Genomic DNA, 72,089 nt, shown 5'->3' with positions numbered 1-72,089 from the left:
TAGAGGGTAGAGCCTCCGTTAGCCCAAAGATAACATCAGAAGGACACCGGCAGCTCCCTGAACAGCTGAGAATGGCGAGACCTTGAAGCAGCTGACAAGCCCAGCTGAGTGATTCCACCTGCTCTTGGTGTGAGCAAGAAGTGTCTTGGCTGCCCTCCATGTGAGAGATGGAGCTGCTTGTCAGCCTGTGTGGGAGCACTGGAGGCAAGAAGTGAGACCAAACCAGGAAGATCCATCTGAAATGTTGGTTCTTGAAAGAGAGAACCTCTATGTTTGTAAAAATCCCCTTGAGGGATTTAGAAATGCCTGCCTATGTAAACCCCCTTGAATAAAGTCAGAGGAGTAATCCAATGACCAGAAAGGCAGTATATAAATACCTAGTTATTATTATTATTATACTATGTATATTCTTTTAACAATGATAGTAAATGGGACTTACTCCTGAATAAATGTGGGTAGGATTGCAGCCTAGGATTTTTAAAAATTTTCCTGCTTGATTATGTCACTTCCAGTTATGACATCACTTCTGGTGGGTCCTGACAGATTCTCATTCTAAAAAGTGGGAGCCAGTGCTAAATGTGTGAGAACCACTGGACTAGTGGACTTCCAACAACATCAACACATTCAATCAATCTCCTGTTTTCCTTTTCTTACTAACCTGCTTCTAGGCTGGTAGATGAACTAATATATCCATGTGCAGTTCAGTGCTGGTCTACCAATGGCCTAACTTACTTTTCTATCTGGCTTGGTGATTTTTAACTTGTAGTTGTCCCCACACTGGCTGGTTTGACAATGGTTCAAGCACATTTGTTTACAATGCATTGCTGTTTAGTTATACATACTACAGTCACCATATTGAATAAGACTTATCGCTGCAAACCAAAGTGTATGTTAAAGATGCTGGTGCTTCTAGAAATGTCAGCTACATATTTAAGCTCCCCTCTCTCCCTCTACAATATGCAGTTGAACTTATCTGCTTCTTGAGGTCTAAGGTTCTATGTTTTCCCACCCTTGTTCCACATCATTGGGTTGCGGCTGCAATTGCCAAGAGGTAGGAGAAGGTGGAACGTTGTGATGACAAGAGAACAGTAAGGTCACCTAAACCTAAAGAAAGGGGCATAAATATGCAGTTACTATTCCTGGTGGCAGCCATACACTTAGCACAACATCTAGTTTCACCCTGGCATGAATGACTGTTTTGCATTGCTAAAGCAATGGACCTAAATATGATGGTCTTCTTGAGAAAAATGTAACATGGAAGCCTATCTCCTAGGCCCATTTTTCTATGTGCCTATGGAAGAAGATCCCATTATACTGGATCTTAAACCTACAGAAATCGGCAGAGGGAATGTGAACAGAACTTCTTTTAATATCACTACCCCTCTCCAAGCACGTTATCAGAGATCAAATTCATTCACTGCACAAATATGAACTAACAAGCTTTTATTAGCACAGATGGATCCTAAAGTCTTTTCAGTTGTTTTTTTTAAAATGTCTACAGTTCATGAGCATGGAGAGGACTGTTAACACAAAAGCCATTGCAGGCCGCAATGATTTTCAAATGGCCTGCATCAATGAAGAGTATATGGAATTCCTACCTTTTTGGTTCACAATGTTCACTACATTGTAATGCAAAGGATTCTCCTAGTGAACAATACTGAACAACTGAGAATGTTCATATCACTGGGGTCCTCGGAGCTCATTTTTAATTACACGAATGTTCTTGAACCTTGATGCTCTATTACAAAGGTCATTGGTGCTTCTGAAACTAATTTGTACATTCTTATTTGAACAAATATTTGTAGCTACCGCTTCAGAAATGTTAGTGCAGCAGTCCTACCCTTGTACAGGTCTCCCTTCTGCTGTCCTTTTAACTTTTTCAGCTGGCACCCTATCTTGTCTCTGGCACAAGCTATTGCTATGCAGTTGGAATGGTCTTAAAACCATGACTGACAGATCAAACCACAGTATAAATGTTTACAAATGAAGAAAAGGGAAGTGTGTGCAGTCATTTGATTAAGGTCTTCTGGGAAGTAATTGAAGTTACTTCCCTGCAAAAACTTTAAAAAGCTGGAAGCAAAGACATGCTGTGCAGAGAGAAATCAGGGTTAGGACAGTCAACAAATGGAAGATTTATTGTAGTTGATTAATCATCTGAGTCCTAAATGATAGTACCAAAACCTCAAGATTGGTGCCTTACAGGGGATAGTAAAAGGCCATCTTGTGTCTTAAGTGTGGTGTAAATTAAACCTATATTTTATTTTTTACACCCACCAATCAGAAGAAAAGCCAAGTCGGAAAGAAAGGTTACCTTTAATGTTTTTCATTAATATTGGAATGCTACATGCACAGCTCTCCCCCAAAGTGTGCAGATGATCATAAAATAAAATAGGCACTCTCCTTCCTTTTATTCAGTCATAGTTACTCAAAAGGTTGTCAGGTTGGATCTTCAAAACCCCAGAGATGTCTGAGGCCTGGTGATGTCAACTGGTGGGGCTTGGTGATGTCACAAGACTGGTAACCATTGAAAAATGGGAGGAAAAATCGGGCAATGAGGTTAGGCCTAGGGGCAAAAGAAGTGAAGTGATCTAAAATTTCTAAAATTGACCAGACGGCTTGAGCGGTAGTGTAGCTAATAATTGTGTAGGCAGGGGCCGAGCTGAAAAGGATGCCCCAGAAGTTATGTCACAACTGGAAGTCACGCCCAGGCTTTTAAAAAAGTGAAAATTGAGGGGAAAACCCACCTCTTCCCCCCAGCTGCTTGCCACCCACTTGCTCTGCCGCCTCCCCCCAGTCAGTGGCTAAAGCATCTATCTGCTACCTGGGGTCAAAGAAGATTTTGTAAACCGCCCCTCCCCTGCAACAACAAAATCAAATTTAATTAATTAAGTAAATAAATAAAAAGCACACCCCTTATTGGTTAGGGACACTGTGCTGGGATGAAGAGGGACGGTTATTCTCCCCCTGCTAAATATAAGAGGAGTATCACTTGAAAAAGTGCCTCTTTACCCTGTTAGCAGGGGTAACTGTATTATGATACATTTAAATGAGAGCTGACTCATATTAGCACATTAATGGTCCCATGCTGTATCATAGTAACATCTCATTGGCTCTCAGAACAATCAGTCTTATAGGTCAGTTTTGAGTTAAGAAAATTCACTTTTTGTTCCTTATGGCAGTTGTGTTTTCAATTTCAGGTTAATTGGCCATAATTTTTGATAGAATAGAGATAGTTTGATGTGGTTTGTTTCATTGCATTCTTCATTAAATTACCTTTCCAGTGATATATAACATGATGGTATTATCTGTTCATAACAAGGTTTTCACAATTTTGGCCACTTGTGTCAACCTCAGCTTGTTGCCCCCCCCCTAAAGTTTATTGCCCAGTGCAATTGCTACCCCCTGCACCTCCTTAGCTACACCACTGGGTTTGAGATTAACCTTTTCTTCTCATTGGCCTGAAAGCCAAGTTGGGCAAACATGGTCATTTGGAGAAAACTGGTGACCCAAGTTTTCCATAGGTCCCAAGACCTGGCTTGGAGGTACATAGTGCAAGAACTTACCAGGTCTGGTTATGGTAATTACTTGAATGGGGAACCACTTGGGAAACTGACAGACTGCACCTTGAGCTTAATGGAAGCAAAGAAGAATATACTGTAATGTCATAAAACAAACAGTAAAACAGCCATTTGGAACTCCCAGAAGGGTGAAGAGGCAGTGAATACATACTTTAAATAAATCCATAACATATAAGGGGAGGAACAAACACAGGATATAGTGCATGTCTTACTTATGCCAATCTGTTTCTCTAACTTCTTTATTTTTGATAAAATTAATATCTATAGGCCATTATTCCTCTCTACAGCCTTTCTGTGGAGCTGCAGCATCACCATGCAGCTGTAGCATCAACAATCTGTAAGGCCATTTGCTGTGCCTGTTTAAAATACCCTCAGTGTTTCCATGATGGTATTTTTACACAGTTTCCCTCTAGGAATTCTTCTTCTATGGTTCATTTTCCTGGCATTTTGCCTAGTGTACCATGGGGCACACTGGAGAATTCCAATCAGAGTTAAAATGCTGGCATGGTGACTACAATGTCTCAGATTAAAATGAAAGATGCAGTTAAACTGTTTATTTCTCTCTGGAAATGCTACCGAGAATAAACTGGCAATTCTCTTTTGCAAATCTAAGTTGATGGAGCTCCTGGATGTACCAATGCTAGCGGAGATGGGGGATTTCTCTCAGAAAAAAACTGATAATGGACACCGTGTGATTGAAAATTCTCCCCGGCAGGCCCATTTGAAATGACGTTTTCACCGCTATGTTCTTATGCTGATCCCATTTGTCTCAATTTCCGGTGGATTGTGGGCCCCCCCCCTCCACAACAGGCCAACACGAATGCCAGCAGTTGTGAATAACTACTGTTGACTTTGAACATCATTAATGAATTTGGTTTAAAATCCTTATCCTTGATTAGCAGCAACTAAAAAATAATAATTCAGTGTATTGAGCAAATACCCATGCCTTTCCTGCTTTCGGCAAACGGAAAAGCCATCAGGAGAATCACTGCTTTGCATTCATTCATTCACAATCCATTATCTCTGTTGCTGCAAATACCAATTATGTTGAATTTCAACGAAAGGCATTTTTTTGCATTTAGCATTAACCAAAACATTTTTTTTAAAATGCTAAGGGAGATACATTTCCAATTATTTATCTCTAAACACGCTCTTAGTAATTTTGTTGATGTACCAGTTTCCTGTTCCAATCAATGCCACATATATACCTCTCGATGTACCATATTTTGTTTGCTGATGTTTCAAAAACTTCTATTTTCATATTATCAGGGCTTACAGCTTGAGGGAAAACTACCAGAAAAACTGATATTGTTGATCAAAAGAAGATTAACATAAGAAAGCTTTGCTTGCTCCCGGACAATCTGAACGATCAGATAAACTTGTACAGAGTTTTCCAAACTATGGATTACAACCCACTGGTGAATCACAACCTGATGTGCGCTGAGTTGCGATGTGACACTCCCTGCCATGCCACAAAGTCTTACTGGGAGCCTCCAGAGGTCGCTTCTAGGCTGCACCAGACCCAAGACCCATTCCATTGGCCTCAGAAAGCCTTAAGGAAGCAACAGGAAGCTACTTCTGGATTACTTCCAGTTTACTTTAAAGGGCATTCAGGGGCACATGGAGGCCAATGGAGTGGGTTGTGGACCTGGCATGACCTGGAAGCATCCTCCAGATGCACCCATTAAGACTTTGTAGCATGGCAGAGACCATCTCTCTAATGTTAAATACATCGCATTGTAACCACCATGGAGGACGACATGTGTCATGGCACTAGAAACTGGGTACTGCTGAACTTGTCTCTTAGAGCCAATGCCACGATCACTGCTGACTAGAATCACAAATATTGTGTTGTGTGGTTCTACAAGGATCATTTTCCTTCACTTATATAGGACCTAAGGGTGGGAGAGAGTGGCAGCAGCAGCCATACCACTTGGGCATTTTGTGCATTTGACAAGCAATGACCAGCAGCACAATCCTAACTTGAGCTGGAACAGGCAGGCTGAACTATATTCAGCACAAGTTTGGGGCTGGCTGTGGTTCAGCCCAAGGCAAAGGGAAATAATTCCCCTTACCCCAGGTAGAGCCACCAGAGCCCCAATGGATCTACTTGGATCTATGCCACCGAAAGAGGTGGCGCAAATCCTTGCCCCGGGCTGCCTGGGAAAGGGGCTAGGATTTGGCATAAGTGCCAGATCCTGGCCCTGCCTCCCACTCAACAAGCCCGCCCACCCACAGGCCCACCATTCCCCACCCCACCCCTGAAACGCCTCCTCCCCATCTCCTCCCTGCCTTCCCCACAGTCTCCCAGGCCCACACAGCTTCTGTGGGCTTGCACACATACTTGTGCCTGTCCAGCTGACTCCGGAGTGGGCATAAATGTGCTTTAGAGCACATTTGCGACCCTCCCGGACCAGAGCAAGGAATGTGTGCTAGCCCAACGAGAGCTTAGGATGGCTGCAACATAACCATTTGCAGAGCCTCAAGGACTTGTGCATGATAGCCTGGAATGTGCACAAATCCCCCAAGCCCTTTTGGACTGAGCCTGAGAATGCTCATGCATATCAGAATTCTATGAATTTTACAGCAGTGTGGAGTTCAGAGATAACTAAGAAAGGGACGGGTGGGGGACGACAGCTGGAAAAAAAAATGCTTATCATTTGAACTCTATCTCTTGCATGTTCTGTAACAGTGCTAAATATTGACACAGCACTTAAGGAAGCTACAACAATAAAACTAAATATCCTTGCAATTCATTCATCAAAGTGCTTGCTGCTCCTACTTTTAAGGCAAGAGAAATGGTCATAAATAAGAAGCATAAATTGGTATGCAGAGTGTTCCATAAAATAAACTTTTTAAGAAGGTAATAACAGCAGAGGTTTATTGAATCATTTCTTTAACGGGAAACAAAATGCAGAATAACTGCATTTTTAATTATATTGGCCACCGAACCTGGATATTTGAAATGTACCTGGCTTTTCAGCTCAGGGACAAAATAGAAATAATGCTGCTGGGTCTGCCTCTCCTGCTCCTCCTTCTCTACCAAGCATGCTAAGAGTATTGAAAGCAAAAAGAAAATATTAAATTTATTCAATTTATGCTCTCTCCCTCTCTCTGTCACACTATGATTTTCCAGGACATTTCAACTAAGGTTAAACGTCAGGAGAAAGCAAAGGCTTCTGCTTAGGTAAATTATCAGTAGCAATTCCAAGGCCCCAATCATATTAGTGTTCTAATAGTGTAAGGTCCTTTACAGGAGCACAAAGGTGGCACCTTTATGGGGCATGCTAGCGAAGGACCTGGAGCATGCTGGGGGAAGGAGAGGGTGGATCTGTTGGCAGTGACTTTGACTGGATCCTGTCCCTCAAACCCCTCATCAGATCACACCTTGGCTCACCTCAGACTTACACCAACAAAATAGTTGGCGGAGGTTCAAAAAGACTCATGGGTAGAGGTGCGTTTTTTGGTACATGCAAAATAAAACAACATAATGCAAAATTTGCATCAAAAACAAAGTAAAACTATTTTTCCTAATAAAAGAAATAACCCCAATTTTATCCCTCTCAGTGCTGCCTCATGGTCCTTTTCCAAATAAGTTGCAGGGGCCTCTGAAGGCTGGAAAGATCCAGCAAGGCATCATGGATTCACTCATGTTATTGGTGCAGTCCCCATGTCCACCACTAGATGGCTTCAGCTTTCATTCAGCAATATCCACCTCGGGCAAGGAAAGCATGGCTTTCAGAAGACACCATTCCTCTCACAGGTCCCATAACCCCATTATCCAATATCATGCGTGGCTGCAAGGTATAATGTGCTGGGGAGTAGAACTGGACAGTGAGAGAAGTAAACAATCCTGTCAATTAGTATAATGCCTGAAGGGTGGGGCTAAACAAGCACATTTCTGGCTTGCCTTCAGGCAGTAGTATCAGTAGGGTTCACATCACCCAGTGTGGGAGGCCAGTGGGTCACCCCCCATGCAGTAGGTGGGGCAACACCCCAAGTGGTGGGCATGGCAATCTACCATCGCCCTGCCCTACTGGTTTTTTGGGGGGCTGTACCTTTTGATAGAACAGATATTTCAACATGTTTTGTTTCATTGCCTTCTGCATGAAATTGTGCATTGAATGATATCTAATATGATGGTATTATTCCTACAAACTATGATTTTAGTGATTTCTGTAACTAGTGGTGTCACCGCCCCAAGGGTGTCAACTTCCTAACACTTTATTGCAGTGGTTCTCAAACTTTTAGCACCAGGACTCACTTTTTAGAATTACAGTCTGTATAGGACCCACTGGAAGTGATGTCATGGCTGCAAGTGACATCATCAAGCAAATTAAAATAAATGGTTATAAATAAAGTAAAACAAATAATTAAATAAGGGGGAGCCAGCCCTGTTCCACCAAGTGAATTTTCTTTGTAGCCTGCCTGCGATACCCCCCCATCAGTAAGATTTTCAGCCCTACCCAATGCCCAGTTCAATTTAAGTTTTTATGTTTAAACCAGATCACTATCAGGATCCACCTGGCTTTACGAGTCTAAAAAAGAAAAAAAGTTCACCTTACCAACAGAAGCCTCTGTTTTTGTCCTTTTTAATGGGGGGGGGGGCTGCCTTCTGGAGCATTAGTTGAGCTCCATGTTCATCAGATCAGGACCACTCTGGTGGTCTTACATTCCCCGTTGCCTGATCTGACCAGGAGCCAAGGCACATTTGCTTATTCGCAAGTAAATGTGGCTCCATTTCACTTTCCATAAGGCTCAATACAATCGCTAGCTTGGAGGGGGATTTCCTTCTCTGGTGTTTTTTGGGGGGGCTGCATCCATTGGATTGGGACCATTCTGGTGTTGTTGGATTCCTCTCAGCCTGCCCTTTCCGACGAACTAAGGCAAGGTCCCCTAATCATGAGTAAACACACAATATGGCTCAGTTTCACTTTCCATAGGGCTCCATGTATTTTTGCTTTCTGTTTTTTTGCCCGTATCTTGATAGAAAGGAGATATTTCACTCCGGTCTTTTCATTGCATTCTGCTGTAAATTCCACATCCAATGGCATATAGTATGGTGGTATTATTCCTAACCACCACAATTTTAGAGCATCACCCCCCCACTGCATGTCACCCCCCCCCCAGTGCACATCACCCCCTCCCCAGTGCGCATCACCCAGTGTGGCCCACACCCCCTGCACCCCCCTAGTGACACCACTGTTTACAGAGTCATTTTCATACACACTAATTCTCCACTGTGCTTGCATGGCAGCATAGTATTCAGAGCGAAGTATGGGTACCTTGAGCAAATGTGCTAAGGTTTCCTTACTCTGCCTTCAGTGCCAGCTGTTCTGTCACTGTTCTGTCACATGGCTCTGTGCGGAAAGAAAGATGAATAAGGAGACAACTGTGGAGCTGGGATGTGTAGAACTCCTATAACACGTTTCATTGATCTTATAGAAAGACATTAGGTTTATCTTGAAAATCTTCAGATGTTTCTCCTTCCCTTTGAATTTTACTTTGTTGAAAAGTAAAAAGTAACACTAATGGGGAGGTGCCAACCTCAGAAGTTTTTCTCTGAAGGGCTACAGAATTGTTGAGTTACTCCAGTTTTGTGCTGTACCATGTTCAGGGTCATGTTCCTAAAAGTTCTCCTCCTAACTCAGCGTTCCACCCAGAGGCAGAAATAACAATTTTTGTAGTTAGACTACTTTGCTGTTTCATATCACCCACTCATTCTAGCAGCCTGTGGCAAATAAGAAACCCCCAATATATGGCTGGTCTGCATTTATCTTTATGTTCATGAGGAGAACAGATTAGGTCAAAGTGTAGCCCAGGGTGAGCAAATCTGTTTAGCATGAGCAGTCTAAAAATTTGGCAATTCTAAACCATGTTTTGGCAGCCCTGACTTGGAACCAATGCATCTGAACCGAGATTATTCAGCCATATTGTCTGTAGTTACAGAGGCCTACTAGTTAGTTAATGTAGCAGCTGCCAAATTTCATGGGCTTTACACTCCTGAGAACCCGTCCTAATACTAGCGTAACTGAACAATATGCCCATAACATATGGCACGTAAACTGACCTATTTTGCAAAGCTTTAAAATGCCTTTTATAATAGGTTTGCCCCAATTTTCTATGTCTCACAATTAATTGTTCATAAAAAAGATGAAGAGAGTTGGAATGACTGAATTCTGGGATGGAAGCCAGAGAAGACCGGGAGGAGGAGAGGAGAGGAGGCACGGGGAGACAATGATGGGAAACAACACAAATTACCGACACACACACACACACAAAGCATGAAATGTGATATAGCCAAAAGAGGCCATTTAGAACAGCACTGCATAGGAATTAAAAAAGAAGAAAGAACTGAAAGAAAGAATTTCACAATAAACATCAAATGCAAGTATTGTTGACAGCTTTTGATATGAAGTAATTTTGTTATTTTAAAGATTTTTTCCCCCTACTTTGCTTGATTTTGGGAAATTGGATGAGCTCTTCATTCTAGAGAAATGTCAGATAACACTGACTCTGAATATGCCGCAAAAAAGGGGGTAAAGGGCAGGAGGGAAATCTGTTGTAATCTGAATGAGCCCTGATAGGAATTTGGGGGACTGTACTCATATATATCCCAATAGCACAATTTCTCAATATATGAAAGGATAGGAAGAGCCCTGCCAGATCAGATGAGAAATCCATCCAGTCTCACACTGTACTCCCCAAACCTGCCAACGTCAATGCCTCTGGGAAGCCCATAAGTGGGAGGTTCAGGGAAGCAGCTCTTTCCTTGGTTGTTTCCTAGACACTGTCTCTGCACGTTGAGGTAGCACATAGTTATCAAAACCAGCAGCCAATAATAGACCTGTCCTCCATGAATTTATCTAACCTCAACTGAAAGTCATCCAAGCTAGTGGCCAAAGCCACATCTTGTGTGCAATCACATGTTCTAAAGAAAGTCTGAGGCCCCGATCCTTTTGGAGACTTGCAATGCTGGAACTAGCCTTCTGGCAGTGCAAGGTCCTTTACACGGTTGGTACAAGGTCACCCAGAAAACATCATTGCTGAGTGAAGATTTGAGTCCAAATCAGGCCGCCTACCAGGGAATAAGCAAAAAATATTTTTACATGCCTCCTGCAGGCTGTCCAATCACTCCAATCACATACTGCATCTGTACCAGGCTTGCAGGAGCCATCAGGTGTCTGTTCACCTCCCCTCATCTGCTATTGATGTGAACAGGTCATGTAATGGATGAGCTGGCCCTGCACATATAGTTAAAACGAATGCCAAAGTTTGGTAAACAATATAAAATGTGAATGTTTACCATCTGAGAGGAATGTTATAATATTTGCTGAGATTCTGTGATGTCACAGAAGCCTACAGAACAGAGAAATGAATGTGTGTGTGTGTGTGTGTGTGTGTGTGTGTGTGTGTGTGTGTGTGTGTGTGTGTGTGTTTTAGCTCTACAAGTGATGCATGGGTGTGTCCATAGTGGTCTATAAGGACATAATGCGTGTAGGGGATGCAGACAAAGTCACAGACAACAAATCTACCAATGGCTATTAGCCATGAGAGCTAAATGAAATGTCCAGGTCAGAGGCAGTTTGCCTTTAATAGCAGCTGCTGTGGGGCCAACGGCACAGGGCAACTCTTGTTCTGATGGTCTGCTTTTGGGAATGCCCTAGAGCAGGGGTGTCCAAACTTTTTGGAAGGAGGGCCACATCATCTCTCTGACACTGTGGGGGGGGGGGAGAAATAATTAACATTTTAAATTTGAATAAATTTACATAAATGAGTATGTTAGAGATGGAACTTATATGAATGAAAGTCTTGCAATAGCTCAAGGCCTATAAAAGGCCTTGCACAAAGCAAGGCTAGGCTTTCCTTCACTGCCACTGCTACATCACAGATATGAAACAAGCAGAAGAGGGAGCACTTGTCCCACAGCACATGTGAGAGGTTGAACAGTCGCCCTTATGCTGAGAGCAGTTGCGCTGGGCCAGCACGGGCTCCAGCAAGTCTCTGGAAGGCCAGAGTCTCATTGGAAACTGAGGGCTCCCTGCAGGCTGGATTGGGAGTCCTCGAGGGTCACAAGTGGGCCCCCGGGCCGGGGTTTGGGCACCCCTGCCCTAGAGCAGTGATTCTCACACATTTAGCATTGGGACCCACTTTTTGGAATCTGTCAGGACCTGCCGGCAGTGGTCATGACTGGAAGTGACATCATCAAGCAGGAATAATTTTGACAATCCTAGGCTGCAAGCCTACCCACACTTACCCAGGAGTAAGTCCCATTTCATCATTGGCATCCTTCAGTCTCAGGAGACTATGGTGTCACGCTCTGAAAGGTGGTTCTGGAACAGCATCTAGTGTGGCTGAAGAGGCCAATTCGGGAGTGACAATCCCTTCCACTCTGGGAGCAAATGTAGTCTGTCCCTGGTGTGTCTCCCTGTCTGTGAGCCTTCCTTCTTTGCCTCTTTGCCTCAGTCTGTTGGGCAAGTGCCTCTTCAAACTGGGAGAGGCCATGCTGCACAGCCTGCGTCCAAGCAGGCCGCTTAGAGGCCAAGGTTTTCCACCTGTTAAGGTCCATTCCTAAGGCCTTCAGATCCCTCTTGCAGATGTCCTTGTAGCTGTGGTCTACCTGTAGGGCGCTTTCCTTGCACGAGTTCTCCATAGAGGAGATCCTTTGGGATCCGGCCATCATCCATTCTCACAACATGACCAAGCCAACACAGGTGTCTGTTTCAGCAGTGCAAACATGCTATGGATTCCAGCTCATTCCAGGACTGTGTTGTTTGGAACTTTGTCCTTCCAGGTGATACTGAGGATGTGTTGGAGGCAGCACATGTGGAAAGTGTTCAGTTTCCTCTCCTGTTGTGTGCGAAGAGTCCATGACTCGCTGCAGTACAGAAGTGTACTCAAGATGCAAGCTCTGTAGACCTGGATCTTGGTATGTTCCGTCAGCTTCTTGTTGGACCAGACTCTCTTTGTGAGTCTGGAAAACGTGGTAGCTGCTTTACCGATGCATTTGTTTAGCTTGGTATTGAGAGAAAGAGTGTTGGAGATTGTTGAGCCAAGGTACACAAAGTCATGGACAACCTCCAGTTCATGTGCAGATTGTAATGCAGGGAGGTGAGTCCACATCCTGAACCATGACCTGTGTTTTCTTCAGGCTGATTGTCAGTCCAAAGTCTTGGCAGGCCTTGCTAAAAACGATCCATGAACTGCTGGAGATCTTTGGCAGAGTGGGCGGTGACAGCTGCATCATCGGCAAAGAGGAAGTCACGCAGACATTTCAGCTGGACTTTGGACTTTGCTCTCAGTCTGGAGAGGTTGAAGAGCTTTCCATCTGATCTGGTCCAGAGATAGATGCCTTCTGTTGCAGTTCCAAAGGCCTGCTTCAGAAGGACAGCGAAGAAAATCCCAAACAAGGTCAGTGCAAGAACACAGCCCTGCTTCACTCCGCTTCAGATGTCAAAGGGGTCTGATGTGGAGCCATCAAAGGCTATAGTGCCCTTCATGTCCTCGTGGAAAGATCCGATGATGCTGAGGAGCCTGGGTGGACATCCGATCTTGGGGAGAATCTTGAAGAGGCTGTCCCCACTGACCAGGTCGAAAGCCTTCATGAGATCTATGAAAGCTATAAAGAGTGGCTGTCGTTCCCTGCATTTCTCCTGCAGCTGTCTAAGGGAGAATACCATACCAGTGGTGGACCTGTTGGCTTGGAATCCGCACTGTGATTCTGGATAGACACTCTCTGCAAGTACTTGGAGCCTCTTTAGTGCAACTCGGGCAACCAGCTTTCCTACAATGCTAAGGAGAGAGATGCCGCAGTAGTTATTGCAGTCACCCCTGTCGCCTTTGTTCTTGTACAGCGTGACGATGTTTGCATCCCTCATGTCCTGTGGTACTCCACCTTCTCTCTAACAAAGACAGAGGATTTCATGCAGCTCAGTGGTAGTGATCTCTTTGCAGCACTTTAGGCCCTCAGCAGGGATGCTGTCTTTCCCAGGTGCCTTGCCAGAGGCAAGGGAGTCCAGGGCCATGTGAAGTTCTTCTAGGGTTGGTTCACTGTCAAGTTCCTCCAACACAGGCACTCAATTTTGTTCAGTGCTTCTAGTCCCATTTACTATCCCATTTAAAGTCCCATTTACTATCATTGTTAAAAGAATATACATAGTAGCTTGCTAAAAGTACAGGTCTCTAACATGTCCCAAAATGCAGTCACATACCATGGTAGCATCAAGTTTAATATATTAAAAATAAAATATTGAAATGAATGGGGACCCACCTGAAATGGGCTCAAGACCCACAGTTTGAGAAACATGGCCCTAGAGGCTCTAGTTAGTCCCTTTATGAACAAAATATTGGACTTGTTGCATGTGTGATCCAGTGGGTTCTTCTTGTGTAGGAAAATAATCTCTGGACTATGAGCATGTCTATATGTATGTGTGATGGGGGGGGGGAGAGACATAGAAAGGCCGGAACACACATAGTTCACATGGATGCAGGGACATGTGGTGCAGGTGTGGCAGAACCACCCCATTGTAGTCCATGGAAAAGCAGTGTAGTTGTCCTGCCAGCTTACACCTGAGGAAGCTCTCCTTATACCAACATTCTCAGGTGTAAGGAGAGCTTCCTCAGATGTAAGCTGGCAGGGCAACTACACTGCTTTTCCATGGACTACAATGGGGTGGTTCTGCCACACCTGCAACACCCACACTGCATATCCCTGCATGGATGAAGGACACAAAGTATTGAAAACAAAGACATGAGTATACATTTTAGTGGGTCTCCTCTAGTAAAGATATAAAGAGCTGTCCAATAACACTTTTGACCAGTGGCCTGCCTCACCTCGGACTTACTGGCAGGGTTTTTCCAGGGTCTCAGGCAAAAACATTCCTTTGTCCCGCTACACGATGCTGACCATTTCAGGGCCTTTTGATTCGTTGCAGATTTCTTCTGGAATTCTTTAACCTTGTGAGACTGTCATGGGCAAGCTTCCAGGGCATCCAAACACCAATATAGGGAGGGGGTTTCACGCACTTACACTTAAAAATAACTGATAACATTCCCAGTAAGACTGCATTATTGATAGTCTAGCATGCCTGGTCTTGTGAGATGCAGGGAGAGGCAGGCCCAGCACCCATCCTTCCAACTCGCAGGCCATATAAGGCCAATTTTCAAAGCATATCTGTGCTTTTTAAATGCAACAATATTTTCATCACTGAATAGCTGTTGTCTTTTAAAAACCTCACCTTATTATATTCGCTTCACATTGCGTAGGTTTGGAGCTATGGTATTTACATTTTTATGGGCCTTTTGGCATTTCAGCTGATGGGCCTCTCTGATTACAATTTTCACTCTTAACAACTCTTTATTTATATCTTCCCTGACTTCTAATGTCTTTCAGGCCTGACCTAAGTACATTTTACCACATGGGCATGGAATTTCATTTACTCCTGAGAGTCCTGATGACTCATTAGCCAAGATGGATCCCTAACTCTCATTAATGTACTTCTTACTGTAATTTGCAGACGATTAGATAAGTGTCTTTCCCCCTTTCTTCCAGAGCCCACGCAGTCCTGTGATGAGTCTGGAAGGATTATAACAGTTGGATGTTTTAAATAATCCTTTCCTTTCACCCTGCTCATTTTTATGTGCATGTCTTCTGTTCCTTTCTCTCTTTCTCCCCCCCAGCTCTCTCTCTCTCTCTCTCTTTTTAAACTGTAATGTGGTTACTTTTTAAGTGGGTAATCATTTCTCACCATGGTTTCTCGAGCTTATACAGAATGCTGCCTTTAATTCCTTTAATACTTTGAGACTCACAATCCATTTCAGGATTCACTAAACTTTCTGTGTAGGAACCCATTTGGAAGAGCAGCTCAGAAACAATGTATTTTCTGTTCAAGGAATCAAAATATGCATACCATTCTACCATCCCTGATTTCTGGAGCTGTTTTTGATTACTGATTGAAAATTCCCTCTGTTCTTCATTAAAGTCTGAGATTCTTTTTAAATGCTTATTTACGGTGGCAGTCTTAGGGGATTGGCTATGCACTTAACTGCCTACAGCTCCAAATTTCTTTCAACATGAGGGCCAGCCTCTCTACATTAGGTTAGATGCTGGGTGAGTAGCTGTTGCCTTGCCACATTTTAGTCCTGCCTGTGGCTCATTAGTTCCTAAACAATCATTAATGTTAATGAGCTTTGTCTGTACACAGCAAGCAGGCAGAGGGATTGTAACTCCTCCAGTATATCATTTATTTTCAGGATTTTGTTGCTGGCTCAGGATTACCTGCAGTAAACCAGAGTCTGGATGTCTGGATGTTTGCTTGAGTCAGAAAATATATTCTGGAGTCAAGAGTGCAGAATCTTCATGTCCACCAAACCACAGACAATATAAGAATTCTCGCAGTAGTGCTCTACAAGCTGTTTCTAGGGTTGTGTTGAACCCCCTCTCCCAGCCCAAGAAACTTCACTTGTCTTACAGAAACTAATTTGTTGAAAATTCTCAGATGTTTTGCCTTGGGAAGAGCACTGAAGTTCACTTTGAACTTCACTGTTGCAAGATTACGGTGCCAAACCGAGTTTAATCCAGTCTGGCCTGAAAAAGTCCAGTTCTGTAAATCTGCACTGGAATGTATTAGATCAGGCACAACAAACCATTGGTATTGTGCCAATGTCATGATCCATGGCAGGAGCAGGACCCAGGCCCAGCAGCAGTGACTGATGTTACATCAGTAAATATCCAGGTGGGCATAGGAGATGTAATGTCACCAGTAGCATCATTATTTGCCAAGTCTGAGCCTTTTCAAACCAATGCAAGCTGGCGCAAGCCTCAGTGATGGGTGAACCTGCCTCAGTCTGAAGACATAAATCAAGAAGGCACTGTGGTTTGTATCAGATTTAGCATTGGGTTCAGAATAAACCAAGACGTTGGAGAAAATAGTTCATTCTACCTTGCCTGATTCTGAATCTGTCTCTTCACTACTCGAATAAACGCTCAAGTGAAGTTTCCAGGGTGAGATCTTGTAGCACCATCTGAGGTTAAAGCAAGGCAATGTATGCTGAATTGTGGAGCCCATCACTTATTTATTGCACACTGCTATGTACAATCTCTTGGCCATTCCATTTCCCATAACTGTTCAACTTGAAATTAGTTCCCTCCCCCTTGCATATATCTGGCAGTCCCCTTTGCAGTCCAGTTGCAGCCCCTGGACTTACTGCCTCCAATCGCATCACCACCAGGAGCCTGGCCAATGACTCTGTCCTTGGCAAGAAAACAAGGTTGAAACTTTGGAATTACTATGAGGTTTGCCTGTAAGAGGCCTGCTAGAGGCCCTGGGAAACCTCACATCTCTAGAGGCCTTTAATGTAGTTCCTGGGTTGCCACAGTAATCCAAGGCCTGAGTAGAGTGGTGATGGAATCACACATGCTCCCAAGGCCCAGGAGCATTTGAAACCCCAGTCCTTGCCAGTGATGAGGCAGAAAAAGCAGCATGCAAATTTGAGGGTTCTGGCTAGGCTTAGAAAGGAGAAAATGGGTTTAGGGGGACTAGGGTTCCAGGGGACTCTCTTCAACATATACTCTATGAACTTTATGAACCTGAATTTTAACTTGAAGTATATGGGGACTGCTGCCAACCTAGCAGTTTGAAAGCATGTTAAGATGCGAGTAGATAAATAGGTACCACCTCGGTGGGAAGGTAATGGCGTTCCGTGCGCTTAGGCATCTAGTCATGCCAGCATGCCACATGATCACGGAAACTGTCTGTGGACAAACGCCGGCTCTTTGGCTTAGAAACTGAGATGAGCACCGCCTCTTGAGTCAGACATGACTAGGCTTGACTGTGGGGGGGGGGGAACCTTTACCTTTTTATATGGGGATGAGTAATAGTGAGTGCTCATCTACATCTCCAACATCTGATGTTTCCTCCTCATACTCGGATATCCCTTGATGCGTTGAAGGTTGTGGTGATGGTGATTTCTCCATGCTGGCTATCACTAAACTCATTGAAGGTTACTGGCCCAACCACAAGGCCTCAGAGATTAGAAGTGGAGAGGGGGTTGCTTCCCCTGTCCTCCTCCTCCACATATCTCTTAGCCCCTTCCCTTTGCTAGCTCCAATCCCAGAGCAGCCCTTCCACAGCCCTCTCATCAATGACCACTCATCATCACCAGGGTTGTGCAGGTTCAGGTGGGGTCCCTGAGACTATACGTAAGATGGTGTGGCAAGTCTGGAAGTGGAAGTGAGACAAATGTGTCTCCCCATGGGTCAATACCAATGCCTGTTTGATGTGGCACCAGCACAGTATTAGTGGATAACAAGAATAGAGTCGCAGATAATGAGAGATCTCTTGACTAAATATGCAACTTGTCCCTTAAATGGCCACAATGCCAGGGGACTGGAGGATAGCAAATGTCATACCAATCTTTTAAAAAGTAAGGAGAGGGGACCCAGGAAACTATAGGCCAGTCAGCCTAACATCTGTTCCAGGTAAGACGGTGGAATGCCTCATCAAAGATAAAATCTTAAAACACATAGACGAACAAACCTTGCTGAGGGAGAACCAGCATGGCTACTGCAAGTGGTGTCTCACAAACCTTTTAGAATTCTTTGAAAAGGTCAACAGGCATGTGACTGTCGGAGAACTTGTGAATATTATATATCTGGATTTTCAGAAGGCGTTTGACACAGTTCCTCACCAAAGGCTGCTGAGGAAACTTTACAGTCAGGGAATTAGAGGGCAGGTCCTCTCCTGGATTAGGAACTGGTTGAGATCCAGGAAGCAGAGAGTGGGTGACAATGGGCAATTTTCACAATGGAAAGAAGTGGAAAGTGGAGTGCCCCAAGGATCTGTCCTGGGACCTGTACTTTTCAACCTGTTCATAAATGACCTGGAGGCAGAGCTAAGCAGCGAGGTGGCCAAGTTTGCAGATGACACCAAACTTTTCCAGGTGGTAAAAACCAGAAGAGACTGTGAAGAGCTCCAGAAGGATCTCTCCAAACTGGGGAGATTGGAGTGGAGATGGAAAAGGTGCAAAAGAGAGCAACCAAAATGATTACTGGGCTGGGGCACCTTCGCTATGAGGAAAGGCTACAGTGTTTGGGCCTCTTCAAGTCTAGAAAAGAGGTGCCTGAGGGGGGACATGATTGAGATATACAAAATCATGCAGGGGATGGACAGAGTAGATAGATGCTCTTTTCCCTCTCACATAACACCAGAACCAGGGGACATCCACGAAAGTTGAGTGTTGGGAGAGTTAGGACAGACAGAAGAAAATATTTCTTTATCTAATATTTCTAATAGTGTGCAATTAGTATGTAGAACTTGTTGCCACAGGATGTGGTGATGGCATTTGACATGGATGCCTTTAAAAGGGAATTGGACAAATTTCTGGAGAAAAATTCCATCACAGGTTACAAGCCATGATAGGTATGTGCAACTTCCTGATTCTTGAACAAGGGTGTCCAAAGTTTTTGGCAGGAGGGCCACATCTTGTCTTTGACACTGTGTCAGGGGCCGAGGAAGAAAATAATTAATTTCCATTTAAAATTTGAATAAATTTACATAAGTTTACATAAATGCAGTGCTTTTTTGTAAAAAAAAATAGATGCAGGAACTCACAACTTTTTATTTATTTATTTATTTTTAAACCATTTTTTATACATGCACGCGTTTGCGCGCGCGCGCGCACACACACACACACACACACACACACGTCCATCCCGTGTGAGCTCCCTGATAGCAAAAGCACTCCTGCCACAGCTGGAGTGAAACACCCCATTTTTTTAGGTGGGGATGTGCTCCATTGGGCTATAGGAAACTCTCTCCATTGGGCTATAGGAAAGCCTATACAGTAGTTAAAGTGTTCAGAACAAATATATAAGGTCTTGAGCCCAGCTAGTGGCCATCAGTGCCTCAAGTGTTAGTTCCAAACACTTTGAGCCTAAGAGCTCTGGTGGCTCAGTGGCTAAATTGTAGATCTGTGAAGCCAGAGGCTTGGGGTCCAAATCCCACTGAGGAATAATATTTTTTTTTTTTTTTTAGGTGGGAAGGTGCTCCATGGCTGCAAAATATAAAGGTTGGTTGCTAGTTGCCAAAAGGGGGGCCAGTTGAGGCTGCAAAACTCCTCAAAGTTCAGTCCCAGGCAGGCTCTTTTTTGAACTTTTTTTTTTTTTAAAGTCCCAGGTAAGACTTAACCCACAGCCTCCAGCAGGGGGCTCACTCCAGGAGCTTAACTGTGGGTTAAGTCCTAACTGGAACTTAAAAAAAAAAAAGGTCAAAAAAGAGCCTGCGTGGGACTGAACTTTGAGGAGTTTTGCAGCCTCAACTGGCCCCCCTTTTGGCAACTAGCAACCAACCTTTATATTTTGCAGCCATGGAGCACCTTCCCACCTTAAAAAAAAAAACAAAAAACTATTCCTCAGTGCGATTTGAACCACCCACCAGAGCTCTTAGGCTCAAAGTGTTTGGAACTAACACTTGAGGCACTGATAGCCACCAGCTGGGCTGAAGACCATATATATTAGTTCTGAACACTTTGATAATAGGCTTTCCTATAGCCCAATGGAGAGAGTGCTGGGCTGTGGAGCATAAGGTTGGAGGTTCAAATACCTCCCTAGCCAGCAGTGCAGAGTGGGGTGGTGCAGGCAGGGGAAAAAAGGTGGGGGCAAGGAGAAGGGAAAAAAAGGGGGGTGGGGTGGTGCAGGCAGGGGGGAAAAAAGGTGGGGGCAGAGAGGAGGGGGGGAAAAGGTGCCGGAACGGCGTTCTGGTGCGTTCCATTACAAAAAAAGCCCTGCATAAATGAATATATTAAAGATGAACTTATATGAATGAATGAAGGTCTTGCAATAGCTCAAGGCCTATAAAAGGCCTTGCACAAAGCAAGGCTGGCCTTTCCTTTGCTGCTGCTACTGCATCACAGACGTGAAGCAGCAAGCAGTGTAGGGAGCCCTCATCCCACAGCTCATGCGAGAGGTCAAACAGTTGCCCTCACGCTGAGAGTTGTGTCAGGCCAGTGTGGGCTCCAACAAATCTCCGGAGGGCCAGAGGCTCATTGGAGACTGGGGGCTCCCTGAGGGCCGCATTGGGAGTCCTCGAGGGCCGCAAGCGGCCCCAGGGCCAGGGTTTGGGCACCCCTGTTCTAGAAGTAGGCTAGTGCCAGTTGCAAGGAAGGGCACCAGGATGCAGGTCTCTTGTTGTCTTGTGTGCTCCCTGAGGCATCTGGTGGACCACTGTGAGATATAGGAAGCTGGAGTAGAGGGGCTTTTGGCCTGATCCAGCAGGCTCTTCTTATGTTCTTATGAGAGGTAGGAATGTAGGTAATGTACCCTCGTAGAGAAGCAAATTCGCAGATGGCGAATTTGCATATTAAGAGAACTGTCTGTATATAATTAGAATGGCTATTAGTCAACACAAAATATAATCTCCAATGGTTAATGAAATCCCTCCCTTGATTTTCTCCTTTCCAGATTTAATTATGAAATTCTGCTGTTAGAAATGACAATTTAAACAAATGTGAACATCCACCACATATGTGAAGCACATGTGATCTGCGCACAGCAGCAACTTCAGTCTTGGCATGTAAAGCATGAGCAAAATATTGGAGCATGATGCAGAGTCATGTTTTCAAGACAAATGTTGTAAACTTGGGACTTGAAAGCTGTGTGCCAGAATGACTTCAGAAATGTGCAACTATCTTGCAGTCACAATTATCCACTGCTAATTGTGTTCAGCTGACCTTCAAGACTTGGAACTCTTCATAAATGTCTATCACACTGAGACTCCTCTAGGACACACCTAAGTTCAGGGGAAATGTAATGTGCATTGAGGCTAACTAATGTTATTTTACTCCTAGGATGCCTAAGAGGTGCTGCCCAGAATGCTGGGTGGAGACTGGATTCCAAGGAGTACAATTTGCATTTAGTTTGTTGATTGGCCTCAATGCTTTGCTCCCCTCCTTCTATTTCTACATCCATCTTTAGTCTTGTGGCTGGTCCTACATTAGTCTGTGTCAGGGAGAAAGCCAGGTCATGATGGGCATAGCAGAATCAATAAGAATGGGCAGTGGCAGGATTCAGGGAGAGGCAAAGCAGGAATGCACTAAGGGGCCAATCGTATTCAACATTCCAGCACAGATGCAGCTTTGCCAGTGGGGCATGGGCTGCATCCTACAACAGGAGAAAGGAAGTCACAGAGGCTTCCTCAAGATAAGGGAACATTTGCTCCCTTTCCTTGGGGCTGCATTGGCACTAGAAGTTGGACAGGATTGGACTCTAAGTATGTTAGCAGCAGTCGTTGTCCAGTCTAGCAGCAGCCTCTCCTTGCTTTCTTTTATAGGGTGCCATCTAGGAAGCTGGAATCCAAGACAGAAAGGAAGCTCAAGGAAGCTGGGCTTGCCAGCAGGACAGGGTTGAGGAGCTATTTCTCTCTGCCTGAGCCAAGTAAATCAAAGTCAGAGAAACGCGTTTGTAAACCTCTGATGTGAAACAGCACAGTCATTTGTCGGTCAGTGTCAGGTCCTGATCCACCCATTTCAAGGTAGCTGCTACCAATCCCAGAGTGACTGTGAACCAAAATTCTTCATGTGTAAACAAAGCTTCACCGTTCTGCATGTGGAGCCTACAAAAGGTTAATGGAAAAACAAACCAGGCAAAACACTGTTATGGAAGATAATTTTTTTTCATTTAAAAAAAATTGCATAATTGAAGTCTGAACACAGGGAGGGAAAAAAAAAAACACCAAGCCCCTTTCTAGACTATGATGGCGTTGATAAGGATTTAACATTCAAGATGCAGTGCCCGACAATGCTTGAAGGATGAGGTCATTTCTTAATTATGTTAGTGTGTGGTGGATATACATCAATCCCACATCTTCATATATTCAGAATTTGCTGTGCCCCTTCCTTGACCCTGACATTTTTTTCCGAGAGAGAGAGAGAGAGAGAGAGAGAGAGAGAGAGAGAGAGAGAGAGAGAGAGGAGGAGGAGGAGGAGGAGGAGGAGGAGGAGGAGAAATATTCAAAGCAGATTTTTCTCTCTGATGTTCACACTAGCAATTCAAACAGATATGACAAAGCCATGGCCCAGCCTTATTTCTAGCCATTTGTGGTTGCTGTAGCATGTATCCTGGAAGATAGTAGTAGTAGTATGTAGTAACTTTATTGTCATAGTGCTACAGCACAACGAAATTTATGCACCTTTGAGATACAAGCATAAATATATACTACAATTCCAACAAACACACTCTACACACTCACCCACACATTCTATACAACATGCATCATAATATAAAAACAGTATAACAGACCATAATGCCCAGGAGCATGGTAACAACTATATTGCCTTATTCAATTTAATTATGGCTGTGGGATAAAAACTGTTCAGGAATCGTTCAGATGTCGCTCTGAACCCAGCCCAGCTAAAATGGAAACAATGATTACCCAAAACAAGCTGGTGAAAATAATGTATGTATTTAATTATTCCTCCTATATTCTTTTCACCCTGGGAAAGCTCAGACCAGCCAGCATGGGGTATCCAAGGGTCTCCCCTACAGGCATAGACCAGACCCACATCTGTTTAGCTTCAGCAGTGCTCTCTGATAATTGAATGAACCCAACCCATCAGTTTCTGTACCAGGCAGATGAGACATTTGCAGTGCTTCAAAGTCCCCATTTCTGGGTGTGCATGCTAAAATGGGAAGCACTTCCATGTTACTTTGAAGGTGTGGCTATGGTATACCCTACTTGATGACCTGAACACTGAACTTTACCTAGCTGACACTATGAGGAGCTACTTGAAGGAATATACTAGAGGAGTGCCAGAGCAAATCATCACAGGGGTATCTTTTTTTCTCCATAAGCTATATGGTCTGCTTGATGGCACAGGTAGAGCCCTCCAGCACTGCTGAGGCTTCACTTTTCTAGAATCATCTGGGTGAACTAAAGCACCGATTCACCAGAATAGTTAATATTAAATTCAGCAATGCTTTACAGTATGATTTACAGTAGAACCTCCAAAGTTGACCACCTCTTTATAATGACCACCTCCTTACGTTGACCTAATTTTCACAGTATGGACAGACACTGCATATACACTATGGGAGACCAACCTCTCTATACTAACCACCTCTGTAAGTTGTATCTTGACCACTTCGACCATTGCACAGACCAATGCACAGGGTATTAATTTACCCTTCGTAAGTTGCCCACTGAACGCGATACTGTGGGCCTGTGTTTTGTCTGGTTTGTCCCATCAAGAAGCCATGGCACAATCCCTCCCCTATGCCTGCTAGCATGTGTGCGAAAGGATTTTTATAGGTGGGCACACTGCACATAGCCGACAGACCTGCGCTGGCTGCCGATTGTACCTGGACATGTACCAAGTTGTGAGGGACATGAGGTTGCTTGTGCATAGATCCTTCTGGAACTCTTCACAATCCCTTCTGGTCTTCACCATTCAGAAAAGTTTAGTGTCATCCACAAACCTCCCTTCTTATCCCTGTTTCCAGGTCGTTTATGAAGATGGTGAAAAGCACCAGTCCCAGGACAGATCCTTGAGGCACTCCACTTTCCACCTCTCTCCACATTTTTTGTCAATTGCCCATTGACACCCACTCTTTGTTTCCTGGTCCTCAACCGGTTCATGAGAAGACCTGTCCTCTTATTCCCTGACTGTGCAGTTTTCTCAACAGCTTTTAGTGAGGGACTGTATCAAACACCTTCTGGCATTTAGTGAATCTGAGGAGACCCAGTAGAGGCCAGGCAGCCTACGTAAAAAAGTGTTGTTTTTTTTAGCTGTTGGGGCTATGTTGGGGCTACATGCTATGGGCTGGCAAGGGATAGCATTGGTCTGCCTGCCTGCTATGAAACCAAGTTTTTTTTTTAACTTACAATTTTTTTTAAGCTTATGAATTTTCAGGGGTTTTTTAAAACACTGATTGTGGGCTGTTTATTCTCAGTCTCTTGATATAGATATAGATGATATTATTAAGCATCACAAGAGAAACAATTCTCATTGATATTTGCAATAAAACTTTTTAAAAATCCAATCTAAATAATAACTTGGTCTTGCATTTGTTGTCCTGGGAGCTAAACATGATAATATTTAAATGCCTTTTTTCCGTATGTTGACCACCTCCCTATGTTGACCAATCTCCTCCAGTCCCTTGGGTGGTCAACTTAAAGAGGTTCTACTGTATTTTTCACATTTCTATACCTCCCTTCCTTCAAGAAGCTCGGGGCAGCTCCTTCCCTCCTTTTGTCCTACATAGCTCCTTTCCTACTTTTATCCTCACAACAACCCTGTGAGGTAGGTGAGGTTGTGTCACCCAGGTCACCCAGGAAGCTTCACGGCCAAGCAGGGATTTGAACCTGGATCTTCCAGGTTTAAGTCCAACTCCCAGTGGTTCTCATACTGTGGGTCCAGGACCACCAGTAAATCATGACCCAATTTTTGGTGGTTCACAAAACTGACAGGGCAGATTAGGTTATGTGCATCAAGGGTTAAACAAGTTGCTACTTGGGGGGGGAGGGGAGCATTGCTGCCCAAACACCATTATAGTCACACCTCTAGGCATTTGAAAATCAGGCAGTAGTCTCAAGAGCCTCTAAAATGTTTGAGAACACTGTTTACATGCCCCATCATCAGTCAGTCCCTGGTTCCTATTATTAGGGACTACTTAATGGTTCCTTTTCCTACATACTAGTAATTAAAGCCTTTCATCAAATCCAGTAACTGACAAATTTAAGCAGCATGTAAGGAGCAAGTTGTCAATGCTATAGCATACCAAATGAGAAAGAAACCACAAGGAAAAAACATTTCTAATTAAAGTAGTAGTACGAAAACATCATATTCAATAGTACTTTGCAAGTTCACACTGGATAGGCTTGCCCTGCAATTTCATTTTAAATGAAAATAAAGTCATTTTCATGGGGTGCGTGGAATAATTAAGAATTAATTATTCTTAATTCTAGTTTCAGGGGGTGATTCTCTCTCTCTCTCTCTCTCTCTCTCTCTCTCTCTCTCTCTCTCTCTCTGTGTGTGTGTGTGTGTGTGTGTGTGTGTGTGTGCGCATGCACACAAGCACACATGTATACAACACACATCCTTGACATCCATATAGCAATATATATCCTGCAAAAACTGGGAATGGACCATTGCAATCATAGGACTGCTTTCTCTGAACTATATGCTGTATCATGAGCTGTTTGCTTTGATTTGTATGCAGTATATGAAACATACCAAATACCAGATGTTGTTTGCACTCTGTTACAAAGCACAGAAATACACCCACTGAAGTTGCTGGCATATCTCTTTTCATGTATTTTTGTAATTCTGATATGGTGCATTAATCTCTTTCCCAGATCAAACCAGATGGTGAAGACAAAACTTCTGGTGCCACCACATTTTCAGTGAATGACAGCACATTCTGTTCTGCCATGTGTCCACATGCAGTCACTGAGGCTGCGCACTATTCACAAAGTATACTGTGGTTGAAAGAATTCCCTGTGTGGTTTGATCTCCTATTGTGCTATTCTAAATTAATAGCATGCTAATAAGGGGAACAATTCAGCCAAAGTCAAGTACTTTTAAATTCCATTGATCAGGGTCTCATGGGACAAGAAATGAACCTCCTAGTTCCTTCCAAACTAAGTTTAGGAGAATTGTTAACCTATACTATGCTTGGGTTTTTCACCATTGTAACTCCTGCACATTTTATACATCGAATTGAAGGCTTTGGTCCTCTCAGCCTTAAATTTGGAGTGGAAATGTATTTGATAAAAATTATAAGGGGATAAATGATCTGTAACTAACTGGGCAAAGAAGCACCTTTTAAAACTGTGTTTTTAAATAGGAGAGAGCAAAGATTTTATTCATCCTTCCATTGTATGGAATGGAGCTAGACTGGAGCCCAGGAGCTGTTGTTGGTGTCTCCATTGTGTTTTATTTTAGATTGTGAGTCCCTTTGGCACAGAGAACTCATTTTCTCATCTACATAAACCACTTTAAGAACTGAGTTCCATGATGGAAGAATGGTGGGACAGAGATAATAAATAAGTGTAATACATACACATTTTAGATACATACAATTAATAATGGCTGAATCTGAGGGATTTATTGATTTTGCATTAGCAGGCAAGTTGTCTCTACTGGTGGGATTTATTATCTATATCCAGTGGTGGGATTCAGCCGGTTCGCGCCTATTCTGTAGAACCGTTTCTTATTGTACTTCTTGGTTCTGCGAACCGTTTGTTAAAGAACGCCGGCTGCGCTGCTCACAGGGGCTGGAGCGGCCAGCGGCAGCTGCGCACCATGTGGCCTCGTGCAGGCGCCCGATTGCCGGCAGCTGAGCGCCTGGCGCCAGGGAGCGCGCGCCTTGACAGGTCCCTGTGAGAGCCTCGCTGCACCTGCCCACGGCGCAGGCTCCAGAGCACCTCTCAAGCCCAGCCCCGCCCTGCCTGCCAGCCTGTAGGGCTGTTGGCGGGCGCCAGCTCTGCAGCGCACGCGAGCTGTTGCTATGCGGGGTTGCCCCTGGCTTGAGCTGGATGGGACACACACACACACACACACACAACATACAGCGTGGCTGCTCCTGCGCCCCCTCCGAAGCGCCACCCTCTCCATTCACTCTCCAGCCTGCTGCTCCGGCAGCTGCTCACCCCTGACAGAGGTGGGTCTCTCAGCTCCCCCTGGGCTGGGGCAGCCCCGCGGGATGCTGCGCCCCCGGCCGGCTCCGCCCCGCGCCACCCAAGGCTGCTGCCGCGCGCCCCTGCGCCTCCCACGCTGCACTCCTCGCAGAGGCGCCTGCAGCCTGCGCGGGGTCCGGCTGGAGGCAGCCACGGAGGGACCCCACCCCAGAGGGTCCCAGTGCTGGGAGGGAGGCAGGCAGGCAGAGCGCGCTGGCTGGCTGGCCGGCCGGCCAGCGGAGGTGGGCAAAGGAAGTGGCTCTGGGGACTGGCGGCACCTGGGGGGGCTGCTGAGGGGGGAAGGGGAGGGCTGGGAGCGGGAGAGGCAAACTTCCCACCAGTGCATCTTCTCAGGCTTCTTCCCAGGGAGAAGTGAGAGCCCCAGCTTAGGCATACCTACTCAGAAGTAAGCCCCCTTATAGTCAGTGGGGCTTACTCCCAGGTAAGTGTAGACAGGATTGCAGTCTGAGATGCACACCATCGGGGTCAGCACGCACACAGCTGCCCAGGGGAGGATGCTATGGGGTGAAAAGCCCCATTGGCTAGAATGGGACTGACTTCTGAGGAGACTGGCATAGGCTGGGGCTGTGAGGCTACCAATCCTGTCCACACTTCCCTGGGAGTAAGCCCCATTGAGTAGAATGGGACTGACTTCTGAGGAGACTGGCATAGGCTGGAGCTGTGAGGCTACCAATCCTGTCCACACTTCCCTGGGAGTAAGCCCCATTGAGTAGAATGGGACTGACTTCTGAGGAGACTGGCATAGACTGGGGCTGTGAGGCTACCAATCCTGTCCACACTTCCCTGGGAGTAAGCCCCATTGAGTAGAATGGGACTGACTTCTGAGGAGACTGGCATAGGCTGGGGCTGTGAGGCTACCAATCCTGTCCACACTTCCCTGGGAGTAAGCCCCATTGAGTAGAATGGGACTGACTTCTGAGGAACCGAGGAACCAAGTGCCTCGGGAACTAAGTGCCAGGTAAGGCACAAGAGTTTAGCATCTGGGCGAGTTCAGCAGCAGGGCGAGGAGGCCAGGGCCCCATACACTGCCCTTCCTCTTCCCTAGAGAAAAGGGCTGCTATCCAGCGTACGGTTTTTAAAAGGACCCCTAAATAAAACAACAACAACAACAACAAAAAAGCTATGCAGTCAGACAGCCAGCAGCAGGGTGGGGGCTATCCAGTGTTCTGCATCGAGTGCCACATGTATGATTATATGCCTCTGGGGCATAAGTCATGGGTGTGTCCTCGGTGCAAGGAGCTCCAGGCTCTCAGGGAACGCGTCCGCTCCCTTGAAGCCTTGGTGGCCGACCTGGAGAAGCGCAGGCAGCCAGAGTAGGACCGTGGGGAGACTTCTGGGGACGATCAGGCTTCGTCCCAACCTCAGGTGTGCAGCTCCTCGGCTGCCCGGGTGGGAAGTCTCGGGACTGGAGGACGTCATCCTGGAGAGGAGGGAAACAATCCCCTAGGGGGGATCCCTTCTCCAGGGGATGGGCCCATATCCGAGCGCACTCAGGATACTCCTCGGCGGGAGGGGGGTCGGGGGCTTCTTGTAGTGGGGGATTCGATTATTAGAAACATAGAGAGTGGGGTTTGCGACGGATGTGAGGACCGCATGGTGACTTGCCTGCCTGGTGCGAAGGTTGCGGACATCACTTCTCGTCTAGACAGGCTAGTAGACAGTGCTGGGGGAGAGGTAGCGGCTGTGGTGCATGTCGGCACGAACGACGTGGGCAAGTGTAGCTGGGAGGTCCTGGAGGCCAAATTTAGGCTTTTAGGCAGGAAGCTGAAAGCCAGGACCTCAAAGGTAGCGTTCTCTGAAGTGCTACCTGTTCCACGCGCAGGGCCAGCTAGGCAGGCTGAGATCAGGGGTCTCAATGCGTGGATGAGACGGTGGTGTAGGGAGGAGGAGTTTAGATTCGTTAGGCACTGGGGAACGTTTTGGGACAAGCGGGGCCTGTACAAGAGGGACGGGCTCCATTTGAACCAGAATGGAACCAGACTGCTGGCGCATAACATTAAAAAGGTGGCAGAGCAGCTTTTAAACTGATCCCTGGGGGAAGGCCGACAGGAGCCGAGGGGCATCCGGTTCGGGACTCCTCATCCCTATGGGATGAGGATGGGGAGGTTAGAGAACAACAAGACAAAGGCAGGGTAGGAGAAGAAATTGGGAAAGGTAGGGTGATGGGATGTGATAGACGGTTTGGCACAATGAGAGGATGCGGGGACAAAGGAGCGAATAAGCAGCCCATCCTGGGGCATTCCGTGTATAAATGCTTTTATGCGAATGCCCGAAGTCTACGAGCAAAGGTGGGAGAACTGGAATGTCTGGTGACAAGGGAAAATATTGACATAGTGAGCATAACGGAAACCTGGTGGAATGCGGAGAATCAGTGGGATACCGCAATCCCGGGCTATAAACTCTACAGGAGGGACAGGCAGGGGCGTGTTGGAGGTGGGGTGGCCCTTTATGTTAAGGAAGGGATAGAATCCAGCAAAGTAGAGATTGAAGGTGGGTCCGACTCCACCGTAGAATCTCTGTGGGTTAAATTACCAGGCTTGTGCAGTGATGTAATACTGGGGGCGTGCTATCGTCCTCCAGACCAGAAATCTGATGGGGACCTTGAAATGAGGAAACAGATCAGGGAGGTGACAAGGAGGGACAGGGTTGTAATCATGGGGGACTTCAATTATCCTCATATTGACTGGGTCAATTTGTGTTCTGGTCACGATAAGGAAACCAGATTTCTTGACGTGCTAAATGACTGTGGCTTAGATCAGCTAGTCACGGAGCCCACCAGAGGACAGGTGACTCTGGATTTAATTTTGTGCGGTACGCAGGACCTGGTTAGAGATGTAAACGTTACTGAGCCATTGGGGAACAGTGATCATGCTGCGATCCGTTTTGACGTGCACGTTGGGGGAAGAATACCAGGCAAATCTCTAACAAAAACCCTTGACTTCCGACGGGCGGACTTCCCTCAAATGAGGAGGCTGGTTAGAAGGAGGTTGAAAGGGAGGGTAAAAAGAGTCCAGTCTTTCCAGAGTGCATGGAGGCTGCTTAAAACAACAGTAATAGAGGCCCAGCAGAGGTGTATACCGCAAAGAAAGAAGGGTTCCACTAAATCCAGGAGGGTGCCCGCATGGCTAACCAGCCAAGTTAGAGAGGCTGTGAAGGGCAAGGAAGCTTCCTTCTGTAAATGGAAGTCTTGCCCTAATGAGGAGAATAAAAAGGAACAAAAGAGATAGGTGCAAAAGAGAGCGACTAAGCTGATTACGGGGCTGGGGCACCTTCCTTATGAGGAAAGGCTACGGCGTTTGGGCCTCTTCAGCCTAGAAAAGAGACGCTTGAGGGGGGACATGATTGAGACATACAAAATTATGCAGGGGATGGACAGAGTGGATAGGGAGATGCTCTTTACACTCTCACATAATACCAGAACCAGGGGACATCCACTCAAATTGAGTGTTGGGCGGGTTAGGACAGACAAAAGAAAATATTTCTTTACTCAGCGCGTGGTCGGTCTGTGGAACTCCTTGCCACAGGATGTGGTGCTGGCGTCTAGCCTAGACGCCTTTAAAAGGGGATTGGACGAGTTTCTGGAGGAAAAATCCATTATGGGGTACAAGCCATGATGTGTATGCGCAACCTCCTGATTTTAGGAATGGGTTAAGTCAGAATGCCAGATGTAGGGGAGAGCACCAGGACGAGGTCTCTTGTTATCTGGTGTGCTCCCTGGGGCATTTGGTGGGCCGCTGTGAGATACAGGAAGCTGGACTAGATGGGCCTATGGCCTGATCCAGTGGGGCTGTTCTTATGTTCTTATGTTCTTATGAACATAAACTGTGGCAAAAGAAATGTAAGAAGGTGATAAGGGAGGCCAAGAGAGACTATGAGGAACGCATGGCCAGCAACATTAAGGGGAATAATAAAAGCTTCTTCAAATATGTTAGAAGCAGGAAACCCGCCAGAGAAGTGGTTGGCCCTCTGGATGGTGAGGGAGGGAAAGGGGAGATAAAAGGAGACTTAGAGATGGCAGAGAAATTAAATGAGTTCTTTGCATCTGTCTTCACGGCAGAAGACCTCGGGCAGATACCGCTGCCCGAACGGCCCCTCCTGACCGAGGAGTTAAGTCAGATAGAGGTTAAAAGAGAAGATGTTTCAGACCTCATTGATAAATTAAAGATCAATAAGTCACTGGGCCCTGATGGCATCCACCCAAGGGTTATTAAGGAATTGAAGAATGAAGTTGCAGATCTCTTGACTAAGGTATGCAACTTGTCCCTCAAAACGGCCACGGTACCAGAAGATTGGAGGATAGCAAATGTCACGCCTATTTTTAAAAAGGGAAAGAGGGGGGACCCGGGAAACTATAGGCCGGTCAGCCTAACATCCATACTGGGTAAGATGGTGGAATGCCTCATCAAAGATAGGATCTCAAAACACATAGACGAACAGGCCTTGCTGAGGGAGAGTCAGCATGGCTTCTGTAAGGGTAAGTCTTGCCTCACGAACCTTATAGAATTCTTTGAAAATGTCAACAGGCATGTGGATGCGGGAGAACCCGTGGACATTATATATCTGGACTTTCAGAAGGCGTTTGACACAGTCCCTCACCAAAGGCTACTGAAAAAACTCCACAGTCAGGGAATTAGAGGACAGGTCCTCTCGTGGATTGAGAACTGGTTGGAGGCCAGGAAGCAGAGAGTGGGTGTCAATGGGCAATTTTCACAATGGAGAGAGGTGAAAAGCGGTGTGCCCCAAGGATCTGTCCTGGGACCGGTGCTTTTCAACCTCTTCATAAATGACCTGGAGACAGGGTTGAGCAGTGAAGTGGCTAAGTTTGCAGACGACACCAAACTTTTCCGAGTGGTAAAGACCAGAAGTGATTGTGAGGAGCTCCAGAAGGATCTCTCCAGACTGGCAGAATGGGCAGCAAAATGGCAGATGCGCTTCAATGTCAGTAAGTGTAAAGTCATGCACATTGGGGCAAAAAATCAAAACTTTAGATATAGGCTGATGGGTTCTGAGCTGTCTGTGACAGATCAGGAGAGAGATCTTGGGGTGGTGGTGGACAGGTCGATGAAAGTGTCAACCCAATGTGCGGCGGCAGTGAAGGCCAATTCTATGCTTGGGATCATTAGGAAGGGTATTGAGAACAAAACGGTTAGTATTATAATGCCGTTGTACAAATCGATGGTAAGGCCACACCTGGAGTATTGTGTCCAGTTCTGGTCGCCGCATCTCAAAAAAGACATAGTGGAAATGGAAAAGGTGCAAAAGAGAGCGACTAAGATGATTACGGGGCTGGGGCACCTTCCTTATGAGGAAAGGCTACGGCGTTTGGGCCACTTCAGCCTAGAAAAGAGACGCTTGAGGGGGGACATGATTGAGACATACAAAATTATGCAGGGGATGGACAGAGTGGATAGGGAGATGCTCTTTACACTCTCACATAATACCAGAACCAGGGGACATCCACTAAAATTGAGTGTTGGGCGGGTTAGGACAGACAAAAGAAAATATTTCTTTACTCAGCGCGTGGTCGGTCTGTGGAACTCCTTGCCACAGGATGTGGTGCTGGCGTCTAGCCTAGATGCCTTTAAAAGGGGATTGGACGAGTTTCTGGAGGAAAAATCCATTATGGGGTACAAGCCATGATGGGTATGCGCAACCTCCTGATTTTAGGAATGGGTTAAGTCAGAATGCCAGATGTAGGGGAGGGCACCAGGATGAGGTCTCTTGTTATCTGGTGTGCTCCCTGGGGCATTTGGTGGGCCGCTGTGAGATACAGGAAGCTGGACTAGATGGGCCTATGGCCTGATCCAGTGGGGCTGTTCTTATGTTCTTATGTTCTTATGAGGAGACTGGCATAGGCTGGGGCTGTGAGCCTACCAATCCTGTCCACACTTCCCTGGGAGTAAGCCCCATTGAGTAGAATGGGACTGACTTCTGAGGAGACTGGCATAGGCTGGGGCTGTGAGGCTACCAATCCTGTCCACACTTCCCTGGGAGTAAGCCCCATTGAGTAGAATGGGACTGACTTCTGAAACCCTCTGGCGAAGGGGAGCCCTGCCTGCTCCCTCAGGGGACTGCGGCTTCCCCCACTCTGCTCTGCTTTGCGTTGCCCGCCTGGCCGGCTCCTCTCCTAGGAGAAGGAGGAGGGGAAGCCACGGCAGTTGGGAAGGGCGGGCGCTTCACATGGGCAGCTGCCTTCCTCCTTCTCACTAGGGCAACTTGCTGAGGAGAGAAGCAGAGTCCCTACTTGTTGCTACTTCTTCTGCAGTAAGCAGGTAGCAGCACCCCGCAGGCTCCTCTTGGGCTTCCTCCCCCACCCCTGCTCCTGTCAGCTCTTGGGGTGGGCTCCATTAGCTCCATTTAACCCCCCCCCCCGCATTGATTTGCAGAAGAGCTGAGCAGTGGGAGGGAGACTGCTTCTTGTTCCTCACTCTAGGTGTCTGACCCACACACACACACACCACCCAGTCCTGTTACTATTGCAGGTATCTTCCTTCTCCAGCAATAGCTGTGGGGGAGAGTTTTGTTAATGAAATGCAGAAGGGGATTGGCTCCTTTGAGCATCCTTGAATTATACTCAGAGTTGCCTCAGGGTGTTAATTATATTTTTATGCATCTGGTGGTAGGCACAGTATTTTTCCTCATTTATTAAAATCTGGGGTGTCCCTTAATCTATGGTTAAAGGGGCATTTGTATTCTGATTTTAACTATATTGACAACATGTGAAGCAAACTCAGATTAACCATGTGAGTAGCGTCATGCCTCTTTACAGCATAATAACTTATACAGATGAAGTTGGTTTCATCTCACGGAGTCCTCAGGAGTTGGGTTCATGCTAATTGGAGGAGAATGTTTTGAGTAGTTACACCATTTCTGCCCAATGTTGCATATTTGTAGCAGGGAACAAATGTGTACACCTGTAGGCTGGGCAAAAATGAGTTAATTAATATTGTATCTGCAGTGAAATGTATGAGGGTGAAACTATCATATTTACACTCGTACATTGTTTGTCAACCAGTGGTACGGGTACCACCAGTGGTATTTGAGTGGTACTTTCTGGTGGTACTTGTGGGACCTCCTGATATCGACTGCCTGGCAGCGAGACCAGTGACTAGGACACTGTTTCTCAACCAATTGTACAGGTACCTGGAGTGGTACTTTCTGGTGGTACTTGTGACTCCCCTTCCCACAAGCAGCCCTGACCCCATGAAGCCCTGACCCTTTCTCCCATGCAACCCTGACCCCGTGAAGCCCTGACCCCCAAGCAGCCCTGACCCCCCCTCCCCACAAGTAGCCCTGACCCCCTCTCCCATGCAGCCCTGACCCCCCTCCCCACAAGTAGCCCTGACCCCCTCTCCCATGCAGCCCTGACCCTCCTTCCCACAAGCAGCCTTGACCCCCTCTGCCATGCAACCCTGACCCCCCCTCCCCTAAACAGCCCTGACCCAAGCAGGCCTGACCCCGTCCCATGTGCACCCATGGGTGTCTGGATAATTGATGAGAATACTGGGGGGGGGGCTACTGGACACCTGATGGGGGATACTGGGGGGACTGGACATTGTCATTAGGACATAGAACCTGTTGTTAATTTATTTGAATCCCACCACTGTCTATATCCCACCATTCTGGTGGGAGGGCACGAGGATGCAGTTCTCTTGTTATCTGGTGTGCTCCCTGGGGCATTTGGTGGGCCGCTGTGAGATACAGGAAGCTGGACTAGATGGGCCTATGGCCTGATCCAGTGGGGCTTTTCTTATGTTCTTACTCTTCCATCATGGAACTCAGTTCTGATCCTATTTCTGCCCATTCATAATATACTATCATTTTCTCCCTTACCAGTTTAAAATATACCCAAAATTCAAGATTTTATTTTATTTTTTGAGAGGGGGCTCTCCTTTAGCCAACTCAGTGAACATCTTGTGTATCCCTAAGTTATGAGGGTTTGGTTGAAATTGGAAAGTGATTTACAGGCAAGTATTGCAACAACACCGGTCAAGTTGGGGTTTTCTGCATTTGTGGGCTTCTCTCTGCTTTTCTTTGGGTCACTAGTGCTTGTGGCTTTGTCTCTTTGTGGCTTTTTCCCTGCAATGGTGAATGTCTCTTTGAATCTGTGAATCTCTTTGTTGGTCTCTCTCTACATTTGTATCATTGTGATCTTTCTGCATCTGTAGGTCTCTGTTGTTGCATCTGTGTATTTTTGTCTTTGCATTTCTGGGTCTCTCTCTCTCTCTCTCTCTCTCTCTCTCTCTCTCTCTCTCTCTCTCTCTGTGTGTGTGTGTGTGTGTGTGTGGACAAGGTCTTTTGTTTTCAGATCTCTGACATGGCTCTACTTGATTTGCAGTCTGTAATAATAGCGGGCTACATTTAAGGATTGTCATAAGCCAATCTTGTCTTTATCTCCGCTCCTTGGGAAACTATCGGAATAACTCCAATTGACTGTTGTATGATTAGTACATTTTTTTGTATCTTTGGACAAAGTACAAACATAATAATAAAAATCTCATTGATTTCAATGGGAGAACATGTGCTTTACTCTCCCACTGAAATCAATGGGATTTAAAAGTACTTAACATTGGATTGGCCTCAGGACTTAAAAAAACTTTCCTTCCCTCTAAGATTAGAAATATCTGATGCCACTTGATAAATTTTCATCAAGATGGCTTAGAAAACATTTGTAATACATATTCTACAGATAGTGTGTGGAAGATGTTTCTAGTAACCCAATGAAGCAGAGGGCATAGACATCTCCATATGACCAAAAAAAGGAGTTTTACTCAGATGATATGGCTGCACACAGACCAATTAACTAAAAAAGATTTCTGCATAAACAGAAATTGCTGCATTCTGGGACTAACAGAAAGACTGTTTGCCAGTATCTTGGAAGATTTTATTTCCACAGAGCCCTGCCATATGACACATTTGGATGATGTTTAAACTTTCCCTCTGTGTATGTTCATTTTGTGTATTTTTATTGTTCTTTTAATTATCTGCACATATATATTAATTCCAGAAAGCACAAACAGACACTGCTGTCATTTTTCTACCACACTTTATATTATAACATTGCTCATGAATGCTGGTTACAAGTTTCCAGGCAGACGTGTGGTTGATCTAAATTTGTGGGACAACAACATTCAGATATCTGCTTTCAATTTGTGTGCATGTTTTTCCCTGTTATTTTCTTTTTATGGTTGTATTAATTGTTACCAGACGATCCTCTGAAACCAACCAGCAAAACACAGTGAGATCAGATATTGTTGTTTTGGCTCCTGATTCTTGGAAACAACAAACCAACTTACTAATCTTTACTTCTGTACCTGGAGAAATGCTAACGTGATCTGAACATGCAGGGTAAAATTGCAGGTTAGTGTGACATTGGATATGACATCCATCCATGTGATCTGTTCTGTGCGCTGCGTTGTCTGTGTGTGCATGAAATCTGCATAGATGTGCTGCTGAGCTGTACATCTGCAACATGAACAGGTGTGACTGTGAATGCAATCACTGGGTCAGAGTCTGCGCAAAGTCAGGAGCAACATCAGCATCATATTATTTCATGCGGCACTCTACTATCCCTGACCATTTCTTCCACTTCCTGCCATGTCCGATATACACAGCCACAGGTTGCAAATGTGTCCTAAGGAATCTTATGCAGATGCCTGTGTTTGTCTGCCTGATGTGCCACATTTCTCTCTTTTTCTGCAAATTTTAAGCATTATCACCAATGAAAAGCTGCCCTTGTGAAACAGTTGCCTAACGTTATCTCTGCCTCTGATAATAGAATGCCAACTAAAGCCATCAAATTCAGGGGCAATAAAATAATTAGATGAATCATCAATTAATTAATGTGTCCAATACATAGAATGACAGTGTAATCCTATTCTTCCCCCCACCCCACTAATGCAGTAGCGCAAAAAATGCTACCACAAGGCAGTTCCAGAGCTTTCCTGTAGGTAAGGAAACATTTGCTCTCTTACCTGGGGGTAAAACTCTGTTGCGTGAACAGATCTGCTTGGTCCTGTGCAAGCTAAATCACTGGCGTTGGTCTGCATGGACCAACCGGGTGCCATGGGATTGGGCCCAGGGGTTATGATTTGCCCACTGTCGCTGAACCCACGTCCTTCCCAGACCCAGGCCCATTCCTATCCAACTTTCCAGCACCTATGCAGCTGCAATGCAGCCCTGAGGTAAGGGAACAAATGTTCAGTTACACTGAGGAGGCCTCCATGACTGCCCCCACCACCACAGGATGCAGCGCACGCTCCCTTGGCACAGCTGCATCAGCGCTGGAAATTTGGATAGGATTGGGCCCCTAATTGCCCCATTGCCTCCCTGTTCCATCCACACCCTGCTAGTTAGGATTGACTGTCAGATTCTGAATCCTTCATCACCAATAAGACACTTCAAAATCCAGCATCCTAACTTCAGCAACCAAATAGTTGATTTCTCAGGGCCAACCTACTATTAAGTAAGTTAAGAGAAAGTTTGGGCTCAACTATATGTTTTCAGTTGCAGTTGGGGGTTATCAGGATCAGTGTATGGGGAGAAGATATTTAACCCTTTCTCCTCATAACACAGTCACAGCTAAAATCGCAGCTAAAGTCCTCCCTGAGGCAAGTACGTGCTGTAAGAAGGAAGCTGCCAATGGAGTCCCCATTTTGATAACACCTTTAGAAAACAGCACCGTCCTGGAACATGCTGGAATCCCTAGCATGTTTGCACTGCTGAAACAGAGATGCCTGCGTTGGCTTGGTCATGTCGTGAGAATGGCCGGATCCCAATGGATCTCCTCTATGGAGAACTCGTGCAAGGAAAACGCCCTACAGGTAGACCACAGCTGCGATACAAGGACATCTGCAAGAGGGATCTGAAGGCCTTAGGAGTGGACCTCAACAAGTGGGAAACCCTGAGCGGCCCACTTGGAGGCAGGCTGTGCAGCATGGCCTTTCCCAGTTTGAAGACACACTTGGCCAACAGTCTGAGGCTAAGAGGCAAAGAAGGAAGGCCCATAGCCAGATTGTCACTCCCGAATTGGCCTTTTCAGCCACACTAGACGCTGTTCCAGAACCAACTTTCAGAGCGCGATACCATAGTCTCGAAGGAGACTGAAGGTTGCCAACTATGAACTATGACTTTAGAAAATAAATTCTCACTCAGGGTCTTTCTTTCTGACTTCCTTACCACCACTGGTGTGCCATCTTACAGTATGACACAGTCCCCAGATCCCTTGCCCCCCAACTAATACACAGTACTTGTGAATTGTATGATGATTCAGTAATGGCCATTGATTGTTTTTGATTGATTAATCAATTAAAAGACACTGAGCTAATATGCAGCTAACACTCCAATCCAAAATATTTATTTTCACCATCTCTATCTGCTTGCAACATCAGCTGAACATCCCACATACTGCTGATATTACACATTTTGTGACATTATTTAAATAGCAGCTTGGAATATCCCATCCTAAACACTTAATTGCTGGCACAGCAAGTCTTAGGATGAGGGTATAAATATTTTAAGTGATTGAGAGCTTTTCTGGAAGCTGAGGAGAGTGTTTGTGAGCACCATACATAAAGCAATTAATTTCACCCCTTGCTTGTAATCAGCTAAAGTGCTGTTGTGTAATTATTTGAATTATCCAATGTGAACAAGGGTCTATCCTTCCCTCCACCACCAACACCCCCTTCCTGGAATCTTTTAAAATTCTCATCCTTACTAAGGCAGGGAAAAAAGCCTTACAAAGCAGAACACTCTTACAAAAAAGTATTGCAGGACCCAGGACAACATAGAATAGACTCAGATAAGGGAAGTATTATAGTTGCAAAAGAAGAAGATATTAACTATACTCCCAGCCCAATCGTATCCAATGGAGTGCATGCTACCTGGTATGGTGGGTGGGACAGGGGTGGGACAGGATCAGAAGGCCAACAAGAGGTAAGTAAGAATAAGTTGGTCTTTAGGATCTTTGCTTGTTCAGAAGCCATAGCGATCTTGTGTGGATCTTTTTATATTTGCTTTAGATTACTTTCAATGTTTGCACAACTTTTTCTGGTTGGGCTTGTAGTTGAGGTCACCAGTTTGGGACCCTACAATGTCATACTGTATTGGGGGGGGAGCCCCCAATGTCCACTGATGTAGCTCTAATCGAATAGAAGAGAAAGTGACACAACCACTGTGCATACAATTATTTGTTGTAATGAAGTGGTGGGGTGGAGAGTTGTAGCTAAGCCCAGAAGGGATCTGGGTTAGTATTTAGTTACAGTTAACAGTTCATGGTGGGAAACTTAAAAAAAAATGCACATTTTCCATTCACAGTATTTAAAAATTCACCACGCTATTTGAGGCATTTCCCAGTCCAAATAGAGGAAATTGAACTTATACCACTTAAAAGCTTACATTTTGCATTGCAGTCTATGTGGAAATATAGTATATCTGAACCAAGATGATTCCACCTTTGTTTCAGTTCAGGGTAAGGGGAGATGAACGAGGCTGTATTGCTTTAAAATATAGTTAGCAAACAATTGCATGGCAAGACACTTGCAGCTGCTGAGTCAGGGACAATATTCGATACCATGTGCGAGTGATAGCTTCAGCCCTAAGCCAAGCAAAAGGAACACTCTGTTATTTTTGTTACAATAAATCTGAGCGAACGACAGCAAAACAAACATCAACAGTGGAACTGCAGCTTGGGAGGAAAAAAAAAAGGATCATGAATATTAATTCAGGAAATCCTCACAGAAGATGTATAGTGCAAACTATTTACAAAAGAGGCAATAAGCCACCAAGGTGCCGCCAAGACAGTCCTCGAGCAAACACGACAATGGCACCATTCAAAGATGTGAAGGGAAAGGGAGTAAAGAGGGCCTGTTAAAAGATGTGATCCTCTTGTAGCGCTTCCCGCAAGTCCTCTGCTTCCTGCAATGTGCTATTTGAGAAAAGCTTAGATCACAGCAGATCTCTGAATGTAGATCAGGTTTTATCAAAGCCCCATGCTTTGTCTGTATGTTGAACAGGGAGCCATATTTTAACAAATGCAGAAATAATGAGGGTTTCAGATTTCCAGCGTAAGCACAAAAAGGTACATCCTGCTCTCATCTTTCAAAGCAAGAGAGTTCACAACTTATCATGCACCGATGCAGCACAGAATTCCTGCATATCATTGCCAAGGTTTGTGAAAAGTGAAATTCATAGCCACGTCTGTTTTCCACTTCCACCCCTTTATATGTAACAGGAGAAAACTTTTTTTTTTCCTTTCCTCCAAATAGAACAGGGAAGGAGAGCCTCAGTGTAATCTTTCAGCTAGCCCATGAATAATCTTTCATGGTCAGTTCTAAAATGTGTGCAGGAATTTGCCCATTATTTTATTTGGCTAAATGATCGCTAGATTCTGCATCAAGCTAAATGTTTATCATCGGATAATCAGAGGCTACATAGCTGTGGTTTTTCGGTTCAGAGCAAATGAGTTGTATAAGGGAAGCTTCTTACATTATGTGGGGTGTCCAAATACAAAAATGCATGCACATGAAGATCTGTCCCTGCTGCTACCATAATATGTAGGTGACAATACATACTGGATATCCAGATTCATTGTTACGTGGGTATCTTCATGCCTGCACAGACTTTCTGGAGGGAGCTTGTCCTGGCAGACCATTTGATGAAGAAAGACAGTGTATTTACTGGAGGTAGGCGGTTTGACTCTGTCAGTCTCCAGCGGCTGCATTGGCTGCCCATTCGTTTCCGGGCCCAATTCAAGGTGCTGGTTTTGACCTTTAAAGCCCTATACTGCTCTGGGCCAGGTATCTTAGAGATTGCCTACTCCCATACAATCCGGCTCGTCTTCTTAGGTCATCAGAGAAGGCCTTTTTACAAGTGCCGCTGTCTAGGGAGGTACGTGGGGCAGCGGCAAGAAATAGGGCCTTCTCAGTAGTGGCACCAACACTATGGAATTCCCTTCCCCTTGACTTAAGAACGGCTCCCTCTCTTGAAACTTTTCGGCGAGGCCTGAAGACCCTTCTGTTTAGACAAGCCTTCTGAGTTCCTGGCCTTTTTAAACATCTTTTCAACATCTTTTAATATCTTTTTAAATACCTAGTTACAGGCCTGATTCTTTTATGATTTGCTGCTCTATGCTCTTTTTACCTGACTACTTTTTATCTGACTACTGTTTTTATGATATGTTGTTAATATGCTTTTATCTGTTTTTAAATTATGTTTTTAAATTTGTTTTAACCTTGTTGTAAGCTGCCTTGAGTTCCTCCGGGGAGAAAGGCGGGGTAGAAATAAAGTTGTTAATAATAATAATAATAATAATAATAATAATAATAATAATAATAATAATAATAATAATAATATTTACTGCGGATACACATATCATGCCTGTGATCATGACAAGTCAACACACTGAGGTCCATCTACTTAGCAACTCAAATGTGCCTACCAGTCCAGAGTGATGCAGTGACAGTCCCAAAATAAAAGTGTGGACTGAAAATGGGCAAAGTGCATTTTGGGGAAGGGAAAAAATATATTTCTGAAAATCTTTCACATTAATGTCCTCATCCTAAACACAGATGGAAGTGAGGTCATTGGGGAAGTGCTTTTTATACATTTTGATGCTTTTGTAGATAAAATACATTATTGATCGTTAGGATGAAAGAAATGCACTCTGAGCATGTGGGAAATTGTCTTTCCTTTACAGTGTCGGGGAATCGGGGGGGGGGGGTGCAGGCATTATCTGCCTGTCTGTGGGAGTATCTTTTCACCCTTCACCCTTCTTCTGGCACTACCTATGGAATGACGGTTTCGAAGTGATGAATTGAAATGTTGAGTTCATGCATACACATGTGCAAACTGGGCTGCAATCCTAACCACACTTTCCTGAGAGTAAGCCTCATTGAACAAAATAGCACTTACTTCTGAGTAGACCTGGTTAGGCATGTACCCTTAGTCTTTTCCCACCTTATAGGGAGTAAGTGGAGAGGAAAGGGCACACCCAGCAGCAGACTGCCTGCTCAGTAGCCAGAGGATATAGGTATGCTTGCTGCTTGTCCTCTCCTTGTGATATAGGGAAACAGGGATGATGTACACAAAACGAATGAATGACAAGGTTGGAATGAAAAGGCTGGTGAATGCAGGGAGTCGGGAAGTGTGGCTAGAGAAAGGCGAGAAAGATGTAGGGCTTTTTGTATTTGGTTTTATGGTGACACTGCAAGATTAGTAGTGCAATCCTGTGCATGCTTATTCAGAAGCAGTTTCCACAAAGTTGGTGGGATTTACTCCAAGGCAAGTGCACATGGACTTGCAGTGTTAATCTTCAATATACAGTGGAACAAACAAAATCAAGACAAATGTTGAGCAGCTTAACATTGTTAGGGCCAGATTGTGGCCCAAGCAATCTCTCCTTCTGACTCACTGTGTTCCAGACCACACATGATTATTCTTCTCTGGCTACTAGGAGGTATACAAACGTAACCGCAGCAAATTATCTTAAAATGTGCTGGTGGGGAGGGGGAAGGTAGGGTTGCATGTAGTCAAGAGAAAATGCTGGCCTCTTGAAAGTATTTTGTTCCCTTCACAAAATCAGAGGTGGTAGCCTTACTGTATACTGGTTATACAGTACATTCCTTGGTATAGCATATTTTAATGGAATTTAAAAAAGGTTACTCAGTGGCAATAAACCCAGAGAAGAATATTTTGCTTGGTTTTGTTCCTTACGATTAGCTCTTTCTTGAACGGACTCCCATTACTGAATATACCCAACCTTTTGTTCTTTTAAACAAAAAAAGCAAATCAACTTGAATAGTGTTGCATTTGTTCTTCTTGCACTGACAGTTCTGAAACTGAGCTCAAGTCCCCCAGTCCCCTCGCCTCCGAAATCGAAGCGCAGCCTGGCAACTGGTATCTTGAGAGTGACACAGTTGCAAATTTAAGTTTTATTGGTGCAACTGTTTCTTCTAATTGAGCATGACAGCTACACAGTTAATCAAGAGCTGCCCTCCATACCACTCGAGTGTTAACTCGGGAACTACCTCCCACCGTGCTGGCGCAGCTATTATGCATCTCATGCTCCATGCTTTTCCAGCAGCAAAGGCAACAGCTGTGGCCCAAAGCACTCAAGTTTGGCAATTGCAGTACCCACATGACAACCTCTGGCACAGTTCTCTTCCACAGCGGCGGCAGCATCTGGATCTCTTGACAGCACGATCGTTTCCCCTTTGGCTGGAAGCCCTATGAGCAGCTGTGGAACTGTCTCTATTGCTATCCAGAAATTTGGTGGTGGTGGGAGTGACAGGGCTTGCCTGTCCAGCGCTTCGCCTAGTAGAGACCTAATCAGCAGTTGCCAACCTCAGTCACATTGCATTTTGTCAACATTATGTTTCCAGTTGATTGCCCTGGTTTCCGGAATCATCTGTTCTTTTACCTTTCTATTGGATGGGGTCACTGATGAACCCAGTCCTCTTTGATTACTGTGAAGACTTGATTGGCCTCAGTTAGATAATTACAGCCATAATCCTAGAACGCTTTCCTGGGAGTAAGCCCCATTGCATAAAATGGAACTTACTTCTGATAGACATGCATAGTATTACACTGTTAGTGCCTACTTACTTTACGTAACCTCTTTGTATTTTAAAATCACTTTTTTTCTAAAGCACCTTTTCTAAAGGCTCAGGGGCAATCTGAACCAACTGAAAAATCTGTCACCAATTGTTTGACATATAGCTGCTCTGATGTCACTTAAAAATGAACATTATTCAGGGCTTCTATAGTTCAAAACAGAAAGGTGCACAAAATTATAGATTATAATTTTGCTTTAGAAAGCATTACTCATCCATAATTGCATAGTAATAGAGAAGGAGGAGGGCACATCAGATACACCGGTTTCTTGTTAAGCATGCACTTGAGCTAAACTCACTTCCATTTGATGCAGTTGGTAATAACATTTCTTCCTGGTTTTTTTTAAAAGGTACGGTATAATGTGGTACACTCTTGTACTGGCAGCACGCCTCATCGTAGAGGTCATGGTTCATAGATGGTGCACAAACAAGAGAAAGAATACAAGGTATGGCTGGTTATTGAATGCTTATGGTACACCACACTGGAGGTGCAACACTGTTCAACATTTTCATCACAGTGTTATTACAGACATGTTCTGAGGCCGCAGTCACAAGTATGCTTATTTGAAAGCATGTAGGACTAAATTCTAAGTGCTCAAAGGATCAAAGAAAGAAAGAGGTAGCACTATCAGTAGTCAAAAGGCAGTGTGAATGGGCATGTGTATAAATGAGGCATAATGTGACTAATGTGATAGGTGCCTAAGTGTGTGTGTGTGTGTGCGTGCGTAAAAGGGAATGGGGAATGTAACAAACTGCAAATAAAAAACACATCTGTGAATTTTTGCAAGTCTGCACTCCTCTAGTGCACTGCACAAAGGAAAGAGGAAGAAAACATTTGGTATTAATTAATATGCTTTTTGGTGGGACTTGTTCACCTTGGGAGTGATGAGAAAAAGTGAGGAAAAATAGAATAGTGGGAGAAATAAAAAGGGAGAGAAAAAAGTGAATATTATTAAGAAATAAAAGATAAGAATCAAATGAGTAAATTTTAATATAAAACATTGGGAAGGGGAATGAAGAAATTTTTTTAATGTACTAGTTAATAAATTAGAAGATTTGACATGTAGTATTAAAATCACACAACCTCTACAGGGTAGTGCATTACTGCTGCATGTTATGAAATATTCTGTGCTGCCATTCTAATAATTTATATTTGTGTAAGATTTAGTTCTTCATTCTGACCTATCTTAGGCTTAAATTACTGCAAAGGACTCCTAATTCTAGGTTGATGGTTAAGAATGTTCAGAGCCTGATCACAATGACCCTCCCAAAGTTAAAGAATAAATGGTTAAAACATTCCCAAGGGGAAATAAGACAAAATAAAGTCAAAATAAAACAATAACAAAACAAAACAAAAAAAACACCAGGCATGCTTTTGCCTGGTGTATCAGTGGACCATGTCATAGGCTTGGTGATGTTCTTTAAGATCTACAAATGATAGACTTTAGGGAAGGTTTTTAAAAAAAAAAAAATCCTTTCAAAGTGGGAATATTCCCATTTTTTTTTTTTTAAAAAAAAAAAAGGACCACTAATGTTTTTGAGACCTCATGGTGGCTTTATTGTCTACGTTCTGTGTGTACTGGAAGCAATGCATCACATGGACACTAGTGGTCCACCAAACTGGCTATGAGCCTTTTCCAATGTGACCATTTGCAGCCTTGGCATGGATCTTACACTGACTTATTTGTATGAAATTTGCTTCATATAAATAGCCCATTCACACCTCATCCATATTTGTAGACTGAATTCTTGGACAATTGCAGTTCAGAAGATCAACGAGAGGCAAGCTAAGGGGCTGCTACACTGCATGTAAACGCAGCCATGGGAATCACTACGGGAGGAATCTCCCATGGCCTGCAAATCTTATTTAGAAGTAGCTCTAAATCATAACTTTTTAAAGCATGTCAAGAGTAAAACTCTTGATTGGTTTTACTTCCCCCTTTACTACTATGTATTGAAGTTCAGCCATCTGTTTTCTTTTTCTGAGGCAGCTTGTAACAGTTTAATTCGTTCATCTTCAGTCTAAGGAAAACTTTTATGCATTCTCATCATGTCTTTATCACTGCATTTCGGCATCCAGTAACTGACCAGAGGCCCAATCCTATCCTTTCCCTGCTGATGGAGCCATGCCAAAATGGTTTACGCTGCATCCCACAGAGGAGGGCAGCAGCAGAGGTCTCCTCTGGGTAAGGGAACAAATGTTCCCTTATCCAGGAGTAAGCCTCTAAGGCCCAGCCAAGACTACTAGGATCTGCGTGAGCAAAATTGCTGGCACAAGTCTGTGTGAGTCCAGGATGGGAGTTTGGCATTGGGGTTTGTATTTGGCAGGCCCTGCTTTGTTGAACCCCTTTCCAGGACCTGATTCATCCCATCACCTCCTTGTCATTCTTATTACAAGCTCTTTATTTGCGAACATCATCAGCATCACTCATTCTTAGTGATCAGTCTCTTGCATTTCAGTTGTCCAGAGAGGGCCGAGATCTTTAGTTCCTCTTTCCCATAATCTGCCATTTTTTCTTCCTGTTCAGCACAACTGGCCTTTTGAAAGTTGAGAAGCTCACTTTTCCTCTTTTTCAGGCCCAATTTCTGCATACTTTCCATGTCTCCTGTCCCAGTTTTGTCTCTATTGGTTCAAGAAGATAAGATGTGGCCAAGCTGCGTTTGAACAAGCTGACACTGCTACATAGTATGGTCTGCTTATCTGCTTCTCTCCCTGATAACCTCCATTTTCACCTTGTCAATGGTGCAGGAGTGTGATAAACCTAACACTAGGGGGGGATAACTGCTATCCCATCTTACCTTGGAAATAATGGAATAGAATCAGAGGCAAAGGTCTAACAGCCCAGTCCAGAACTTCCCAGTGCCCACGGCTGCAGTGGCACCAAAATAGGTTGGGAAGAGGTTGGGAAGCACCACTTAGGCTCCCTTACCCCATATAAAACCCAGGTGGCCCTGATGGGACTTATCGGATCTGCTCTTGCTATAGAGTGGATGTAGATTTGAGGAGACCTGTGTTGGCCCGGGGGGGGGGGTCAGAATATGGCACAGGGCCTGCCATCATCTCTGCCCCCCTCCAACCCAGCTCCCTCCCCCCTTCAAGCCTTCTCCCCACTTTACCCTGCCTCCTGCCTGCCCCGGAGTACCTCTCCCCATGCCCTACTCACCTCTCTGCCACCAGGTGCTTGCCTGGAGCACCGGGCAGTGGTTGCCCATCCTCTGCCCAGTGCTGGTTCAGCACAGGATCACACTGAGCTAGTGCCTGCACTGGCTGGGTGGTAAGTGTGGCAGGCGTGCCTTATGGCACATTTGAGTCACTGCACACCAACAGTGAGCTGGCACGCAATGTTCAGAATCGTCCCCTCAATCCACTGTTTGTCCTCCGTCCCTGAAACGCCTTTGTAAGTCAACAATTCTCCCATTTTATAAAGGATGTCTAATGATTTGGATACAGTAGATGTCACCGAGGCCATTTGGATAAATTATGCACACAACTGGTGAGCTGTGCATAACTGCATAATCATAATGGCTCATATTATGTGAAGTCAGGAAAAAAAAATTTTTCTCTTTGAATTTACTTCTTCTCCACTGGCTTTACCAACTAGTAATTAGTAGCATGTGGAACAGAGATCTAGTCAATCTTCTATGTAACTACTGTTGCTCGCCAGAAACGTGTGATGCACCACAGACACACACACACACACACACACACACACACACACACACACACTCATATATGCTGATTAAAATTTCCTGGATCTCGCCTACACTGAAACCGAGGTCAAAAAGCACAAAGTAAGCATTAAAAATGTTACTTTCCTTGTAATTATATTTCCTTTGTGGAAATGTTAATGCCCATAATCAAAATTGCCAGTTAGTGCCTTAAGCACATTGATTTGTGTTTATTATATGGAGAAACCATTCCCTTTACAGTGTGGTTGTTCATAAATACCACATTAAAACACATACGCACAAAAAAAAACTTTGTTCCTGACTAGATGATCCGCATACATAAAAATGCTCCATTTTAGTGAGATTTGCTTTTTTCTTTCTGATTAAATGCTGCAGTTCCCCACATGATCAGTCACAGAAGTTGAAGTTCTAGGGCAGGGGTTGGCAACCTGCGTTTCTAGAGCTGCATGCGGCTCTTTCAGCTGTCTGCTGCGGCTCCTCCAGGTGAAAGTGGCAATGAGTGTGACAGGAGGCACCTGTGTTGGGAGGGCGGGCTGCTTCCCTCCACCCCCTGAGCTCACTGCTCTCCTCTCCCTTCACCCCCACCTGCCCCACATTGGTTTCCCTTTTCAATTTTGCCTGCCCTGCAGGCTTAAGCTCCCTGTTTTTCCCTTCCCCAACTCTCCAGCAGGCTCAGCCAATCAGCATCCAGCAGGCTCCTGGTTTCTTCTGTTGGAATGGCTCAGGGCCCTTCACTGGCTGACCACCAGCCAATCCTGAGCCGCCTTCCTCCTCAGCCATTGCAAGCCCTTGCAGCCAGACTTTCCCTGAGCAGGTCCCCACTCAGTGCAAGGAGAGGCTTTTCCTCCACAGCAGAGGAGACATCCTGTGTGTCTACTCAGTAGTAAGCCCCATTACAGTGGATGAAGCTTGCTCCCAGGAAAGGGTGCCTGGGATTGCAGCCGTGGAGCCTGCTCCTATGCATGTCTACTCAGTTGTAAGCCTCATTACAGAGGATGAAGCTTACTCCCAGGAAAAGGCGCCTGGGATGGCAGCCTTGAAGCCTGCTCCCTGCGCAGGTCTGTTCCAGAGTAAGCCCTGATGTAGTCCCTGGGCTACTCCCAGGAAGGTGTGGAGGGCTGCAGCCTCAGCCCCCTCCTATGCAGGTCTACTCACAAGTAGTCAGTGAGGCTTCCTCCCAGGAAAGTGTGGAGAGGACTGCAGCCTGAGAGCTCCAACCAACTTGTCTGCTCAGAAGTCCCATTGTAGTCAATGGGGCTTACTCCCAGGAAAGTGTGGAGAAGGTTGCAGCCTGAGTGAGGGCAGGCAGGCAGGCAGGGCAGAAGCTGGCCTGTGGTTCCCCCCTTACCCCCCTGCAGGTCTGTTTGACCTTTAAGCTAATGGGGCTTACTCCCAGGATAGTGTGGAGAGGGTTGCAACCTGAGTGAGGAAGGGCAGGCAGGCAGACAGGGCAGAAGCTGGCCTGTGGCTGCCCCCCCTTCTTCTCTTCCCCACCTCTGGAGTCTGTGCCCTTTTTTCCTTCCAGCAGGGTGCCTCTGGAAGGTGGGGGGAATTCTTTAGTATCCATGTAAGATAAGCAGATGTCATAACCGCCATATGTATTGGAATCCTGGAAGATCTGGTGAGGAGGTAGATGTGGTGTCAGCAGTGGCCCCTTTAAGGGTAAGGCCTGGGCATCCAGCAGAGTGTGCTGCACAGCTGCAGCCACTTGAAGGCAATAGGGCCCTCAGGGATATAAGGAGCACCTGAGGAACGGAGTGTGGGTTTGTTGAAGGAGTGCAGGTTGGAGGTAGGAGAGGAGAGGAGAGGAGAGGAGAGGAGAGGAGAGGAGAGGAGAGGAGACCTGACCTGACCTGACCTGACCTGACCTGACCTGACCTACTGGGCTTATTGACTTTGACTTGGATACTCTGACTGATTTGACTGACTTACTTTGGAATCTGATCTTGGACTATGACTTGGCTTATTGACTTTGGACTCTGCCCTGGATGCTCTGACTGACTTTGTGACTAATGGACTGCTGGAGACACTGGAGTTTGGTGTGTGGCTGCTGTGCCCAAGACCTGCTGAGGACCCAGGGTCTGCTGTAGTGGTGGGAGGCTGCTGGCAAGAGAGAGGACCTCTGCAGGTTGAACAGGCGAGCTACCCTGGAGGTGGGGTCCTGCAGGACTGCAGGGCAGAACCAGGGTCATTTGTTGGGGGAAAGAAGGAGAGCTAATTTGCTTAAAGTGAGCCTAATTCTCCAGGCAGAGAATGGCCTTGGAATCAGGCAAAACACCATAGAGGACCAGGCGTCTTAAAACACAGGACAAGAATGTATGACAAAACTAACTAAAAGCTACAAGAGGGGGCTACATTATAAAAATGGGACCCATAAGAGCATAAAGGTGAAAAAAAAACTATATATGCAGTATTATCTTCATTTTAGACGTCAAAAGGGTTTTGTGGCTCCTGAGGTTTTTTTTCCTCCGGAAAATGGGTCCTAATGGCTCTGAGTGTTTAAGGTTGCCGACCCCTGTTCTAGGGGTTTAATCCTAGGGTGTGATAGAACACAAAGGCTGTTATTAAGCCCTATTAAAGGCTTTGCATTGCTTCCTGAATATCTCTAGGCAAAAAGTAGGAAACCCATGGGGTTCTAGTGAGGACTAGATCATCTGTGATGCTAACTACACTATAAAACAAGACTGCAGTCAAAATTAGAGCCAGTGTCAGTCGTAAGCTCTCTCCCAGCCAATTGACTGTAAGTGATTGAAAAGACCGCTTTGAGTGGTGGGTTGGCAACATGTCTCTTCAGTCACTTACAACACCAGAACGAGGGACAACCACAAAATTGACTGGTAGGAGAGTTAGAACAGACAAAAGAAATACTTCTGTACTTGGTGCATAACTAATCTGTGGAACTCCTTGCCACAAGCCATTGTGATGGCACCTTGCCTAGATACCTTTCAAGAGGGATTGGACAGATTTATGGAATAAAAGTCAATCACAGGTGACAAGTCTGTATGATGACTGTATACAACCTTTAGAGGTTTTAGAGGTGGTCGATCTCTGAATGACAGGTGCAAAGGAGTGGTCACAGGTATCTTGTTGTATTGTGTCCTCCTAGAGCAGGTCTTTTCAAACTGGGGTGCCACAATGTCCTAGCCCAGTGTTGGCGAACCTATGGCACGTGTGCCAGACAGGGGAGAGGGGCGCTGAAGCTGCTGTTGCTCTAAAGAAAATGGAGGCTCTCTCCGAGACTCTGTGTGTGGGGAGGGCGGGCTGCTTCCCTCCGCCCCCTGAGCTCACTGCCCTCCTCTCCCTTCGCTCTGTTGTCCCCCACCTGCCCTGAGTTTGTTTCCCTTTTCAATTTTGCCTGCCCTGCAGGCTTAAGGTCCCTGTTTTTCCCTTCCCCAACTCTCCAGCAGGCTCAGCCAATCAGCATCCAGCAGGCTCCTGGCTTTTTCAGTTGGAATGGCTCAGGGCCCTTCACTGGCTGACCACCAGCCAATCCTGAGCTGCCCTCCTCCTCAGCCATCCAGAGCCTTTGCAGCCCCCCTTTCCTTGAGCAGCTCCCCACTCCACTGCAAAGGCTTTTCCTCCACTGCAAAGGCGCAGCTGGGGGTGAGCAGCAAATCCTGCATGTCTACTCAGAAGTAAGTTGCATTACAGTGGATGAGGCTTACTCCCAGGAAAGGGTGGCTGGCCTTGCAGCCTGCTCCTGTGCGTGTCTACTCAGAAGTACACCCCATTACAGTGGATGAGGCTTACTCCTAGGAAAGAGTGGCTGGGATTGCCGCCTTAGAGCCCACTTCTGTGGGTGGGGTTTTAAATATATATATATATATATATATATATATATATATATATATATATATATATATATATATATATATATATATATATATATATATTATTGTTTGAGAAAATGAGCAGTGGCAAGGTCTTGCAGCCACCCCCTCCCTGCCAATATTTATTTACCCAGCATGTAATTAGTCTGTGGAACTCTTTGCCACAGGAAGCAGTGATGACAACTTGCCTAGATGCCTTTAAGAAGGGATTGGGCAAATTTCTAGAGGAAAAGTTCATTATGGGTTACAAGTAATAGTAGGTAAAAGATGTTAATGTATGAGTTGTTTTTTCTAAACTAAAACCTCAGTATTCAGGTTAAATTGCCATGCTGGCACTTTGCGATAAAAAAGTGGGTTTGGGGTTGCGGTTTGGGCACTTGGTCTCTAAAAGGTTTGCCATCACTGCCCTAGCCTGTGGGCCCTGGCTTCTGCCTCATTAAGGGGCGGGGCAGCCAGGAGGCAGGGAGGAGGCAGCGGCATGATCCCCAGGATTGCGCCACTCAGGGGGCTGCAGGGGCTTGGGTCAACTTACCCAAGCCTCCTGCACCCCCCTGAGGGTGCAGGGAGTCCTGAGCGACCTTCTGCAGGGCTCCCTGCAGCTCTGAAAGCGAAAGCGAAAGTGGAATGATTGCACCCTGCCTCTGCTAAAGCAGAAGTGGAGTGTGATCGCTCCACTTTTACTTCTGAAGCTGCGGAGAGCCCTGCAGAAGGTCGCACAGGGCTCCCCGCACCCCTAGAAGGCTGCAGAAGGCTTGGGTAAGTAGACCGAAGCCCCTGCAGCCCCCCTGAGTGGCACAATCCTGGGGATCGTGCCGCTGCCTTCCCCCTACCCCCACTGCCTCCCCCCACCCCCACAAGAACTTAAGAGCGGCTCAAACTCTCCCTGAGAGTTTGAAAACCACTGTCCTAGAAGCATCTAGTGGGCCATTGTGAGATACAGGTAGCTGGACTTGATGGGCCCTTGGCCTGATCCAGCAGGGGTCGTCTTATGTTCTTCTGATGCTCCATCATGCAGATAATGTTGCTGGATTGGCAACTGCGTGAATGGCCATCAAAAAGCCCATAAAATCTCAGTTAAGATACAGGTAGTGTTGTCAGAGTAGTTGCCACTACAACAGTCCATAAAACATGATCTAATGACTATACTACACTTTGGGAGCTTATAGGTGAGCCATTCTTTTGATGGTCTGTACTGAAAATATGCATGGTGAAACAAGTTTCCATTGACTATTCAAAAACCATTAAAAATTATTATTACTCATATATTTCATGTACATGTAAGGAAAAAATAATCTACTCACTGAAAATCCATTCACAAGTTCTTTGTTTTTAAGTTATGGCAAAATACCAAACTTGTTTGTACTACAAAGGAAATTACAGACAAAGGGTAGAGAGGACCTAAATAAGTTTTTGTAAAACTTGTTAAATAACTAGATATATTTATATAAGAACATAAGAAGAGCCCTGCTGGATCAGGCCAAAGACCCATCTAGTTCAGCTTCCTATATCTCACAGTAGCCCATCAAATGCCCCAGGGAGCACACCAGATAACAAGAGACCTGCATCCTGGTGCCTATATCTTTTTCAGACCTTTGTGTTCAATTTTATTGATTAGTACAAAAATACTGATACTAAAAAAAATTGATAATACACACGTGTGTGCGCGCACACACATACAACACGCATGCACGCCTTGGGCATGTGATACATCCTAGAAGTCTCTGCTTCCCTTGGCAACCACCCTGTTTTCCCTGCTCTCCCATAGACTTAACAAAGGAGGTATTGGAATTGGGGAGAGTTTGGAAAGCGTGAATGGAAACTATGGGCCAAATGAAATAGATACACCGTTGTGGGGACCACTGGGGTGTGGGGTGAAACCTGTTTCCTGCTCCTGATGATCAAGTGATCCCCGTCAGCATGAGAATCCAACCTGTCCCTTTCTCCTCTGCATAGCCTTATCCTAGATTCAGTTGCTTGGTCACACTCAAGTGTGGCAGGATGTTGAGAACCGATTCTGGCAGGAGGTCTAGAGGGTAGAGCCTCTGTCTGCCTGAAGATAACATCCACAAGGTCGCCAGTTCGAGGCCACCGGCACCGTGCGACCTTGGAGCAGCTGACAAGCTGAAGCCGAGCAATTCCATCTGCTCTGAGCGTGGGAGGATGGAGGCCAGAATGTGAAGCCAGATCGGAATGAAACACCTTGAATGTAGTTGTTCTTGAAAGAAAGAACCTTCTTTGAAATTGTAAAAATCCCTATTTAATAGGGATTTAATAAAGCCTGCCTATGTAAACCGCCTTGAATAAAGACCAAGAAAGGCGGTATATAAATACCTGTTATAATAATAATAATAATAATAATAATAATAATAATTAATAATAACAGGTATTTATATACCGCCTTTCTTGGTCTTTATTATTATTATTATTCATACATCCGTAAATGTCTACATACAGGAACAATACAAAGTGAGAAGCTATTTGCCTAGATGGAGGAGAACAAGAGCGGAAAATTCACTGTGCTTCATTCACCACACAAAGATTGGTGGGAAAGATTGTTGCAGACCTTAAGAGATCAGATGACAAAATAGATGAGTGGGAAGATGGGACGAGACAGGGGATCAGATCTCTGAAGTGCAATCCTTATTCACTCAGATTTGAAACATAAACAAGATGTAATTGTGTTCTCGCTTGCTCGGAATGTTTATTCCTATTTATGCTGATCTTATCCTTCTGTTAAGTAAGTGTTATCTGTAAAAGATAAATGGGAAAAGTTCGACTAAGAGGTTTGCGAAAACAGAAAGTAAGGTGGCCCAGAACATCATGCCCTTTCACCCAGTGCTATATCTAGTGGGGAAAGTGTTAAATTTGGACAGGAGTCCAAATCTGGACACCGGTGAGCTAGTGGTGCAGAATGAATGCGAGTGTGAGATACGTCGTGGAAAAGTCTAGGTTTCCAATGTCTTCTCAGTCATGAATCCATGACCAGCTCTAAGCTTTCCCTCCATTTGCAGCCCTGAAGATAAAAATACAGGGAGGCCCTGTATCCGTGGATCCCGTATTTGCTGATTCACTTATCCGTGGATGCAGGAGGACCCCCCTGTGCCCCACTTCCACCCTCTGAAGGCAGGGGTGGGGAGATGCATTTCTGTATCTGCAGATTCATGTCTCCATTGGAGGTTCTAGAACAGAACCCCCGTGGATATGGAGGCATGCCCGTACATGGGCTCTTACAGGGCTCTTGTCACTGTATCTTCAGTAATGCTTGTGCAGCAGTGCCAATTTCACTACAATGCGAAATCAGAATTGTCACCAATGGCTAAGCGCACTTATCACTTTGTTGGCTTATGGGTAAAACGTTCTGTATTAAAACTATGCATTTGTTATTGTTTCTGTTAAACTAATAACATTTCCATCATTATTACTACCAACGTGCACTCGAAGGGATGGCTTATCTTCAGAGGACGCTGGGAAGTGCCATTAGAGTTGCAACAAATATTTACATGTCAGTATTCTGGTATGTAAAGTTTGTTTCACAGGACTGAATTTCTCTCCAAACCCCTCCCACCTCTTCAAATGTTCATCCTGTTTCAGGCCTGATCAAAGCTGCTCTGCTGCTGCTCTGGGTGCCATTTTGTTCATTCCATGTGGCCTTTTTTCTACTATGTAACTAGGCTGCAATTTATAATCCCAAATAGTGATATCACCAAACCTTGCAATTATCCAATTGCAATGTTTGGAATATTAACTTGACACCTGTGTGAAAGGATTGTAATCTGAGCCAGAGAAGAAGTCCTCCCTCCTTTTCTCAGGTTCCCTAAAACATTGGTTTGCAAAATCAGTTTACAAGTGCCAAGGAGGAGCTGGGCAGAAAACAAAGAGAGAAGAAATAGCGCACACTCGCGCTTGCGCTCTCTCTCTCTCTCTCTCAGCTGATGACATCATTGTTTGTGCTCCATCCCATGAAGGATGGAGTACAGACAAAAAGTGGAACCTTTGTCCCTGCCACCTAAAGAAATATTTCTTTACCCAGCATGTAATTAGTCTGTGGAACCCCTTGCCACAGGAAGCGGTGATGGCATCTTGCCTTTAAGAAGGGATTGGACAAATTTCTGGAGAAAAAGTCCATCACGTGTTACAAGTCATGATAGGTATGATAGGTTTATAGGTATGATAGGTACGTACAAGGTCCCAGTCAACTACTTCAGAGCCATATGCAGGGGAGATTGTTTCTTGCTGTCTTTTGTGCTACCTGAGGCATCTGGTAGGCCACTGTGAGATACAAGAAGTTGGACTAGACGGGTCATTGGCCTGATCCAGCAGGGCCAATCTTATCTTTTCTCTTAGGTTAATAGAAAATAACATAAACGGTTGTAAAATTATTTCTCAGTTTAGTTTTATTTCATTTTGATCAAAATGCAAGTGTCTGCAGTGTCACCAAGAGCGTGTTTGGGCCCTGGTGAAATAATTTTTGAGGCCCACTCCAGCAAGGGCAGACTAGCTAAAAATCTTTACATAAGATAAAGACATATGTAACATAGTCAGACCCTCCATTTCAGAACACCAGGCCCTGGTAATTTGTACTGGCTTCTGTCTCTCATTGGGCTAGTGTGTCTGTGTTTACAAGCAGACTTGGAAAATGATGCAGCCATTGGAAGTGCCCAGATGCAAATCTTAGTGAAAGAAACACATAGCCAATAGCAGGCAAACTTAAGAGGAAAATAATTCCTTGATAAGTGTCTAAATCTCAGTGTTCTCTAACTATACTTCCCGATTCTAATTAAATTCCCCTGCTGATTCAGTGGCACCATCAAATATCAGAGGCACCTCTACTGCTGCTACCATCCCTTCCCCACCTTGATCCATCCACTTCCTGCTCCAGTCTCCGCCCCGTTCCTCCCCTCCCCACCTGGTTTCTCGTCACCCCCTTCTGCCCCCACGCTGACTTACTGGCACTGGGGCTCATTGGCAGGCCGCTGACAGATAGCAGCAGTTCCTTGCTGTTTATGGCGGAGGCCCAGCTGCACTTTATGGCATGTCAACAGCAATACAGTGAGTTTGTGACAGCCATAAAGCGTGCTGCACCACCAGAACGCAAACTCAGGAGGTGTCACAGCCTGACAGGATTGGACTCTTAGTCCAGTATCATCTTGAACAGTACATTACACCTCTCTGATCCCCACGGAGATGGATTAAAACATGACCACACACAGCTGCATTATCTGAGGGAACTAGGGCAGAACACACTCAAAGATCCTTGGACTTGAGCTTAAGAAAACATTTGTTGATGTCTGTGAGTCTCCCCTGTCCACAAGGTGGCATTGACACTGAGTGCCCACCCACAGTGTCTTCACCTGGGGATTCAAGAGCTATTTGGTGCCTCAGAGTTTGCACCGGGAGAAGGTTCCTTCACCCTGCTTCCTCCACCACCTGGCCATCACATTTCTTCCTTGGGCAAGGGTTTGGACCTGTCATGCCCCTGGCTCCACCCCATTGCCTGCCTTCCAGCTGCATGCCTAGCCAATTAGCCTTATCTTCAGCCTGACCTGGCTCTATATAGTCCCCAGGGGAAGCCTAAATTCCTCTGGTCAACCAATAAGAACAAATTCTAGCAATTTACTTAAAATGTTTATTAAACCTTTTTATGTTAGTAAGAGGACTCTAAAGTTGTGGGGCTCTAAAAGGGGTTCAGTGAGTGATACATAGATTTTAAAGGCAGCAAAAAATAGCAAACAAATTACTTAAGAACTACTTACTGTATGACTAAAGTCTCAGAATCAAAGCTGCAGAGATGTCCTGCTTCTCCATCGCTACCCCACTGTAGCTTCTAATTCTCAAGTGTCTGGCATAACTCCAAATTGACAGCACCTGGTTTCTGTCCTTGCAGCCCCTGTGCTCATCAGATAACAGGCCATCAGGTGGTTTACTCCCTTTCAGGTCCCAGGGCATTAACTCCCCACACTGGCATCTAAATTTTCAGTTTTATTCCTTTGGCTGGGAAGTTCTCTGACTTCTCCTTCTGCTTAAACAATTTCACACTTCCCTCCAATCTGGATCTTACCGGAAGGAGATTTCTACTTCAGTACAAGTAGAAGGAAGGAGATTTCTACTTATAGAAAGGGCATCTCACTACAAAGCGCAGCATCCTCCGCATTCTTCTTCCCACATTCCCCACTTACTCCCCTGAGAGGATGTAACAAGGGGGGGAAGGAACCCACGTCAGTGATAAGCATATATTAAACTGTCTTCTCTGACATTAACAAAGCAAGCATTGTTAGATTTTACTGTGATCATCAATGTATAAACCATTGTGGTTTTGTGAAATCAGTTGCTACCTCCTACAGTCTCCAAAGCATACAATCAGGCATATGACTTAAGCTATAGCAGCGAGGTTGCTAGTGGCATGTCACAGTAGGATTCTTAATGATCTTCTACAAGGATTCTGTTTGTCTAAGTCGCCCCTTCTCTGTCTTGTGATGTGTAGATGTAAACTATGCTGAAAATAATATGAGGCTAATTACCAGCCTTGTCAATGGCAATTCTCATATAATGATAAACCATATTTCTCTTATTTTTAAATCTCCCAATGATAATGACACTCCAACTAAAGAGGATTTCAGACTCGGTTGAGTTTCTTTGTTCCCAACAGCAATTCTCTCTTTTTTCCCTCTGGGCATGTGTCAGTGCGGATGAAATTAAAATAAGGAAAAGTCAGAACCTAGTCATTAAAAAGAAGTGATGGAGTCCAACTTTATGCACACCAAAATTTCTTGGCAGAGAGTTGAGCTGCAGCTAAGGGGTCAGACGCAAGCCATTCTTTAACATCCCACTTTCCTTTGGCAATTGCTGTTGGTTAAACATATAGGACTGTGGGGTTCTGGCATTGCTGGTGGGGCTGCACAGTCCGTGTGTAGGTGTGGTCAGGCTAACAGGGCAGCCCCGGGACACCTGGAGATGATGCCAGCCCTGGCATCTCAGACTCAACCACAAAAGCAGCTGGCTAGGGAAGCTAAGTGGGAGGGATGGAGCTTTGAGAGGCTGGGACATTAAAGGCACTGGGGGAGAGGGGAGAGCCAGGGGAGGCAGAGTCAAGAGAGGGGAAGCTGAGTGAAGCAGAGGATAAAAAGATAAGGGAGCAAGGAGGCGCAAGGGGAAGGTCAAGAGTTAAGGCATCTAGGACAAAGGTATGTGGGATGCCGATAGATATAACTTTGGGATGCAGTCTGAGATAGGCATTTGTTTCAGCATGAGAAAGGCGGGATATACGTAAATCTCTCAAATAAATAAATAAAAACTAGAAAGGAGTCCACCATGGGACTTTGTTCCGTTCCAAACAACACAGTCCTGGAACGTGCTGGAATCCCTAGCATGTATGCACTGCTGAAACAGAGACGCCTGCATTGGCTCGGTCATGCCGTGAGAATGGATGATGGCCGGATCCCAAAGGATCTCCTCTATGGAGAACTCGTGCAAGGAAAGTGTCCTACAGGTAGACCACAGCTGTAATACAAGGACATCTGCAAGAGGGATCTGAAGGCCTTAGGAGTGGACCTCAACAAGTGGGAAACCCTGGCCTCTGAGCGGCCCGCTTGGAGGCAGGCTGTGCAGCATGGCCTCGCCCAGTTTGAAGAGACACTTGGCCAACAGTCTGAGGCTAAGAGGCAAAGAAGGAAGGCCCATAGCCAGGGAGACAGATCAGGGACAGACTGCACTTGCTCCCAGTGTGGAAGGGATTGTCACTCCCGAGTCGGCCTTTTCAGCCACACTAGACGCTGTTCCAGAACCACCTTTCAGAGCCTTAGTCTTTTGAGACTTTCCATAGTCTTTCGAGACTGAAGGTTGCCAACAACATAGTTTGGACCACAGAATTCTTCTGAAAGATGTTTGAGCTTTGGCAGATCTGTAGCAGAAGCAAATTCCACAAGCCTGGGGAAGCCCCGGCCAACATTCTTCTATGTGCACATGTTGTTCTCCAGTCTGGGATGCAGATGGAGCAGTAAGAAGAAGCTTTAATTGATGTGAGAGACCATGATAGGACAGAAGTGTGATAGACCCACAAGGCTAACAGTGAACTGAATTGTGCCCAGAAGATGGGAGGAAACCGTAGTGCTTCAGCAGAAACAAACAACAAGAGACACTGAGGACATAGTATTTACATTTTAAACTTATGTTGGTTTTATATCCATTTAACTGTCATGAGTTATCCCAAAGAATGACTTGTAGTTTGCTAAAGAGGATTCTGTGAGCTCTCAGTTGGAAATCTCTCAACCCTTTCAGAGAACAACAGGATTCTCCTGTCAGCAGGAGTGATTATTAAACTAGATTTATGTTTCTACTGCTCTAAAAACACCATATGCATCTGATTCAGGGCGCAATCCAAACCAGCACTTGGGCTGACGCTAGTCCCTTGCGCCGACCCAGGAGTGTCACAAAAGTGCCGTAAAGCACTTTTGAGCCACTCTGAGAGGAGATAGGCCGACACACGGACACGCTACGGCCTCCCCACGCTGATGTGGGTCTTGGGGAAAGGGTGCATTTTATTGGCCAAGCTCAGCTGATGCATGGGTCTTGGTAAACTTGGGGAGGGCTGGGAGGGAGGCATTTCGGGGCAGGGGAGGGCAGCCGCATGGGTGGGCAGAGAGCAGTTTTGCCGGATCCTGATCCAGTTCCCACGTGGTCCAGGACAGTGCCAGTCTGCTTGGATTTGTACCACCTCATTAGATGGTGCAGATCTGAGTAGACCCATTGGGGCTGCTGCAGCACAACATAGGGTAAGGGGAAATGTTTCTCCTTGCCCTGAAATAACCCGCAGTCAACCCCAAACTTGTACTGGATGCAGCACAGGCCCACCTGTCTGCCTGTTTTTAGAGCAAGTTAGGATTGCGCATTCAGACAACTAAGAGGCAAACTTCTACATGTTCCATGCAAATTTATGTAATGGTAGTTTAACAGACTTTCATTTTAATTAAAAACTGCTTCAGTAAAGGTAGATTGAGAACCGAGAAGGAATACCCTTCCGAGAAGGATGGGTAATCCTTTCTCTGCCTGCCATTTCTCCATTTCAAAAGTCCTGCCTCAGGAATCTTTATTCCCAAGGGTTTTGAACATCTCTGGGAGGAGGGGTGTTGCTATTTATACATGGGCTGTAAGAGTTGACCCTTGTTCCACTCTCAAGCACTCCCTCCTAAAATGTCTTTTCATTCATGTTAGATTCTTGTATTTGTATGAAAGGAAAAATTTGACCCTAAACCTTACCCTAAATTTAACTAAGCCATTTAGTTATTTGATTTTTCTCTGTAAACCGCTTTGTGAACTTTTAGTTGAAAAGCGGTATATAAATACAGTTAATAATAATAATAATAATAATAATAATAATAATAATAATAATAATAATAATAATAATAATAAACCTGTTACCTGATAATAAACCTGATAAGGGCTGTTGAGCACACCCCATATCTGCAATTCCTAAATATGGAATATTCCAAAATACAGAATTTTTTTCATTGCCTACATGACTTTTTTTTTCCCTTTACATTTTTTGCCTTAAGAAACCTTGTTTCATGCAGAAACATGAAACATATTATTTAAAAAATATTGTATAAAACTACCTTTAGGCTATCTATAAGGGGTATATGAAACATAAATGAATTTTAGCTGCCTTGAGTCTCCTCAGGGAGAAAGATGGGGTATAAATGCAATAAATATATAAATAAATAAATTTGTGTTTAGACTTGGGCCGCATCCCCAAGTTCTCTTATGATGTATATGCAAGTATTCCAAAATACAGAAAAATCCTATATTCAAAATGATTCTGGTCCCAGGCATTTCAGATAAGGGATGCTTAACCTGAACAAGCAAAAATAACACACACAACAATCTAGATTTGACTGATATATTGATACCAAGAGCAATGAGTTTACATCTTCATACATTTTTGCCCTACCTCAAACGGTATTCAAGACAGGTTACAAAATGCAATCTTCAGTGCATTTGGTTATGGATTGATCAGGTCTTGCATATCACCATTGATTTCATCTCCCTCCCTTCAAAAAGCTGGAATTCCAATGGCACCAGAATAATAGTGCTGCTTGTAGTCAATTGGGGTGTCATTTGCAGTCTTTATAGCCACTGAGTGTCTTTGGGCAAGGGAAACACTTTTGTGCTTATCCTACCTATGTGCATGTGTGTGCCACAGTATCAGTGTACACATGTGTCCGTACATCTTTCATTATCAGGAGCGCTACAGCCATCTTTTGGCAAGCGGTGTCTCCCATGAAGTATGACAGACTGCTGTGTCAATTGTCAAACCGCTTTGTGTGCTATGGAATGCATTACACATAAACAGCTGTATTACAAGTATTAGCGGAAGCGCCTCCTTGATAGTCGATTGAATTAAAGCAGCTGCCTTCATAGTCAACGCCTCTGTGGTATAAGTGAGTTTGGTGACAAAACAAAAATGAGGGGTAGAGCAATTGAAGCAGATGTTCCATGAAACTCTTCCTATAAAGAACACAAGGGTCTGGCATACAGCTCATCAGTAAAACATGAGAATCTACTTGAGTAGAAAAATCACAATCTGGTACCCACAGGCAATTGCCTGCATCTCATGTAAACTAATAAATTAAAGATGCGGCACCATTTTTCCTTGTCTTTCCTTTGTCAAATGCAATCATTTAAACATGCATTTTAGTGTGGCCAGACTTAGCAAAATAAAAACATACTAGCATATACCTCGTTGATATGCACAACAACTTTCTTCTCGCATTATAATTTTATCGCCTCTGTGTGTGTGTGTGTTTAGACGTAGAATAATACTGTTTATTTTGTCCTTAGGGTTTTCACGGACTAAAAAAAGCAAGTTTCAGTCAGTCTGTCAACCTCCCATAGCAAAAAACTATTCTGCACAGTGTGTGTGTGTGTGTGTGTGTGTGTGTGTGTGTGTGTGTGTGTTTTAATCCTTTATGGTCATTTTGTAAAAAAAGATACTTGTTTTCCTTTTTTGAATCTTTCTTCAGAGAATGTGTTAAATTCTTCCCCCCCACCACCCCCAGATATTAAACTTGAACACGTAGAGTCTAAGTGGAAAAAAGATATTGCTGTACTCCATATTCTAAACAGTGTTGGGGAGGTCAAAATAATAATTTAAAATAAAAGCTAATCAAAATGTCTAGGGACATTTTGACAAACTGGAAAACAATGTAACAAACACACAAAAATAATTATTAGCAAGGCATAAGTGACAGTTCATAGGGAGTGATTTTTGAGAATTTGATTACATTTAAACTTACAACATTACACAAAACTGGACATTTTTAGGGCTTCGCTGTGTTGAAGGGGTCAACCTTAACAAGCACAGAGAGGCTGGGTGGGAGAGGAGAACCTTAGCATGATCAACATTAAATGTAACTGTTTACTCAAAGTAGCAAAAATCCCAAACTGTGCTTCGTTTTAACCAATTGATTGTTCCGGATTGTTTTTGTCTTCCCTGCCTTCTAATTTTCTGAATGTTAACTGTCCTGAAAGTGTTTTAATGAAAATTTAATAAACGTTCTTGCTCAGTGTAAGGCGATTTTGATGCTAAGTGGGGCAAAATGCAAACAGAGCATTTCCCAATAAAATTTTAATGCCACATCCCAATTTTCTAATGGAGGTATCAGAATTGCAAAGCAGCACAGCTCCACTCAAACTAATAATAAATCAGGTGCTAAGAGCAGCACCTCCTGCAAATGGTGGACTCCGGCCAAGCAACGGGAGACTTACAAGGACAATTGGTTTCTTTCATTTAAAAGCATCATGCACGCTCTTCTCGAAATGGCTAGGCAACAAGTCTCTCATTATGTACCTTACATCATGTCTTACAGACTGTGGCAGGATTTAAATGTCTCCATATTTAGTAGTTTCGTAAAATCAGAAGAAAAGGCTACAATTGATTGTGTTGTCGGGCAGCCCAATCCTCAGCTGCCCAGGGTGCGTGACTGCAGTGGTGCAGAGAACGACTCCCGCCATATCCTGCACACCTCAGCCTGCCATGGGCAGCACCTCGGGAAAAGGGGACTTTCATCCCCTTCTCCCAAGTAAAGGAAGCAGCCCCACAATGGGGCTACTCACTTTACCGCCGACCAAAAGGGGCACCGAGCCCCACACGAACGCCTTGGATCCGGTGGAACAGAGCTCCACCGGACCCGCCTCCCTCTCTCCCCCAGACATGCCCCCCACCCGCCCTTTTTCCACCTCCTCTCCTCCGCCTGCCTGCCCCCTCCCCGGAATGCCTCCTCCCCACCCCCCTCCCTGCCCCCGCTTACCGTTCTGCAGCTCAGCGGTCTGCGAGACTGCCGAGCAGCGGAGGACAGGCACCCGCCCGGCACTAGCCCAGTGCCATGGTGTCATGTTTGCAAGGTAACAATTGTATATCATGGAAAACTAGAATATCAGCAAAGTTCTCTGAAGTTGGGCTCAGAGAAGAGTACTTGGGACTTGAAACGGAAACGCTCTCCTTAAAAAAGGGTCATCTTCCAGCATCCCAAGAGTCTTTCTCCATGGTTGAACACTGAGAAGGTCATCACTTTTCTCCCCAATTCCCTCCAGCCTTCCCATCTGCCCATCATCCACTCCATATCATCAGTAATGGTGGGAGGAGCACTGGCATCATGCAGGACGAAGGAAGCTTTTTTATGGCCCTCCAGTCACCCTGGCCTGTTCCCCAGGCCTAGAAGAAAAGCGACGGCACTGCGACTGCACAAGAAGGGAGGAGACTATTTCCTCTCCCATGTGCCTCTCACATACTATTCAGTATATTGAAGCAGACAAATCATGTTGGCTCTTTGGATATGGAGTCTTTCCCAGGGCTACTGTAATGCCTGACAAGTTATCTGACTTGAGGTCATCATCTGCTATCCCAATGGGTCTCTTTGAATCTACGCCAATGATTGGCTGGCATTGGTTCAAAGAAGGTAAGAGAGGGGGAAGGGGAAAGAGAATGAGATTAGGATTGAGGATAAGTTGCTGCAGTTGAGAACCACCCCCCTTTCCCCCTTTCCGCCTCCCACCCTGTACCCCCATTTGCGGCAGCAACTCCACAATGGTCGCTAGTGTCCTGCTCTTTGCAATGTCATAAATGGTATGTTCATTCAGAGCGCGATACCATAGTCTTTCGAGACTGAAGGTTGCCAACACACAAATGGTATGTTTACTGTCACAAAGGCTGTTAGTTTCCTGAGGGTGAGTTGAAATAGGGGTACCTTCCATCCAACATTTGTTCCCTGCCTGAGACTTGTTTGGAGAACCTTTTTGCAATGTATTCCTTTCACATTGACATTGCTCACTTTTGGATGTTCCATTCATTCTACAGTTATCCCATCCTGGGAATGGACCACATTTTCTTCCGTTTTAAGGGGCCATTCATGAGAGATGAACTGGTAAGATTTACCTGGAATAGCAAGCTAGGCAAAACTCCCTGACCTTTCTGGCATGATATTGGAACAAAGGTACAGTCTCCAAGGACCCGCGATTAAATTGCATCTTGGGCACAACTAAAAAATGAATTTTTCTGTCTTATGTTAGCTGTCAGATGTCCAATTTTCAATGCTACACCCATTTAAAATGGGGTGTCTGAACACCCATAACCGACAGAAAAGAGGCTCCGCGGGTCAGATCTGAGACATATTGAAAGAGATGTGTGGAGGAGCTGTCCTTCACTTTCATACGCATTAAATTCACTCAAGATTTTTTAATAATAAAAAATGCAGGGGTGTCTGACAACATTCATATTTTTTTCATGAACCTGTCTTTTCAAATTCTCCAACTAATGCTACACATTGTGACAAAGTCAGTGTCACTCACAGCAGCATTTACCTGCATTGCAACAATCCGAGCCGTCCGTCAGACAACCGCAGTTGACAAACTGCCCTTTTTAAAACAAATGTATATACAAGTATTGGGACAAGCAGATATACATACATACATGCAGACATGTAGGGACACCTTAGGAATGATGGGGATAAAGAGATCAAACAGTGTCACAGCAAACCTCAGGACTTTTGTAAGACTGGGAAGGTTGCCTATGGCAGATGCTCATTCCAGCACCAAGTCAGGAATTCAAGGTTGCAGCAATGATAGAGAGCCTCCTCCCTTCCCCCCCCCCCAAAAAAAATTCCCATCTATTGATAAGCCACATCCTTTCCTCTCAGATGGAAGGAATGTATGAGCCTTCTCTTACATCCTTGGTCAGACTCCTGTGAATGTTCTCAGCTAAAACACTCCAGTGTGATGCTGTATCACCCATGGAAGGGTAGGAACCTTCAAGAACTCTACTTTCTTCAATGGCTTTTCATTAGACTTCTATATATATTCCCAAGAGCTTTTTTCCTCCTCGTAAATTTTAAAAAATTTTGGACCCTTCCTCATGCCCTCCCAAACAAAAGACAGGACTGCATATTACACTGGAGAACGTGTGTTCCCAAACCTGAAAGTTAGGGAATGGGGCATTGTTAGAGGGAGCAAGTACGTAGGAGGGAGCTTAGCCCTTTCCGCCAAATTATTGGTATTTATACTGAATATTCAGAATTGGGTAAGCTAACCATGGAATCAACAAATAACTGAATGAGGGCGCAATCCTAACCCCTTATGTCAACACTGACATAAGAGCAATGAAGCTCCAAGGTAAGGGAACAAACATTCCCTTACTTTGAGGAGGCCTCCGTGAGTGACACCCAACTGCAGGATGCAGCACACGTCCCCTTGGCACCGCTATGCCAGTGCTGGAAAGTACTGACATAAGGGGTTAGGATTGCGCCCTTAATCGAATAAATAAGGCTGCAATCCTAACCACACTTTCCTGAGCCCCATTGAATAAAATAGGACTTACGTCTGAGTAGACCTGGTTAGGATTGTGCCCTAAAACTAACATTTGAGCAAAGTTTCAAATGTTACTGGGGCGTTACTGGGTGGGGGAAGGTTGGGGAGGGCAGGGGGAGGGTGAGCCCAGGGGTAGGAACGCGGGGAGCCAGGGGTGGGGCTGGGATCTGGCAGTTATGCTGGATTCCAACCCCCATCCCCGGGGCGAGCGGAGCAGCTTCAAGCCGCTCCGCTCTCCTCGGACTTGCGCCACCTCCAGAGGTGGCGCAGGACTGAGGAGACCCATAGGGGCATGCAGCCCTTAACCACAGGTAAGGGGAAGAGCTTCCCCTTGCCCGTGGCTGAGCCGCTGCTCGCTGCAATCCCACGTTGGATGCAGCGCAAGCCTCCTGGCTTGCCTGCTCCAGTGTGGGTTAGGATCGCACCCATAGTCTCTCTTTTGCACCTTTTCCATTTCCACTATGTCCTTTTTGAGATGCAGCGACCAGGACACAATAGAAATGGGCTATGTCAGAATGCCAGATGCAAGGGAGGGCACCAGAATGAAGTCTCTTGTTATCTGGTGTGCTCCCTGGGGCATTTGGTGGGCCACTGTGAGATACAGGAAGCTGGACTAGATGGGTCTATGGCCTGATCCAGTGGGGATGTTCTTATGTTCTTAATACTCCAGGTGTGGCCTTACCATCAATTTGTACAACGGCATTTGAATATTAGCTGTTTTGTTCTCAATACCTTTCCTTATGATTCCAAGCACAGAATTGGCCTTCTTCACTGCCGCCGCATATTGGGTTGATACTTTCATTGAGCTGTGCACCACCACCCCAAGATCTCTCTCCTGATCTGTCACAGACAGCTCAGAACCCATCAGCCTATATGTGAAGTTTTGATTCTTTGCCCCAATGTGCATGACTTTACACTTACTTACATTGAAATGCACCTGCCATTTTGCTGCCCATTCTGCCAGTTTGGAGAGATCCTTCTGGAGCTCCTCACAATCACTTCTGGTCTTCACCACTCGGAACAGTTTGGTATCATCTGCAAACTTAGCCACATCACTGTTCAACCCTGTCTCCAGGACATTTATGAAGAGGTTGAAGAGCACCAGTCCCAGGACAGATCCTTGGGACACACCGCTTTTCACTTCTCTCCATTGTGAAAATTGCCCATTGACATCCACTCTCTGTTTCCTAGTCTTCAACCAATTCTCAACCCATGACAGGACCTGCTCTCTAATTCCCTGACTGTGGAGTTTTCTCAGTAGCCTTTGGTGAGGGATCGTGTCGAACACCTTCTGAAAGTCCAGATATATAATGTCCATGGGTTCTCCTGCATCCACATGCCTGTTGACCTTTTCAAAGAATTCTAAAAGGTTCATGAGGCAAGACTTACCCTTACAGAAGCCATGCCGATTGTCCCTCAGCAAGGCTTGTATGTCTATGTGTTTGGCCATCATCAAAGGAGAAAGAGCTAAGAGCTTTTACATTTAAAAAAAAAAAGTGAAAAAAGCTTTTTCGCTTGGATTTTTTCACCAAAGCAAAGAGCTTGGCCATCACCAAAAGAGAAAGAGGGTTGGCCATCCCAGAGTCTCAGTCAACAAGCAGGAGAAATGGCTGGGACTTGAAAGGTAAGCAACTGGCTAGGTGACTGGCGGAGGCAGCAGACAAGCATGGGGTACATGCAAGTCATCCATTGGCAGATTACTACTCCCCCAGCCCTTGCTTGAAGTGGCTGCTTCACCCCACCTCTGGTACAGTGTATGTATCAAAGTATTGTCTTCTTGCTCCATTTACCATTCCACCAGTTCATAAAGCAATTTCCCAGTTCTTATTTTAAAGAACTGGTGTGGTGCTTCTAGATGGCTCCATCCCATGCCACTTTGGCAATATTAGAAACAGAAAGATCATGTGGAAGGAAGCAAAGATTTGACTACTTCCCTCACCACATTTCCTTGCTCCCATGGGGTAGTGTTAGTGTAGCAATAAACCATATTGTTGGTCTCTTCCACATAATATATCCTACATTCCTATGACATAGGAAGAATATTGGTTGGAAGGACCCACAGGGAAGATGCAACCTTATCACTAACTGTACACATTGAATGTAGGTATATCCTAATTATTCCCATATTCCCATATCCCCATATTCCCATGGGAGCTGGGGATAAGAATAGGCCCTCGGTTTGGCTATACTTGTCATAAGAGGCAACTAAACAGCCACAGGGTAGATGGGACTCGTTAGCCTGGGAAGGCAGCCCATCTGAGAGAAGGAAAACTCTGATCCCAAACCTCAACTGCCTTGTGGCTACATCCAGTTATGGAAAAGGCTTCAGGAGTCAACCTCGAGGCAAAATCTGGAGCCAGAGTCCCTGAGGCAGTTCATGGCTGAACACAGTCACGTTCTGGCAACTCCTGCGACGCCGCTGGAACCAACCTTATTGGCCTCTGCCTTTCCATTGGACCATTTCAGCGATGTGGAGAGGGGGGATTTGCTGCATGGGAAACAGTCTATCCTCCATACCTACTTTACCCAGGCTTTGCGCACTGGAGAGGACACTGTTCCAGAACCACCATTCAGAGCACGATACCATAGTCTTACGAGACTGAAGGATGCCAAGAATATATCCTAATGGAGTCATCCCAGGAGAAACTGTACTGGATGCAATTTCATGTCACCTTCATGCCATTCAACACTTTAAGAGGCAACCTATGAACAGTACATGGGGTTAGGCAGAACAGGGCATGAACTGGGGCAGGGATGGGTGTGTGCCAAGGGCAGGAAGGGAGCAGTTTTCAGTGGCAGTGGCTCTTCAGATATCCTATCTTGATCCACCTATCAGATAGGACAGTCTTGATCCACCTACCCAGGTCACAAGGACATGCACCAGCAAACTTGATGGTGCAGATCCAAGTAGACTCATCAGGGTATTGGAACCTTGCCCTGGGGCAAGGGAACAAATGCTGCATTACCTTGAGGAGACTTCTGGGGCTTAAAATGTCCCTGTGGGATGCAGCACACATCCCATTGATGCAGCTGCTTTGGTGCCAGGGAAGCTGTGTTGGATTGGGCTGCTCCTGTATTTGGCTTGTATCTTTTAGCTGGACAAAAACTGACTTACAGCACAATCCTATGGCATGGCTTCTCAGAAGTAAGTTCCACTGTGCTCAATGAGGTTTACTTTCAGAAAAGGGTGGTGTAGTGGGGCAACTGGCCCCAGTACGACAGCCCCCCCTGCAGGTTATGGGAGCTGGGGTGCCCTGGCCCCCCCCCACCAGCTATGGGGGACTGGGGCACCCACAGTGGTGCTGGAGCTGGAGCGTGGGGGCCCTGTGACACTCCAGTTCCAGGACAACCACTGCAGGGAGCAGTGCGGGGCCAGCCTCCAAGGCAGAACCGGGAGAGTGTGGTATGCAAGTGGCGCTTTGCTGCCACAGCTGACAGCCAGGGCAGCCCGGGAGCACAGCCACGTCCCAGTCTGCCTTGCTGAAACTTGCAAAACTGCCTTGCTGAACTGAAAGCCCACCCAAGATCTCAAAGGGGCTCCTGTGCTGTAACAGGTTCCCATGAACGTGGAAAGACTTATGCAATTAAACCATCTCTGCAAAGTGACTTCCACCATCTCCCGCTCCTCTGTTCATCTGATCCACCAAGCAACAGCTCGGTTAAGCCTCATCAGCAGACCCTCATCAGCAGGGGAAGGGTTGCAACCCGGCATGGATGTTGCAGGTGGTTAGGACACAGTTTCATGTGAAGGATTCCACTAGAATGATGAAGGCCTTGCCCATGGAATGAATAGACAAGCCATAATGCCAATCAATATATCATACATTCTCAGAGTTAGCTTGTTGGCCGTTTACTACTGAGAACGGATTCCCGAAACTGGTTGTTCCACAATTGAATACATTTTTAACACTATGTCATAGTAGAGGTAAAAGTGGAAGCCAGCAATGTGAATAACTTCCACAACCTTTGGATGGTCCACCACTATGCATTAAGAAAGTTTAATTATTTTAAGATGGAATTGAATACTTGGCAACAGCCAATCAAATGAAAGCTGAAACTATTCACAAGATCAGCTTGCATATGCATTGCCACAATAAAATAATTTCAGAATTAAACCACCTAATTCATCATACGAAACCACCCTGAATATTGCTTTAACTCATAGATTACATAGGAAGTTGATGTATATTGAGTCAGACCATTGGCCATCTGGCTCAGCATTGTTTAAAATTGACTGGCAACGGCTCTCCAGATCTCCAAGCTGTAGTCTTTCCCAATTCTACCAGGAAAGGCCAGGGATTCATAATAGGACCTTGTGTAGGACAACAAATGGTCTACCAGTGAGTTACAGGCCCTCCCCAAGGTGTACATGGGTGTGGTGAAAACCATTTACACCTGTAAGAATTATGAGCATGGCATGTTTGCCTGAATGCCATTGGTTCCCTAAGCTTTCAAATGTGGCACAACAGACATTCATGCAGTTTCCAAATGACAGTGTACATGGGTGTACGTGCTTTATTACCACACCATACAACAGTGTATGAAAAGGTGAGAAAGGGGTTAAAACAACCTAATGAAAGGACCGGATGAGGAATGCTGAGGTGAAAGTAGATAACCACCACTCCTGGTTTCCTTCTTCTACTGGCTGGTTGAGGTTACTGTCTTTGTAACTTGTTTTTTAAAAGTTTAAACAGTTTCCAGAAGATCTACCTTTTTTCCTGTAACTGACATAGAAAACTGAGATAGAATCGATGGACCAACAATGGAATTTGTTTCCACACCACAGAGGTTTATGAAATCTTTTTCATCGAATGTTGTAACCTTGTGAGGAGGCCAAGTTTGACGAAGTACAAACTAGGCAGCTCTCTGTGAAACAATCCTCTTCATCAGTCTTCTAGGAAATGGTAAAAACTTTAAAGATAAGGGTTTGAAATGTTGTATGAAGCTACTTGACGTTCTGCAAAGGTCTTCCCATTACATCTGAGGGACGGTGCCTTTTTTGCAAGAAGTGCCAATAACAGATGGTAGTCAGAAATACCTCAGTCAGAAATAAACTGGAATAAAATACAAATGGTACCATTTCTGTTGTTTTTTTGACTCTGTGCCATTAAATGCTTTAAAGCTACCTATCTCACAAGTTTGAAATCATCCTATCGCAACCAGCATCTTGTATCACTCGTCCATCATTTTTCTTTTTCATAGCTTGTCTGCCTCCAAGACGATTCATTAAAGTCTTTCTCTGTTCTAGCCACTCCGAAATCTTATTAATGTTAAAGCATGAACACAAATACAGAGGATATAATTGACTCGGCATACTTTTGGACACTGGGATGTATTCTCACCAGTTCTAGCCATTCCCCAATTAATCCCTGATAATTGAAAAAGATTGATAGGTTTCCAGGTAATGGACCAATTATTATTTTACGGTCATGCCAAATTGTTTTCTTGTACTCAATTATGTTTAAAAACAACCAGCATTCATTAAGCTCTTTACTGATGGTCATGCTTACACCTGCGTTCGGTCATGGATGTAACACACACATATCAGAATAATGTGAATTATTATTTTTCATGAGCTCCAAATTGTGAAACCAGCAATGTCACAGAACCTAAAACATTGTTATTTCAATATCAGTGTCACAGTCTATCTGCACCCTTTCTAGAGAATTCTGTGTGCAAGGAAAAGAGATGGCCCAATACATGAAGATAGTTCCTCCTAGTTTTATTTAATTTCCCAAAATATTTTAGTTGAAACATTTACACTTTAAACTGTTTTCTTTCTTGCTTTTGTGTTTTCTACTCTAGCAAAATTTTACTGTGTGAACTTACTTGCAG

Source organism: Tiliqua scincoides, chromosome 4 (genome assembly GCF_035046505.1).
Source record: "Tiliqua scincoides isolate rTilSci1 chromosome 4, rTilSci1.hap2, whole genome shotgun sequence".
In the NCBI taxonomy this organism is placed as follows: Eukaryota; Metazoa; Chordata; class Lepidosauria; order Squamata; family Scincidae; genus Tiliqua; species Tiliqua scincoides.
The sequence above is the reverse complement of the archived record's forward strand: the minus strand, read 5'-3'. Positions refer to the sequence as shown.